At 39.7% G+C, this 60,948-nt stretch overlaps 1 protein-coding gene across 7 annotated transcripts; it reads right to left on the bottom strand.

The window, feature by feature from the left end:
• Positions 1-504: 504 nt before the first annotated feature.
• Positions 505-43,870, bottom strand: TENT2 (terminal nucleotidyltransferase 2). Of its 7 annotated transcripts, none has more exons than XM_086770605.1 (15): positions 43,738-43,870; positions 41,244-41,432; positions 40,496-40,621; positions 38,749-38,998; positions 37,486-37,600; positions 37,276-37,367; positions 36,414-36,480; positions 30,108-30,177; positions 27,111-27,187; positions 23,855-23,983; positions 21,971-22,014; positions 15,192-15,328; positions 8,067-8,158; positions 3,555-3,634; positions 505-1,656 (listed from the first exon to the last, which is right to left on the bottom strand). In XM_086770605.1, exons 2-15 carry the CDS (start codon positions 41,393-41,395, stop codon positions 1,582-1,584), a joined length of 1,506 nt encoding a protein of 501 aa, XP_086626731.1. In that variant the 5' UTR covers positions 41,396-41,432; positions 43,738-43,870; the 3' UTR covers positions 505-1,581. The 7 variants fall into 7 exon arrangements, with proteins under 7 accessions (XP_086626731.1, XP_086626733.1, XP_086626732.1 ...); XM_086770607.1 differs by having other exon boundaries at positions 40,496-40,612; XM_086770606.1 differs by lacking the exon at positions 43,738-43,870 and adding an exon at positions 43,417-43,435.
• Positions 43,871-60,948: the final 17,078 nt, after the last annotated feature.

Here is a 60,948-nt window from a genome sequence, read left to right as displayed (position 1 = left end):
TTAAAAACATTTTTGCCAAGTTTGAACATGTATGTCCCTTCTTAATTATCCTATGTTGGGAAAGTTTTAGATTTTCTAGACAGAAGAGATAGCCAGCATCAAAAAAAAAAAAAAAAAAAAAGAGCAGCCCTTTCCTCTCTCCAAAATCCCTCTAGGGCTTGTAGAGCATCTCTGAATCCAGACATTGTCCTGTACTACAAACTTGTGCTTCCATTTTACAAAAAGCAGGTCAAAGTGAAAGTTCCACTGAGACCAAGTCTACCATAAATTAGAACTTTAAAAGTTTGCACAAGAAGAGATAACGCTTGTTATTTTACACAGTTATAAGCTCGTTAGAGACAGCAATAGGTTAAACTTTTACCTATACACAGACACAGTGCAGAACACCCATACAGAGCTTTATGTTTTGCAACAGGGGCCTTACCTTTACAAGGCATTTCCTTTTCTACTTAACGATAGGAAATACTTTAAATATACAGTACAAAATAACATAAACTAGAAAAATAACCTGTATCTTCCATATACAAACTTTATTCCACTGGACACCATACAAAATATTAAACTTAAAAAAAATGACAATACGAATTTGACACCAGTGAAAACTACAATCTTAACAATGAATTGGTCTTCAATAACAAATATATGAGAAGCACAAATTGTGCTACAGCAGGTCTAAAAGATGGCTCACAACTTTTTTTTTTTTAAAGCTAAAATTTTCAAGATTACTTAAATTCAATTTACAGTAGCTGACCAATTTACAAATATTTACACAAAATGAAAACAGAAGCCCTGCCTATTGTAGCAGTGGTAGGACTGTGGGGTGTTTTGGTCCTCCCCCACCCCAAGCAGACATCACTACTACTTCAAATACGCAAAAGGAAGCAATAAAAATGACCTTGCATTACTCTGTGTGAATATGAAGCATTTATGAATATTGATTTGTCCTTTTTTATTTCCACTTCTTTGTAGTAGAACTGTTGCTTGAAAATTCCAGTTTAAATTACCATTCTTGATATCCAGTACATTATCAACCATAATCTAGCTTAATTTTCCTAAACTGTTGCTGTTGTTCCACATAAAGGGGAAACAGAACTGGGAAGTGCCAAGTTGAGCAAAAGTGCTTACTGCAATTAAGCAGATGTAAAGCACAGGCTATATGTTCATCAGGAAGTGGGTACTGTGTGCAATGCCTTAAGTATATAGGTAGATTTGCACACCATTTAGCTCTGAGTGTCTTTATTTCATGGTTAAATGTGTCTGAATTAACAATTACATAGATTATAGAAACAAGTCAGTATATCCCCATACTTTCTTTGAAATTGATTTATTCCTGTGGTTTGCTGTTTGAGTTTCTTTTACAAGTCAACAATACAAGCATTTTCAGAAAACATATATTTCAATGAACAGCTGTATTAACAAGTGTCAATAATAAAATATGCAATCTTTCTTATAAACATTTCCTTAACAAAAGTTTACAGAGAAAAACATATCATAAAAAAAATCATGAGATAACTGCCTCTTGATTTTGATACTGTTCTTTATTTCAGCAGGCTCCAACAAGAAGAAAGCAAAAGTAGTTGGTTATCTTTTCTGTATAGCTGTTCTTAAAGGTAGTATGCAGTTCAGGTCTTTCTTGTCTTGTAATACCTGCCAAGACTGGGGCAAAAAGTACAAGGTTTTAAAAGGCTAAATAACTTTGCCATTAATACTTAAATAACATTGTAAGCAGTAAGCCTCACAGATCCACAAAAATAAGGTTGACATTTTTTCCCTCTTGAAAACAGAGGGGTTTTGTTGTTTTTTGGCTTGATGATTGGGTTGGGTTTGGTTTTTTTGTTGTTGTTGGTTTGGTTTTGAGGTTTTATTTTTGTTTGTTTGTTTGTTTAAAGGAAGAAAAAAAAATCCAAAAAGTACACAAAATGCAATGAACTATTGAGGAAGGTAGAGCCTTTCAAGAAGGGAGTAGATTTGTGGAGACTGAGATGTTAATGTTATTTAAGCATTACACTGATATTCTGACTGCTAAATAATTGTCTCACATTGACAGATGTCAGAGCTCCTGATGTAAGATGTTATACTCTGTCATTTCTAGAACTTAATTGCGTCTTTAAAATAGGTTATTTGAATTTTCTTCTTTATTCTAGCGTGAATTCCAGGACACATCTCTCATATCTGTTAGGCCATGAACCTGCAAACAACTGCAATGACCATCCTGTCTTTACCTAGAATTCATTCAAACCACAATGTGTAATGGAAACCAAAAGAAGAATAATATCTCAAGTGCAATGCGACAAACAGATTCCTTGGGCTTCTCTAAAAAAAAAAAAAAGCGCAAGATATTAGTAATTATTTGTAGTTTTCAGCAACTGTTATTCCTTATGGTTCCCAGTAAAAGAGGAAATTTGTCCAGGGCCATAATACTCTAGTATATAGGCTTCCAGACAGCTAGGATCAAACAACAGCTTTTACATTTTTCAGAAAACCACACTGGTTTGAAACAAATTTTTAAATTGATAATTCTGAAAAGATAAATTCATTCTGATTTCACAGGACAGTGAGAGAGCACAATCTCCTTTTAAACCACTACTCTGGCAGATTCACAAAATCAAGTATTTTACGTAAAAGTATGTGAACAGTTCAGTACTTTATATGCTAACATTGTTAAATAGAATGAAATTGACGTTTCTGAACAGAACTACAAAGCAAAAAAGTTATCCTTTTCTGCCAAAGGCAACACCTTGTAGCCTTTGTTTCATTACAAGTATCTGGCATTGATTTCCTTTTTGCTGGCAAAGCCCTCAGATATTTAAAGACTTGATTAACTGGAGTAAACAGGACCCTTCAACAACAGCATAAGAGGGGAGCCTAACTGGTTAAAGGTGGAAGCCAGTTCTACACCCTACATTATGAATAGTCAGAGATTTCAGAAAACTACAATGTGAGCTGCAATTCCAAATACAATGACTATAATAGGAGACAAGCATAAAAAGGAGTTGGTAGCAAGGACTTTTAGAAAAAGGATGTTTAACCAAGTTCTCCACTGACTGGAACAGTGAAAACTCCAGTTTGCACTACTCGTGTTCTAAAATTGTTAAGTGTGGTGTCCCTAAAGAAAGTACCAGTTGTCAAAAAAGAGCAGAAAACTGTTGGTGGTGATATTTATAAAAAGGGGATAGGAAGAAGTATAAAACATTGCTTATTACCAGTCAAATTCATGTAGGAAGTAATAACGAATGGAGATAAAATTGTAATTTTAAAGCTATTAACTATCAATAGAATTTTACACACACAAGAAAATCTAAGACGAAGGGTTTACTATTTCAAGTACCTATTTAAACTTAAGCCTGGTGCTTAACGGCAGACATTAATAAATATGCTTACTAAATAATTTTCCACAGTTTAAAAAAAATACACATTTCTATTATTTATATAGTACAAAGCATAAAATATTCATAACACCAACATCAAAAACAGGCAAGTTCAATAACTAGCATTTGTATAACTACCTTGAAAACCAAAGTGACCAGAAAAATTAAATGAAATGTACTTTTTACCTTCAGAAATTCACTTCTGATAATATCAAACTTCTGTTTTTCATGTACAGCTCTAGCAGTGTTTGTTCCATCAAAGGGTTCTGCAAGATCAAACACAAACATTCAAAATGTTAAAAAAACCCTAGAGCTCGGCTGTCTACACTGAACAAGTGATCAGACAAAACCCAGAAGAGTCAACATATCATTGCTTTCCAAGACTGTTTGGAGTGGCTGATTCTAATTTGCTTCTCAACCTTTATTTCTATATAACACTAACCTAAAAAAAAAAAAAAAAAAAAAAAAAAAAAAAAAAAAAAAAAAAAAAAAAGCCCCCAACCCTAAATAGTCTAATGGTATGTAATCCATAATAAAGTCAGGATATTGTATCTATTGAAGCACACTATGATTGTGCTGAATTTATGCATCAGTAATTATTTATTACTGTTTAATAGTCTGTGATGACATATCAGAATATGATTTTGAATACTACAATGTTTTGAAACTTACTACACATGAGTCTCTTGGAACTGTTCACTTTAGATTCATCTAATTCACATCTCAATGAAATAAAAGGAGTACAGTAAAATATTTGCTATAACTGTTTATAGAAGATGTAACTGCTGTAAAAACATTTTGTCAGTGCACACCTATTCTACAATATATTTTCAAAATTTAACAAATCTGGGACTTCCACCTTCTAAGAGACTATAAATTTATGCGAGATTTTCCCCTTTTCTGCTAATGTAATTAACACTTTGGAACCTTTTTTTTTTTTTCTTCAATTGAAGCAATAGATACTAAAAAATGATGCAGAGACTAAGCGTTACAATGCACTACAAAACAGATTTTATCGTCTTTTTTGCCTTACTAGAGAACTGCTTAAGTAACATGATATATATTTCACACTGGCAGAATGTATGAAAGTCCTCAAGGGCCACACAACCACAGAAGTATTTCTTAGATCAGCTAGCTTTTTGTTTAGTTAGTTATGAATTGCTTTTATCCAGATAGGGACATATAGTAAAATAAAGTATTAAACAGACATTAAAAGGGGTTATGCAATCATGGAGACCGGGACTTCAAATTTGGAACATGCTCCATGGCACTGAGTTTTTATTTCTGCAAGCTATTTAAATTCACAAAGAAATTGTTTCATGCAATAAACATTGTATTTGGCAGGTTTCTGAAAGGTTTCTCTTCAAACTACCTATCAAATTTTCAGTGGATGTTTACAGGTGGGTTTATTTTACTTCAGAATGCATCATACATTTAGATTGGAACAAAAAACTGTTAGTCAAAAAAAAAAAAAAAAAAGGTACATAGTCCTCTAAAGCCAGTCACATAATTTGACACAGTGACCTACTGCCACTAAGAATTTCATGTCCCTTACCATGTGAAGCAGTACAGCATTTCTTTTGTGTGTCTTAAAAGTGATGTTAACTGTTTCTTTAATGCTAGGACCTTTATGTACTTTCTGTTAAATCAAGAGATACATATTTTTTAAAGCAAAAAGAGCAAAGCTGTAGAATTTTCTGAAACTGTCAGCAGGAAAAAATGGTACTCTAGTCACAAAAGCTGACTCATGTCTTCCCCTTTATTCTTCCTGCATATTTACTGACTGTCAAAAGACAAACTTATTCCCTGGAGCGCACCCAGGATAATTTTGCAATCATCTACTATTTACACCACTACATTTTCTAACCATTAAGACAGTGAGAGTCCATCATAAGTTATTTTGTTCACACAGAGATTAGAGTGTTAAAAGAAAAAAAGTAATACAGCTTCAACACTTGATGCTTGAGGGAAAGCCTAAAGGGGATCATCTTTCCAAATGAAAATACAAGAAACCATAAGACTTCAGAACTGCTGCAAACCAAGCCCTGAGGAATTGTTTTTCAAATTATTTATAACACGTGGATCTGAAAGAATTAAAAGTACAGGCACAAACCAGCTCAGACAGCTTGTGATCCCATTTCCCTAAATGACTATTAATTTAATTGTCTCACAAAACTGCCGTGTTTCTAGCTTTTCCAAACTGTGTCTTTTTCAACAGGAGAGTGTATTATATTACCTAATATAGATAAGATTTAAACTGAAAACAGAATAGTTGCTAGCAATTTAGAGCTTCTGACAGCGAATGTTGACAAACATGAGCTAAAAGCATTGTTCTCTGTATCCCCATAATAGTAATAACCTGCCAGATTTTAAACTGTCTGAAAAGAGCATCTCTACTATATCTGTTTCTCTAACAGCAGAAATATAAGTAATAATCAGTCTTAAGGCCAATAAAAATTAAAACAGAACACAATTTTTTATTTCAGCAAGCCTAAATACAGTGCTACATGCAGAATTATGGCAACTTGCAGGCATAGATTTTAAAATATTTAAAATATTCTAAAAAATACATGCAATAATACCAATTACTGAAATTTTAGTCTGCTAACTGGAAAATCTGATGAAGACTTCGAAACCAGAATATGTTGACATGTTTAGCTAGATTTTAAAGCTTCTTCTCAAAGTACACAGAAGTTTATCTATGTACTTTCTTAAACTAGTTCAGTTTAACAGCTGTTATAAATATGAAGTCTACTTTTGAGTTGAAAGAGGAAATTTAGTTTTCCCCTTCTAATTTATAAGTAAAAACTTTGTATGTGAGGCTAAAACCCATTCTTAATAAAATCTTGAAGTGCATTGTAACAGAAAGGAATCAGATGTGCCACCTATAGATAATTTTGCTTTTTTAATAGTTTAAATGCAAAATGCACTCTTAAGGAAAAGCCGTATCTAATCAAGCCCATTTAATTCAAATTCTAAAATGTTTATTTTGTATCCTGACATTCTATTTTCCAACCTGGCAGAAAGAAAACCTAATTATTCCACCACTTTGTCATGTCATAAAAACTTGAGAGCTTGAAACACACAGTCTCCCTGCAACAGAGCAGATCAGCAGCATGTGACAGCAGCAGATACAGCTGCCCAGCATTCCCACCTCCCACATTCAGACCAGAGCCTTGGCAATGCCTGCACTACGCTATCCAGAACCATTTCAGCTGTGCAGATACTCTTATTCTCACATTCCTCAACTCTGAGACTGCAGAGTTAAGTGTGCTGTCATCTTTCAGTGTATTTTTTCCCCTATGACTGGTAGCTGATTCTTTTCCCCCAGAAGTCAGATAAAGAACCGGAATCCAATCATGTGGCTTCACACTGCCGTACATATGATTACAACCAAGTTGGTGAGCTCTGGGCCGCAGAATAACTAACTTCACCAGCAGGTAATTGTTCTCTGCACAGAGCAGCACAAATACACATGGGTGGACTCCCACTTCCAGCAATCTAGAGCCATGTCTGTCCAGCCACCACAGGACTTCTGTATTATCACTCTTCTCCCCCAGCAAAATTTTCCCAGTCTCTTAATAGCAATTTCCATACCATTTGGCTCCTGTCCAAGTTCTATTCCTCTTTTACCATGAGCTTCAACCCTTGATATCCTGATTCTAATTGCTACCATTTATTTACAGCTGGGGCTCAGGCCACCTCTCTGATTTCAAACCTTCCCTCTTCATCCCAGTGTCATAAAGCACCTACTTCTAATTCTGCTCCCCTTCCACCTTGGTTCCTTCTCCATGGTCCCTTGTCAAACCGATTCCCCTTTACCTGCTGCATTCCGATTCTCACTCCCTTTTCTTATCTCTGTGTTACATGTTTCCAGTTACACAGCACTTCTCAGTCCCTTCCCTGCTTCTCTTTTCATTCTCTTAACATCTCAGTCCTTCTCTTGGTATATTATCTTCTCTTTCTCTGGTCCAAGCTTTATCTCTTGTGCATGCTGACTGTTTACCTTCTCCATGTAGATTCCCCACAGCGGTTGAAAGATATCAAGAGCACATTAAACAGATTCCCTGTATAGTACTACTGCCCAGTTGAGCCTGCACTAAGAAGGCTGAGACCTGCAACTCCAGAAGGTAGTCTGGGTTTACTGGAGTAACAGTTCTGGAGGACATCACACTCTCTGCAGAAACTGTATTCACAACCCAGCCAAAAACAGTAGCCACAAGGGGATCAACATATGCATAACCTAGTCCCTGCTAGGAATCGGGATGCCAGAGCATTTCTAGAACAAAGAATATTCTTAGAGAGGAATCTGAATATGTGCCTGCTGTGTTTTTGCAGAAGCTCAATCTTGGCAAAACTGGCGACAATTTTTGCAGAGCAGGAAAACACACACTACCGTCATAAAGGCCACTCCTCGTCAAAGTCCTAATCCTTGTTCCAAAAGTAACAGGGCAATGAGTGCTCTTGAAGAAAAGGTCAGGAGAACTATTTTTAAACACTATAGAACTTAAAGCTTCCTTCTCAAATGTTTTTAGTGGGACTCTTTCCAAAACGATTTACATTGGTTGAACTTCATTTTCTCCATAAATGTATTACATATGTGTATCATTAAAACACAGCCAAGATAAAGACTAATTGACAGACTTATGTATTTAGTGTCTTAACAGTTAAAAATGATAGTGCAGCTTTACATTTTACCTTCTACACAAATAAATTTGTTTCTCCATTCGATACCATCAGGTCTTGGAATAGCTTTGGCCTCACGGACTGAAATCATGTGATGGCTCCAGCTAGGGAAAAGGAAAACAATTTGCAGAACTTTTAACTCTTTATTCTAAATTAGTAATATCAGGTTTACATTAAAAATCATCAAATTGCTATGTCACAAGCCTGGACAACACAGTCATTTATAATAATGACTAATTCAACGTAACAGTCTAATCTTCATAATTCATTATATAAGAGTAAGGAATGATGGGTAGGAAACAAGAAAAATTTTCCACTAACAGAAGCTTATTTATGAAAACATCTGCAAAACAGAACACCACAGGTGTCCATGTGTAACATATATTCACAGAGTAATTTTTTTTCAAAAAACAACGTCAACTTGAATCTGGACATCTACATTTATATCCAAGTTCAAAAGAAATTATAGCCTCAAATCTATCTTTCACAATTTTCTGCAGGGAGAAAAGGAATGTAAGGAATTTAAAAGCAGATGAAGTCACATACTGCATTCCATTAAAAACAAAATAAAGATACATAAAGATAGTTTGCTTACAGACCAGCATTCCTAGTGCAAGAAATCTATTATTAGACAGCACTAATGCTTTGTATATACTGAATTTTAGATCTCCTACAAGTGTAACAACAGAGCAAAAACACACACATGTTTGAAGATACTCTACAGCTTTCTACATGCAATTTTACAACAGCAAAACCATAGGAAATGATCGGCAGGAAACAGGAACGGCAGGCAGTTTACAGGGCAATCTTTATGATGTGCTAAGCATCTTTATGATCTTTATGACGCTTGGCACAACAATATGCCAAACGTAATGGAAGCCAAAGCAACCACTTGCAGTTTTATGTTCTCAGCCACACAGTTAGTTTTCAGCTGCTCTTCACTAAACCATGAAACTATCATACCAGTGAAATGCCCAGATCACCAACAATGTGCCACCATATGTGCTGACTAAATAGGGCCTAGAAATAGCTGGGTAGTGTGCTGCTAGCTGTACTGGTGTTGTGTACACCTGACATGATCTCCCAACTGAATCAATCTTTTGATATAATGTAAAGAGAGAGGAGATTTGCTGGGTGCGTCAGCCACCTGCAGTGAATCTGTAAATATCAACAGTAAATCAAAATACAGTCTATAATTCATCAGTTAAATTTGGAAGTTTGTGCTCCTATGCCACAGATCAGCTGTCATAACTCCATTAAGTCAGTGGTGATGAGACAGTTTATACCAGCTAAAAATCTGTGCCAGTAATTCTACAAATTATCTTGGATGCAACTCATGATTAAAATCACTTATGAAAGTGAACCAAGTGAACACATGACATTATTATTCTATTTAAGAGGAAGAGCAGCCTATTTCAAAAAGGTGCAGGACACAGTATATGAAGCATAGTTTAGGATACCTCAGATTACTTGTTCACCCACTGCTGCGTATATTTAGATTTTCCTTGATATATTCTTAAGAAAATTAGTACGGGTGATAATCATTTCCAGCATTCAATGCAAACTAAAGCTTTCACTCTAGCCCATCAACTCGCCCTTTCCTTAATTCCTATAGTAGAACAATTTGCAAGAAATAGAGATACTGTGATGCGTGGGGTGGGGGGCTGTGGGGGGCGGGGAAGTCACACAACAAAGTAGGTAATCTCTGTTTGGTTAAACCAGGCAGTATTGTTTCACTTCAAACATGTAATTCTTCTCTTAACTTCTTTTCCTCTAGGTTATACTTGACTTGAATTCCTCATCAAGAAAGAAAGAAGTGCATTTATAATACAATGGCTTAGCAAAAAGCAACAGAAAAAAGTGACATTTCTAGCTATTTAAACAGCTTTTTATTTAAACTTGAAAACAACTACTTCATCTAATAGTCTCATTAAACCTTCACTACCCCTGTCTTGGTACCAAAATCAGCTTGAATTAGGAATGAATTACCAATAGCAAATTATTTGTGTATCAGTTTTAACCTTTTTAGCTTGCACTGATTTCATTATTGCCAATATAAAGCAAATATTCTCTGCGTAGACACTTTCAATCCACAAGTTAACAACAGTCATTTAAACATGAAAAGCTGTTTCAATTATCAGTTATTTTGGTGTCACTGCCCACATTAGGTATATGCTCCTCATACAGAAGGTAAAAATTTGAAAGAAAAACACCAGGCATATCCAGGTCTAAGTGTGTATGAATATCCTAGAAATAGATTTAAAAGCTTATCTTTTCCAGAGCATTCTTGTAAGCCAAAGCCACTTGCACAAATACACTTAAGACGGGTACAAATTGCAAGCATATTTAATTTAATATACTATTAAAAAATGATCCCTTTATTACCTGACCAATTCTACCCTTAAGAGAGCTGTGAGCAACTGTATTTTATATGTTGTCACAATAATGTAAACAATCTTTTATCATGCCCACCAAATACAACTTAATCAGTGAGTAGTCTTAAACAACTCCTATGTAACTTGAAACAATACATTTAAGAGAAGTACAGTCCCAAAGGACAATCTCTACGTTCTCTAGCAGTAATATCAGGGGAGCAAGGCCTTGCTTCAAGGTCTCGCTTTATAAAGAGACAGCCAAGTGAAAACCTGCTGCCTTCACTCACAGCTGCAGAAATGAAATCAGACACCCTCTCCAGGGGGCCTGGGAAACATGGACCAGTTTTCAAATACTTTCTTTTGAGGACACCTCCATACATTTTTTACTTGGTCACATTCACTGTGTGATCAGTGGACCCTTGATAGTTTGAAATACTTAAAGTTAAAATGTAGTTATAAGCATACTTTTAGCCAGTTGTATCATGCCAAACATTATGCAGACTTGAACTTTTATGGCAAGCTATTTATACAACCACGTTGGCAAATCAAGCTTTGCCATATGTAGTGTGTAAGTCCAACATATACAGCAATTTCCAAATCACATTTCTGTTAACTTAAGAAGGGGGATAAAAATGACTTCTTATGGAGTCCGAAGATCCCAGAGTAGGACTATGGAATGTGCACTGTATAAATACATGGTAATCAGCAATTTGCTGAAAGAGCTTATCATCTAATTAAAAAAAAGGCAAACTAAAAGCATAGGGGAAAAACAAACACAGCACAAACAGATAAACTTATTCATGGCTGCACAGAATGCAATGTTCCTGTTTCTTCCTTTGTGCTGCTCCTGTTTCTTTCTTTGTGCCCATTCTGCTCTTAAATATAATATTATTATTACATCAAGTAAAATAAAACATAGATTCCAACTGAAATATCTACTGGCCTTTGCTAGACTGAGGGGGAAGTTTAAAACAACTATTTCCATTTTCCCTTCATCTTTCTGACCAATATATGTAAAACAGTTGATCAGTTATGCATTCCAGGGAGGTGGCATCAGTGACTCATTCTGTCCAAAATGATGATCTTCACACATGATCTGATTGTTCTCAACTGCAAAACGGATACTGTATATCACACCTTGTAGGGTTGTGTCCTGCTCCATAGACAGGAATCTACAAAAGTCACCTCTATGAAAATTTAAGTAGTATTCTCTTTAGTAATCTTTTCAAACACATTACAGTTGATTAGTGAAAGTTCACTGGTGCAGTACAGGCCATTTAAATGTGACCTTACTTAACAGTCACAGTATCTGAAATATAATCTCAAAATTTCTGTATATAAAAACACTAGTATATGCTTTAAAGGGAAAGCAAACACTGGAAAAAATGCTTGTTACAGCAATAAATATTAAATACATTCAGGAGTAAAATACTAGTTATACCAAAATCAGCTTGAATTAGGAATGAATTACCAATAGCAAATTATTTGTGTATCAGTTTTAACCTTTTTAGCTTGCACTGATTTCATTACTGCCAATATAAAGCAAATATTCTCTGCATAGACACTTTCAATCCACAAGTTAACAACAGTCATTTAAACATGAAAAGCTGTTTCAATTATCAGTTATTTTGGTGTCACTGCCCACATTAGGTATATGCTCCTCATACAGAAGGTAAAAATTTGAAAGAAAAACACCAGGCATATCCAGGTCTAAGTGTGTATGAATATCCTAGAAATAGATTTAAAAGCTTATCTTTTCCAGAGCATTCTTGTAAGCCAAAGCCACTTGCACAAATACACTTAAGACAGGTACAAACTGCAAGAATATTTAATTTAATATTCCTGTGAGAGGAACGGCTGCAGACACCAAGGTCAGTGAAAAAGGAGAGGGAGCAGTAATGCTGCTTCTGGCAGAGATTCCCCTGCAGCCTGTGGTGCAGCCCATGGTGAGGCCGGCTGTGCCCCTGCAGCCCATGGACGCCCACGGAGGAGCAGAGATCCCCCTGCAGCCCAGGGAGGACCCCACACCAGGGCAGGCGGATGCCTGAAGGAGGCTGAGGCCCGGGGAGGACCTGTACTGGGGCAGCCATTCCTGAGGGGCTGCACCCCGTGGGAAAAACAACCCATGCTGGAGCAGTTTCACGAAGGACTGTAACCCATGGGAGGGACCCCACGCTGGAGCAGGGGAGGAATGTGAGGAGTTCTTCCCTTGAGGAGGAAGGAGCAGTGTAAAGCGACAAGTGATGAGCTGACCACTTCCCTCTTCCCTCTTGTGCCGCTCGGGGAGGGGGTCGGGGGGGGGGTGGGAAAGGAGGTAGAGATAATTGAAATGAAGTTAAGCCCAGGAAGAGGGAGGGGTGGGGCATGTTACTTTGTTCTCTCTCTCATTATCCTGCTTTGATTTCAAGAAAAAAAACAAATAGGTTTCCCCAAGTTGAATGTGTTTTGCCTGTAATCGTAACTTTAAGGATTTCTCCCTGTCCTTATCTCAAACCTCAAGCCTTTTTCTTCTAATATCTCTCCCTGTTTCCTTGGAGGGCGGGAGAAGTAAGAGAGAGACTGCATAGTCTGGTCCCAAGTGGGGCTAAACCACAACAACTGTGTTCACAAGCACCCAAACCAGAAAAGTCACATTAGGTATTTTTCTTGCATTTGGAGCAGATCTTCTCTCCTAGTCTGCACAGGTAAAACAGAAACTTATTCCTTAGTGGAAAAGATATTTACTTTCATATATGAGAAGATTAACAGCTCGTTACACAGACAAGTAGTAAAGGATGCATATAGTGTCCCACATAAATTGGGAACTTAAGGATATCTTCCAGCAAGGTCGTCTAATTTACCTGTTTCGCAAACAGCACCTTGCCAGCTGAAAAGACAGGTACTCAGAAGAAACTTTTAGGACAAGAGACCATTCCCTTGTCTGCAGAGACTGAAGGAAAATACTTTCTCTGAAAATAGGCCAGGTTGGATGGGGCTCTAAGCAAACTGATTTGGTTGAAAATGTCCCTTCTCCTTGCAGGGGGGTTGAACTAGATGACCTTTAAAGGTCCCTTCCAACCCAAACTATTGTACAATTCTATGATTCAAAAATCTCTCAGAATCAGGCTTAAGCGTGCATAAAGTACAATTACTTAATTAGTTGCTACAGGTCATACAGATTTAGCTTACGTATTCCACATGTGGTACACACCCCAGCAATGTTTTCTTATAAGGACTTCCTGATTGTTCATTTCTTACATTGAAGAAAATTACGAGCACTTCAAAAATTGATATGAATATCCAGCACTTATACATCGTGTTCTCCTTCCAGAAAATTGTTAATGATGCACACACAAAGGACAGCAACATATATTGTTATATGACATAAAGTGATGGAGCAATAAAATTTTAGAATAATATTATTTTTGAAAATTGCAGAAAAATTAGGCAGGTTTTGCTATCTATGTAACTGCAGTCACATATGCTAGACTTCATACGTAATCTATTAATCGTGAGAGACAACTAGTAGTTTTAGGATTGTCAGGAAAATTTATTATTCTGTTTGTTAAAAGTTAGTCTAACATAGCTCAGGTGATTAAGAGGGATGGTAGAACAAAGTTAGGCCTGGAGGATGAAGTGTAAAATAGGCCCTGAGCCAGTACCTTGTAAATAAAGAAGATCAAGGAACACTGTGACCTGTTCTCAAGACCATATATGGAGATTTTAAGGAAGGTTCAATGAGCAGATTCAAGGAGGGGGCGCTCTGATGACCCCTGGGATCACCAGATGACACTCGACGCAAAAGACTGAGCATGAGCAAGTGGTTGGGGAATATTATAATAATTTCTAGGAGAACTAATGACTACATATCAATATTCCAAGCACTGTTGATGATTATGTATGAAACTACTGAATATATTCCGTCTGGATTTTTAGAACGGCATACATGCTAAGTGGAAGGATCCTCTGTGCATCCAACACTGCAATAAAGAACGCCTGCTTCTTAATGCTACAGAGGTATTAAGGAGATTGATTCCTGGTTTTGGTGACAATATGAACCATCTGCCTCAGAAACAAGTTTTTTAGAAGATATTTAGGCTTATGGAAGTACAACCATTTCATATTTTATACTGACAAGCACTTTTCTCAAGTGATAACTTGGCAAAATGTTTGTAATCTACAGCTTTCTTGGATGCCCTCACAACGTCAGCTTCTCCTTCTCTTCCACAAGGAAGTCCAAATGCCCAAATTAAATTCAGATTCTAGCAAACCAACAAGGTTAGTGAACCAACTATATATGGGAGAATTCTTCACTAGGTGTGGCCTATATTGATGTATATTACAGTGAAAGTAAGGAGCCATCTGGTCAGTTACGCCCATTGACTCAGGGTGACAGAAGACAAGTGTAGCTATTAAGGTCCAAATAATTAATATCACAATCAATATGTTGAACTACAACTAAGAATAGATTTTTCTTGCACATAGATAGGCAGTTTTAGAGTAGTGTAATATAGCAAAATCCTGCTATTTTTACAGGACAAAGCTCTCTAACTTCTGGGAGCTATTTTACAGGATAGGATGCTTGGCTAAGCAAAAGATGTCACACACTCTTTATCAGCATTCCTGTTGTCCTTTAGTCTTTCCACCCAATTCCTCCCTGTCAGTTACCACCCCTGCTTTACTGCTATTCTATCCCTTCAAGGGTTGTATAGTGTTCATACATTGAATAGAGGGAATCAAAGTTTTGCTTATTCTAAAACACTAAGATGAGCTTATTACTTACTCAAATTCTGTGGCATAATATTTGAAGAAGCCTATTAGCAAATCTCCAAGGCTTGATCCATTTTTTGAGATGTAAGGAGGAATGGTACATGGAACTTGATGAACAAGATGTAACTGCATAGTAGGATCAAAAGATTCCTGTCAAAATAAAATCAGAGAGTATGTATATACATACACAGACAGCCTTAATCTGGGCACATATATTTTTCACAATTAAAAAGCTACCTATCATTTGCTTCTTAGAAGCTCAAGGACAACTTACAAGCAAAGGACTCTATCTATTTAACTCCCCCTGAACTTAAGCAGAAACATCTTGAATCATCTTGCACAGGAGTGTTTCAGACCATCCCTTGCCTTGTGTTTGCTAAAGAATTTTAACAAGGGACAATCTCTGAACTCGACTTGTATTTACATGCTAGTAAAACCACATGAGCAGAAGCTGAGCAAGGTAGCCTGCACCGAGCTGGCTGCAGTTGAACTGAGAACTGTCAGTTGAACTGACCTAAGTAGTGAAGTTCCCATAACTGTGGTACCGGAACAGTCCAAAAAGAAGGTCTGACTTATTTTTCCCACAGCATAGAGTTAAAATTGCAATTGAAACCCACTGGCTCTAATATGAACCTGCATCCTCCCATATAATGAGTTCAAAGACTGCAGCAGCACCTCCTCTAGCCAACCTATCTGAAAGAATAAAAAAAAAGTTATACAAAACATTTGAGTACACAGAACGTAGCATTTAAGCTGAAGTATGCTTTTCTTTGTGGGGCAGGGGGAGACAAATTCAGATTTGCTATGGCAGTTTAAAAGGGAATCTAACAAAACTAAATTAACATGTTTTTAGATCTGCTATACTGTTCGGGTGTCCATTGCATCCCTTAGGTTCTTCTGGGAGACCGGGGTACATGGAGAAGAACCTATCTTCTCTTGCTAGAGAAACAATTTTTAAAACCTGGTAATACCAGGATACTATGTTTTACAGCAATGTTGTGTATTTTAAGGAAAATGAACCCAAGATACACAAAAGCAAGCTTTACATTCACATAAATAAATATATCTATATAAATTTAGGAACCTGCTCAGTCATTAACTGTGCTGTATCTCCCCTCCCACTCTTTGTTATTTTGAAGAGTAGTTTCAGGCATGACTCAAACTTTATAGTACTAGAATATCAGTGGAAGCACTACACACTGTATTACTATTTCCATGTTCATAGCTGGCAGTGCTTCCTCTGGGAAAAGTATGGTTAGCAATCAAACCAGTACGACTGGAAATTTTGGGACTCCTATACTCTTTTGTCAATTCTAGCATAACTTCCTTGAACCTTGCACAACACATTCTGGGAAAAAAAAAAAAAAAAGGCCATTCTTCCAGCTATGAAAATTTCAAGTCTTGTTCTCGCATGTTGTAACTTTGCATATAAAATACTATTATAGTTAACAGAGTTCAGAATTTAACAGCTTACAGTCCAACAGAACACACCAAAAACATGGAGGGAGACAGACATAAAAAGCCAATATGCAGCATATAAAGATCTAAAAGGGGAACAGCTGTTCCTATGTTATATAGTATATACAGTTTTAATCCCAAAGGTAATCAGACAAGTACTAGAGTGAAAGTCACTGTTTGCCCATTCCCACGGAAAGCTGAAAAAGAGTCAAAACAAATTAATTTGGTATTAGCAGGAAACAGCTCATGAGGAAATGGACACAAAGTGGGGAAAAAGGAATGAGAACAAGGGTTGCTGACCTCCAAACAGTAGAAAACAGAAATGCAATGAAGTTACTAGAGCAAATGTCTACTAAGACTAACAAGTACATGTTTGGAGGCAGCAGACATTTTGAAGAGGAGAATTTTTAATTTTTTTTTTTAATGCATTGAATGTTCAAGTGCCTGAGAACTTCTCAACTGCAAGAAAAATCTGCCACCACAGGGAGGTTGGCATACTGAGCAGCTAAAAAATTTAGAAATTGGGACATTATTTTTCAGAATAATGAATAAGCTATTTTCTTTAGCACTATTGCAAGCTTAGAGAAGATGTTGCTTTTTCTTATCAGTCTTGACCTTAAGTACATTTTATTTATGTTTCATATTGATCACAATTAATTAATTTTTATTACTGTTTGTACATCATTTGACTAAGAAAAAAGTAAATCAAGTTATAGTAACAGCAAAAGACAATATTTCAAATATAATTGTAATAAAACTTAGAGCAAAAAAATGGTAATACATGTGTCTGTGTGTGTATGCTTACATCCAGAAAAAACGAGAGAGGGAAAAGATATCTAATACAACTTTATCCGAAGATTCTTTTCAATAAGATTTCTTAGCAGTTAATGAAATGGGAATTTACAAAGCCTTGCAGAGTTTTAAAATCACAAAACTGTATTTTGAAAAGGGTCATTATGATAGAGGCATAGCCCAGAGGAAGGCAAGTTCAATTTAATGAAACCTGCAGTTCCAAGTATAAATGTATATATAAATAATGTCTAAATATTGTATAAATATGCTTTCCCCACAAAGGTCAGCCAAATCAAAGTTTTCCTTACTCAGAAAGGCATCTGCCTTCAAAAATAAATGCTAATTATTCTGTACAACTGCTCCAGTAAAAATGCAAGTACCAGTCTATAGCTGCTAATCATCTAAAAACCCAACCACCTAGTTAAACAGACACATGTATAAATAATTCCCATCTCCACTTATTTTAGTGGTTATACCACTATGAAAATGACTCTTGAAAAGAAAACTAAGCATTAGAAAATGGAAAGCATGACTGAAACGACTTTTTTGGAAGAAAATAAGATTTTTTTATACTAATGCAAACTGTTAATCACATGTTTCTGATATTGTTAGTTAACATATTTTTTTTTTTTTAACACAGTGAGCTGCTGATCACCACATGTAGAAGGAGGAAAAAAAAAAAACAGTTTCATCTTTCCAAAATACAGAAATTCTTTTTATGGAAGAAATTGCTATTACCAGATTAGAAAGTTTTACATGTAAAACCAGATTAATTATTATTTAAAATTGGGTATTGGGAAGACTTAGTGAAAACTGCTGTCAAGATATACCAACATTTAGTATATCAATAACCAAAAATGTCGTTTGTTCAAAGTCCTTTCTTAATGAAGCAGTCACTCAGTGTCCAGTGAACAGGATACCTAGGCTCATTATTCTGCTTTGCCACAGACAACCCATGAAAATCCATTGCCTCAATCTGCCCCCATTCACCTGCTGTAAAACAAGGATACAAGCACTTTTTTTTCTTGCTAGAGGGACTTGAGGACTTGCTAGAGGGACTTGGGGAAGAACTAGATAAACAGAACAAGATACAGCTTATAGATTCTCCACATAATGGAGACTGGTAATAAAATAGAACTACAAAGCATCTTTTAAACTAGCTTAGTCTCAAGAAGGCCTTCCCTGTAAGCTTTCCCTTCATAACTTGCTCTAGAAGGCAAAAAATTCAGCTTCTTTTAAAACTAGTCCCTAATTTCCTTGCTGTGTCTTTGCCTCATGACATCTTAAGAAATGGAAAAGAAATTCAGGATCTAATTGAGTAACAAATATAAATAAGCTATCCATTATTTCAAAATACCCCAGAAAAAGGGACCCCAAGGTCTTTTTTCCTTTTTTGCTAGATATCTAATCTTTACCTCAGTTGGCTGATTTCTCAAGGAAACACTAGCATTCAGCGACATGCTTCATGTTCAAGCTACATCATGCTTACACATATTCTCATTCCATCTTACACACTGGAAAGGAACACAAGCGTATATAAAAAAAGTCTTTAAATTTAATATCTTAATATATAGTAAGTTCAACTCTAACTGTGCAAGACTCTTATTCAAAAAAGTTTACAGTGGTAACATCAGTACATTATTTTGTCATTTTTGATAGGTATCTATATTTGCACATATAAAATAGCCTTCTCCAGTCTTATAAATGAACATTTAACTAATGTTTATACGTTAATAAAAGCGCAGCTCTAAGAGTGAAACAAATTGTATCTGCCCAAGGACTGACTCCCATGCATGAAGGAGTACAGTAAGCACCATCCTATCTTCTGCCTCACTCTTTGCCAGATATGCCTTCTCATTAAGCTGAGGCAGCAAGAAACAAAAACATGCTCAGGCTAGAGTCTACAAAGTTCACAATCCAGAGCACTAGAGGAGAGTCACTTCCATCTGGGTTTAAGCTAATAGGCCAGGCTGCTCTGGTACATGGGAGACTCAGGCGCGTGTTCCCATCTGACTCCCAGTTCACCTCTGGCACACACACAGACAAAACAAGCAGAAGCCGTAATGGCCTAAGCCACCACAAGCTCCCCAGAGCTCATCTGTAAAAGTCCTGACTTGAAGGCAGGTTCTATATAGACTTCAGAACTGATCAACCCATTTTGTGGGTTACTCTTATCTACCCCATTTGGCGGTGGGGGCAGGACCCCCCAGAATCCAACCCCATATCTGATATGGTCCAATACTCCTTCTAAACTAGCAGTTGCAAAACATATCAGCTTGGTGACAGCTGGTGATTCCCCCGTGGGAAAAGAACGCACAGATGGGCAGATCTGGTAGCTTTCCAGGACTTCTCACCCTTCATTCACATCTGGAGTAGGGATACACTGAGTCACAGAGTCTGCCTTTTGTTTCTTGCTCAAGGTAAGTATTTCTCTTTTACGTGGCACCTACAATTTAAAACAAGTAGTTTCCTTCAAAGTACAGAAATATTTTCAGGCTGCAGAAAGAGCAACAGATTTGATTTTGAAAAAAAAAAAACAAAAAAAACGGTGGTTTGTTTCAGAAGGGGAGAAGCAGTATTTATCTGTAATATTAGGATGGAGAGACAGCTTTGACCAGCTACAACCACAAGAAAAATGTATGGTTTCTCTGGATACTGATATTTGCCTGGGCTTTGCAATTATTACTGCAAGCTACAAGACCAGAATTGTTTTGGTGTATTTCTCATTTTCGATTTCAATTTCTTTGCAATACCAGTATTCAGAACTTTTAACTTTCACAATTTTTAAACACTTAATTATAATCCTATTGGAGATATTAGACCAAAAATACATTTGCAAATTTCTAGCACTGAGGGGTTTTTTTTATTCTTAATCCACAGTTTTGATTTGGTTTTATAGTAAGCATGTATAAAACGTTCTTTTTATTTTATTAGCAATCCTGGAATATTTAGTCTGCCTTCCAAAGCACGGTAACTAACAACAAAAAAAAGTAAATATGGTAAAAAAAAAAATGTTATTCTTACAGCAGTGTTCTAGAAATACAGGAACATGCAAGTGATTTACCACTTTCACATGACACAAGATAAAACCTTGCATTTAGTACAAATTCATTAGATTTTTCATCTTATGGTTATTGTATACTTTTGCTTCAATAATTTAAGCTATTAATATTTTTATAGTGCTCTGAAGGCCTTTACACAGTTGAAACACTACAAATATAAATGTTTGTGATATTATTAGGAGTCAAAAAAAGTTACCAATTCTTACAGTTGTTTTCTTTAAATTACATGCTACACAAAACAAATTACTACAGCATATGAGCTTTAAGCAAACATAATTAGCAATTTTAGCAATTAAAAAAATCCCAACAGATAAAGCTAAGTGTCCAAGAAATGAAAAACAGCTTCAAATCCCTTTGAGTACTAACAATGAAGAAATTAGAAGGTATATAGTACAGTAAAAAATACGAGGGAAAAGACCATAAAAATTTAGTATAGGTATGTGTATGCCTAAGCAGGTTTACAAAATAAAAATAAAACCGCAGTGTACTATAGCTCAAAGCTTTCTTCTGCATCTCCATTACTTTAATTACCCAAAATAGCCGACACCACAGTATTTTCTCCCTTATGCACAGTGTCATCAGATATTCCCAAATCAGCATTATAGGAAATGTAAGAAAGAACAGCTTTCTGATACTACCTCAGCACAATTATCAGCAACAGTAAAAAAAATCATACATAGACAGGGACACCAAACTATGGTAACTATGAATGAAGAGAAATATAAAAAGTGACACATGACAAGAAAGGTAAGGAGGAAGTATTTTAGGAATTTCTGTAAGTTATAGAACTTATTTACAGAAATAAGAACTGTTCAAGAACTATCTATCTTTAGCTCTTTTGTCCCCAGACAAATATTTAGGAGGGTGGCTCTTATTTGTAGGTAATCTTCCTCAGATTAAGTCTCACTAATTACAGCCCTATCAAAGCATACCAATTCACAGAGAAATTCTCTGGAAATCAACAAGAGTATGATCTGCACATAACAGCAAAGTCCCCAAAAGGCATTTTCTTGTGGGACTGAAGCCCAGTTTTGTAAGGTCTCAAAAGTCTCCTTAGTAAACATGTATCATTCACACTCTGCACTCAGAAATAGCAGGCAACTCAATAGCTGTGGGAAGGTATGGAATTCTGAAACACCACAGTTGGATGGAAAAAACACTACTTAACTACTGAAGAATTAGAAAGTTACAGGTTACACAGGATATTTTCAGGCTAGCATAAAGAGAATTAGGTCAGCAGCTCTCATTAGCACTCATTTCCAACCGTGTGTGAAATCTTCTCATACGTAACAGACTGTTTTCACTAAAGAAATTATCAAAAGCAGCAAATACACTAACATAAGTGTGAAAAAGGTTATCAATGACCAGGCTTACAGACTGTGTTTAATTTAATCCATTAGAGATACTTAAGAATTCATATATTTTAGATAAGCAGCTTCATACACATATATGGTGTAGTAAATTCATAAGAAACACTTACTGGGTAATTTTTTTGGAGGGATGGAAGGATGGGCTCAGCTAGGGCTAAAAAAAAAAAAAGTTTAAAGTTGCTTTGATTCATGTAATTCACAGGAAACAATATCATACCAACTACATCAAAAGGTTGGACTGCAATTCCATCTTAAAAATATCTATCAAGAACTTCACTCTCATGCATTCTGTAAAATAAGTTATTCAGCAAATACTTCTATTACTATATTTTGTATATAGTAGTATAAGGACTTCACTCAGCTAAAGGAAGCTGTTACTAAGATACTACTATTTGTAGAAGACATGAAAAATTCTACAGCAGCTGGATATGACTTCACTTTAAAAATTAATGATAATTCATGGCTGTAAGAAACTTGTCTAGATTCCCTAAAGAAGAAATTAGAGCTTCACTCATTTTTGTTTTCCTACATCTAGTACAATATGATTCTATCACAGCACAGAAGTCTCCAGATACTGCAAAAGTACACATTCTTCAGCTGTGAAGTATTATATACTGAGTCTCCAAAAGTAACCTGAAGTGCTTAACACACTTGGTAGGCATTGCTAGCGAAATCCTCCTGAAATACATAAATACAGTCTAATGGTGTTAAGTGGTCTACTAAATGGCAAACAGGTCATAAAGACTATGTAGATATTAATGATACTAGTAAACACAAAATGAACTAAGCAGTTGAAACTTTTATGAAGGCCATGGATGGGGAGAGGATCTATTGCACAATACAAATAACTGGGAAAAAAACTTATCTCCCAGGTTAGGTGGTCCTACAGACAGACAGAAAAAAAAGCCTGAAGTATTCACATCCCACTCAAGACTTAGGGCAGCTACAGAACTGTTAAGAGTACTCCTCATATTAAAGGTTTAACATCATGTCTTCAGCATGTTTGTTTTTTTTTAAAAAAAAAAAAAAAAATTGGTCTACATAATTCACTAAGGAGAATGATAATTACTTAGAATCATAGGATATTTGGGTTGGAAGGGCCCTTTAAAGGTCATCTAGTCCAACCCCCCTGCAAGGAGCAGGGACAAGTTCAGCACACAGAACTTTGACTTGGGACTTAATTCACACCCCAGACAAGGTCTCACAGGGATGAGATGTAACAGAAGCGTGGACTTCCTCTAACGAAAGAAAGAAATAGGGGGATAAGCTCATTTCAGTCTATTCCTTGAGAACACTTCTGGACCACATAGGTTTCCTGAATTCTCAACAGGGATCCTTAGATTCTCAGGTGAAGCTCTCCAGCTCCATATAGATGTTCAATGTTTCAGTATATTCAAGTCACAAGAAAAGATATTGCCACGGGTAGTCAAACATCCCAATTTCTAATGGTCTTTGACATCTGTCACAGAAGACGGTAATCAGTGGAAAAATCTAATCACATAGTAGTGGATTCTTGCATGTACATATCCACCATGTTCAGTCCTTTGCTCCTCAGAAGACAGAAAAATGACCCCACAACATTTGTTGTCCCTTTAAATTTTCTTGAAGGTCCCCAATAAAAAACAAGCACAAAACCCCCAAGCCACACCCAAAACCCAAACCAAAACCCACTGAAATTGTTATGTTTAAGTTTTCCCCTTTATTATAAGGCATATATTTGTTAACTAGAGCTTGAGTTTATTTTGTAGTTACATAGTGTCCTGCAGTTACATTAATTTTTTTTTTTTAACCTTTTTAAAGCTGTTAACTCTGCCTCCAAAGAAGAGGTCCACTTGTTAAAGAAAAATGCAACACTAAGGAGGAGTAAACCCACTTCATTTTCAGATTTTTCTGTGTGAAAGATGACTCCTGCTGGTGTTTAATTTTATTAATTGGAAAACTACACAAATATAAACTTAAAAGGGACAGTTTCAATACGTAAAAAAAATACTTACTCTGTAAATAGTGCAAAACCATCAATACAAGACTATAGCTGCTTAAAGTACCACGACTGGCATCATTTATGTCATGAAAACTCGCCCACTTCTTAACAACAAGTACTAATGGACGAACTCGACTCTCAACTGCAAGTAAAATAAATACGTCTCAAAAAAAGTACATTTATCTAGACAGTAATCAATCAACATTTGTTCTTACTCGATCTACATGATACTTTTGTATTCTAAGGTCACCTTCTGCAACAATTTTATAGAATTCACTTAGTTATTCTACAACTACTATCCATCTTATAAAAATCAGAAAAAAATACTTGCATTTGAAAAGTCTTTTGAGTAGTAAGATCCGCAGACATATTACAAGGGTACATGCAGATAAGACAAAACTGGATGCATCTGTCAATGTAGCAGTGTCACATTCTACTTTTAAGTTCTCTCCAGTTCATTGTACTAATTTTTCCTGAATTAACTTGCTGCCAGGACACATCATTTTTTGTTAAATCAAGACACATGCTTTTCATTAGAAAAGACATAAATACAGTCATATTCCAAGTATGATCTTCTGAACTTCTAGGGAATATAGATATCCTTCTAATTAAGGTAGTAATGTGTTGTAGGGAGATGTCAGTCACCACCACCTCCTAGGGATCTTGCAGCTTACTTAATTTATTATTTGCAGATACCTGGAAGCAGATCAAGTCAAGTCAAGTGCCCTATGTTGGCCTTACAGTGCCTTATATCTTCTGGAATATCTTTTCTAAACTGACAACACTGCACTAAGTTTTGTATTCTGCACATCAGGACAGCAGTGTATCAACAGGTAATCACTTCATGCAGGACCACAGACATCCTACAACAGCACCAGTTAGGGTACTCTCTGTTATTCTGAAAATCCTATCAAGCATGTGATTTTATCACAACCTCTTCACACTGGTCCAGCACATATGCCCCTGTAAGTGGTACTCCTTTTCTCAGCATCAATGTCCTGATCTGGAAGACCTTTTAGAAACAACAAAACTCCTTCCCACCAGTCACCTCATTCCTGACATTATTCACCAGTGGGTAAGCTAAAAAAATATAACTATTAGTACCCTGTGAGATGTAGAAGAATTACTGTATAGACATCATATGAACATGCATTAACTGAAACAAGATTTTTCCATGACAGAAAAATGCAAATAGGCTCAAATTCAAATGAGACACTTTTGTGTGTGCATGTCACAGTAGAAAAGATCTCTTTTTAGTTGACCCTACTCTGAGATAAGGTTTTCTGTCTCCTAGTGCCTGTAATTAATATATAACAAAGTTAGTGTGCAACATGGCCAGCAAACTTTTCCTGATACACTTTCATCAGTTAATAAGCTACTCCCTTAAGAAAATGCTCAGTAATGTCATTTGCTCAGAGGTCCAGCTACCACTAATTGAAAAATACGTACCATCAATTGCTGATTTAATTGCAGACATGCCTCCTTAGTCAAACAACCGATAACACAACATCATAGACTTCAGGTTTTAGCTCTGCTTAATCTACCTACATTTTCTGTGGACATTCTATTTCACTTTGCCATATCATCTTTGATGTTTTCTACAGCACCTATGCACCAACACAGAAGGGCCGATTTCAAAATGACACAAGAGCATCTACAGAAATACTTATGATTTTCTTTTCTTTAATCATGCTCACTAAACCAGTCTCTTGTTTGCCTGCGCATCTGATTTGTTCTAATGAAACAAAGAGACCCTTACATCTTCCCCATGAGATGTAATTTGATCTTTTTTTTTTCCTCCCATGCAGGGTGAAGCCCTTCAGCCACAAATTTAAGTGAGCAGGCTAATGCTTTTAATGCTACCCACCCTGGCTGATATGACTTCTAGAAGTACGTAAAGAGACTGTCTAACAAAAGTTCCCATTTACTTTTGTTAGCCTTATGTCATGTGAGAGTTTTCTGGTTCCAAGAAGCCAAGACAGACTATACTTGATACAGTTTGCCTATTTAAGAAGGCCTAGCACATCAAGGAGATAATCTTTTCCATCACAAGTCTCCCTTAGCTACTAACTCACTCCTTGACCTCAAGAAAATAACAGTATTTATACTTCATCAGGAGAAAAAGTTAGTTTTGCTGGCCTTATAAAAGCAGGCATCAAGGCAGAATGGAAGAATAGGTGGGACGCTAGGAGCCCTTCCACTGCTCTTTTCACATCCGGACACTTGTCTGCTCCACAGTGATTTGCTGAGAGGGATAAGGGAAATCTGTGGCAGAAGTTATGAACAAGTATATCAACAGTAGACTTGGTCAAGTGACCCCTCACCTATAGCTGCGAGTGACACAGATTATTTCCCTAACCTTTTAAGCTTGGAAGGAAATCCTTCTCCAGACATACACCTTCCTGGATGTATAAAGAAATTATAGTTAACCAACTGATCCAGGACAAGTTGTAGACTCTCCTAGTAACATGAATATGGAACACAAACTACTCGGACAGAAATATTAGTTAAAAATAACTAATAAAGGTAACTTCTACTGATAACTTCCTACCCTAAATAGAAAGGAATTACTGTATGCAAGAACTGAAGAAGGTGGTAAATGCAGAACTGCAAATGGATTAGCCTGAGATCCACTCCTTATGTATTTATCTGCCAATAAGATTGCGAGGCTAAGTAAGAAAATGTTAGTTTAGCACTAAGAGTGCTGTTCTTTTTACTTCCCCTTCAGAAGTCTGTTTCATAATCTCTCCCTAAGATGCAAACTCCTGAGGAGACACAAACCAGTTTTGTTTTGCAGTTACTAAAAAAACTGAAGCAGTATCTTGGATTTTCGATGGAAGGACTCTTGTCCTATGTAACAGCATACAGACACAGCTAACTATCAGCCACACATACCTACCAGTGGCTGTAAGGATATAAAAGAAACTGGAGATTATATCACTAGATAATCATTAGTGTAATGATCTCAATATCTGCAGAATACTGAAGCAGCCCTTGTAGCAGATACGTGGACCTTAAAACAAAGAATCTTTGTTATCTTCTGAATATTACAATATTCAATTAAAAACATACCTAGCCAATATATAACTTTTCTCCATATATTTAGAGTGAGCAACAAGTTGTTATCTTAAGGCTATTTAATGCAGCTCATTAGGTAGTTACATATATAGCAACCTAATATATTAACTGAATTTAATAGTCTATCAACACCAAATTACAAATTTTAAACCTAAAGTTTATAGAAATAAGAAAATACATTAAAAACTTACTGTATGCATAGGTTCTCAGAAGGAATGTATTTCTTATTCCTACAATATTGTTTACATTCAAGTCAAACTCCACACAGCTATTGGGGAGGAGAAAAGAAAAAGAATCAAGCATCATGGTATTCAGTTTCAGAATATTTATTACCTGCTAGTGGCAGAGGTGGAGAAATCTAACGTTAAGATAATACTCTAGAAACTTTCTTCAAAAGAGAGTTTTGATGATGTGATTTCTACTCTGGTTTTGTTCATAGTACTTGAATGGCTTATAGACAGATAGCATTTGCCTGAATATTCCTTTGGATTTTCTTGAATTATTGATGGGGAACATGGACTTGGAATTTATTAAACTGGACAAAACACATTGATTAGATGCCTACAAAAGGTTTTTGACATAATTAACTACATTAAATCATTGTTTGCATCAAAAATATTACCTAATTTTAAACCTCAATTAATATCAAGCATGACTTTTTAGATGTTTTAAGAGCATAGTACATAACAGCACAGGAAATAAATCTTGTTAATTAATTAAAGGCTTGTCTGGTCAGCATTGGAATTGTTTCCAGCATTGGAATTATTTCCTGGGAAAGACTACAAAAAAATAGACAATAATCTTTAAGCGCAGTGGATCTTCCCTTACTGTTATAGCACTAAAAAACTCTTTAAGATGAAAAGGAGAACAAACACAAACTGAATGCCTTCTCGTTCACTAAGTCGAAGTAAGTGCGAAATGGCAATTTTCAGGTATACATGGACCACTGACAACACATCATAGATACCACTCATTGAATTCTACCGTCTTCTCCAAGCAGCCAGGCATCAAGAAAACTAGCTTTCACATGAAGCTTGCTGTGTTTAGCCCTGGATTTTGGCTAAAACAAGCTTAGTGCCCTGGGCTTAGAATATCCAATCAATTTTTCAAGATCTCTGTGAAAAAAATGAATGAGTGTGCATGTATGTATATGTATGAGGTTATGAAAGACAGATGTTGGTAAGAGATTGGAAAGAGACAGATGATTAAATAAAAAGACAAAATATGAGTAGAGAAGACAGGTTATGTAGGAGAAAAATAACTGGAAAGTGAAAAAAAAAAAAGAGAAAAGAAAAAACCCAGGGAAAAAAAAAAAGCCAAAAAACAAAAACCACCCCAACCAAAAGACCAAAACCCCCAATCCAAAGGCATGTCATTCCTCCCTGCTTCCCTCTTCCAGAAAAGCAACACAGGAAACCAAACGGTGAATAGTACTCTTTTTTTTTTCTCTGAAGAATGTAATGGGCAGCTTTTAGTTTAAGAAGATTATACTTTGATTTAGTAGGAAATAAAGAATTCTTTAAATCCTATCTGTAAAGTACATGAATATCATGACTGTTACTTCTTTTTTTGCAAGTGACTGTAGTATGGACTATAAATGCTTACAAAGAGACTTCAATCTTCTGACATAATCACTTCCATACTTATGGTTTCTTTTTAAAGTTTATTTTCTGATTTTAAATTGGAAAAAATATTCTTGCTATAACTCCATTATTTATTTAACATTTGTACTGGGAATTTACCATCTAGTGTATCTACGAAAAGACTAGCATTGTTATATGTAGCTAAATCATTTAACCTGAATTTTAGCTTGACAAGCACAGGAGAAATGATCTTCTATACTGTTAGAGGAGAAAGTTACTAGATAAAAATTATTCACATTTTTAAAAGGTTGGCAACTATACAGAGGTAAATATGGGTTTAGGTGAAAATTTAAAGCAAAAACCCTAACAAGTGTTACATAATCTCATAGAATCTTTAAGGTTGGAAAAGACCTCCAAGATCATCAAGTCCCACCACCAACCTAGCACCACCATGTCCACTAAGAATCGTGGTGTATCTCAGATGAATGGTCTTGCATCTCACATGTAAGAAAATCTTACGTGGATGGTACTTTTTAGCTCAAATTGTAAACGTGACAGATTCAGTTTCATCACGGCAGAGTTTCTGCCCTGATAAAGGCAGAACGTGATATGCTTTTTTAAAGAGAGGCCAGAAAAGTGGGCTTGTTAGATTTTAAAAGACAGAGACAGGGTCACAAAATTTTAGAAGCATACAGGTAGTATAAGATCGTTAGATACAAGAGAGTTGTTCAAAGTCCTATTTACAAAAAATAGTTAAGCTATGTTCTTACATGAAGGTGACACACAAGTCTTAGAAAATCTAAGCCCATAAATATAGGTAGATTTTAACATTACTCAGACTCCCAACTAATTTGAGTGCTTTGCAGTTTTTTTCCCTCTGTCAGATACTTTTATCACACACAATAAGAAACACATAGTCCTCTCTCCTAGTACAGCCCTCTTGATTCATTTTCAGTCTTCATAACGAAGACACAATTAATACAGTAACATACAACGCATCCCCTTCTCTCCAGTTACTTCCATCTTCTAAAAAAAGGTCATAAAATTAGTACCTAACACTGTGAACATGTAAGACTACTTTGTTAAACACAGAATACTTCCCTAAAGAGAGAATATACTCTTCTAAAATTAACAAAAAAAACCCATTTTCATTACAAAAACATTGTCACAAGAAACTAAAGTGTGTTTTAGTGTTGTTTGTACAGTGTAAATGCTATTAGTTAGTCCTTAAGTAGCTCAATAGTTATGTTTGCACACAAAGCAAAATTATCTTTCACAGCAGTTTTCTTCCAACCGTTGCTGTTCTGTCATAAAACATTTGTTAACTGAAGTCCACTATGTATAAATAACCCATAGAAATACATGATGTACTGCTCCTAATTCACATCACAGAAACTAAACAGCATCTCAACCACAAGGTGTTTCAGGCCATCAAGGAAGTAAGCTGACTGCCACTGCAGGCTAGCTGTACAAGTGTGCAATACAACTATAGTACAACAAAAATAAACAAAGCATGACTTTGACAGACTACTCATATGGACAGTACATATACAGAGTACTTTCCTGTGTCAGAGTCCAAAAACTGATGTTGAAGAGAATACTTGCCTGACTTTATCCCTGAACTTCACTATTGGCACTTTTGCTCGAATCAGCTGAGGTCGCTCAATGTAGTTTGCTGAAAGGGAGAAAAATATGCAACTAAGTTTCATCTAAGATGCTGATCTTAAAATAGGATCCTAAAGTGGAGTCATATTGACTGATTTATAGGAAACAGTAGCTTATTAAATCTAGCAAAAGTATTCTCAGAAGAGTTGTGCTAAGTAACCTTTAGCAACTGTGGAAAAAAAATGCACTAAAAGAGAAAAACGTTTAGTGGAAGATTTTTCTACGGAAAGTATATTCAAGACATTTGAATGTAACGAATGCAGTTCTACAATGCTTTCACTGAGCAATACTTTTAATAGAAATGCTGAATAGTTACAACTAAGGTTCAAAAAGAAGGGAGAGAGAACATACCTATCCAGGATGGTCTGACACTTAAGCCCAGCACTACACTATAGCAACAGGCGCATGATCCACTGCCTACTTTTTAATTGCGTCTAGTTTGCTTAGAGTTGAAAGCATACATTTCACTGCTCAAAAATACTAACATAATTGTATCTTCACTATGCACTGATTATGCTTAAAACTTCCTTTAAAAAACTGTTTATTTGACTGACAATGTACTTAGCAAGAAATAAATTTCCTATCAAATTGTTACTGAAAGCAGAACACCACTTTCCATTGCAGATGGGATAAGCTTTATTTGCCTTTTGCTTTAATGGTATATGACAGGCAATAACTAAACAACCACAGGATAATTACCCACATAGTGCAGACACACAGGCTCAATGCCAGATCATCCAAATCCAAATATACTAAGCTCTGCTAGACTCGTATAGTGCCACCAAACGCACCTTTGCACTCAGCTTCGCAAAACTGTTGCGTCAGTCCTATTATCTGTGATTTCCCTACTGTTGATGGTATCTCAGGCTATATTTAGTAGTTGCCCATAATCCTGAATCAGAAAGGCGTCCAAGAAAGTAATGAAAAAGACAAACAAAACCAGAACGTGTAGGTTACATTACGTGAATATGGGCAAAAAGTACCATTTTATTAATTTCTTCTCTTGCAAAATCTAGGGCCATTTGAATTTACCCATATGTAACATCATACATTTCCCCCTTGCTCCCATAAATTAATCTCAAATTAGCACAAATAAATATGTCAAATCTAGAAGTAATACAGACTAAAAATAACCTTTAAAAAAGGCTGACCTTCACCTTTGAGGGGAGGGAAGAGGTGTTTCTATCAGTTTGGATAGCAACTTCGATTAAACAATGTCATCTCCATTGCATTTTGATGACAACTTCACATTTGGTAAAACTCTACTGTGCAACATTTAATTATAACAAATTTTACTCTTTTTTTTTTTTGAGACTTTCTAAGAGCGTTTTATGGATACGCATGTTTAGACAGATTTGATGTGGGGTAATCCTTTATCCAAATTTGAATACGTTGGATAATTCTAAGCAACACTCAGACTGGCACTCAAAAAAAAAAAAATCTTATTATTTACTAATTTTAAAGTAAAAGTCTTACAGAACTAATCCATGTTCACTGAACATACAATCTAATACAATCTACATAAATGTCCCCACTTTCTAGCTGCACCTGCAGACACATTAAAGCATCCCTCCTCCAACATCCCAGAACACTTTTAAAGCGAAGCTATAAAGCATATAGAGCTCTCTGCCTTCTTTCTTTTCACTAGCAAATTCAAGACAAAGATGCTCGAAACATCAACACATGGTAAACAACGGTAAGTAACTATTTGCCTGCTATAACAATTCAACTTTCCTCACTATGACCTTTCTCAAGTGCTTTTCAGAAGTTGACTGAATTCACTCTAGTGCCAATCCACTGCCAAACACACTCTTGTCTGCAAATGCCTCCCAACACTTGATGGATGCTTGTGCCAAATTAGTTGGCAAAGGAAAAAAAAAAATCCCAAAACATAATCCCAATCTTTTTCCAAGGTGAAACAAAGCAAAGAGGACATGTTAGAAGGTAGTAAGTTGGTTTCTTGGTTTACACCAATCACTCTGTTAACAGAATCTCTACTGTACATTAGGTTGTCACACATACAAGGGAAGAACCAGTCACAAACACAGGATGTGGAATTCTGAAATACATACAGGTTGAGTAAGTGCCTTAGTAAACTGACTATCTGACCTTGAAGCTATGACCAGAGGGGCTACACCAAAATACTTGTAAAAAATTCCACATAGCTGCTCCACAGTTTTGGGCATGTCTTTGAAAAGGTCACAAATGTCACTTCAGCTGCAGTGAAAAAGAACATAATCACTTCAAAAAAGAATAAGTACCGTTTCATAAATAATGTATTAATGCAGAATTTCAGATTAAACATCTTCAGTCTCTCTTTTGGTTTACAGAAAGAGAGGTTAAGCAATCATACAAAATATTAATCCCAAACATGGAATATGCCAAAAAGATCTTTGGCATTGTGTACATGCAGCCTGCTCTTATTTACAGGCTTATACTATAGAAAGAAAAACCGGGCAACATAGCAAGCTGAGTCCAGAGTCATGAAGAATCCAGGGGCATACAACCCACCACAAGATAAATTAATTGTTGATATTTGGAATTCACTCATTCACCTGCATAGTCCTTCAAGGTCATTCATTTGAGTTCAAGTTCCCTTGCTTGTTCTAGCTGTTGTACGTTCCCCACTAGACAACCATTACTGATATTCTAGTCTCAACACTACCACATCTCTTTGTATAAGAAAAGAAGTTATTTGTTATTTACTCAGATAGTAAACACCAGTCAACCCAGTACTACTAAGTTGTTTTTCAAATGAATCCTGCCTAGATAAATCTGGAGAAAGTAATCAGTTTTGCATTTACTCTCTTGGATTACACTCTCTTTAATATGTTGTAACAGTTATCACCCCAAACTAATGTTTTGTATTTCACATTGCTAGAAGACATTGGCTTGGGCATACAATTTTGAAAATGTTAGCCAATACTGTAAAAAAATAGATATGTGCAGTTATCTGAGTAAGTAAGTCGAAGAGTTAGACCTACTCTGCTAGTTTTTGAAACAGGAGATACACTACTGCCATCTTTGTAATGCTTTACTCTAGGAGAAACACAACACTAAAAACATCTCACAAATCAGTGAATAAATGTCAGAAGCTTTTTCCTAATTTACACTGTGACTAGACTGCTCAAAAAAAAAGAACACATCTTAATTTCCATCAATATTCTAGATGCAGAATGACAACACAGAAAAGCCTCTGCTCTAAGTCTTTAGATCTGATGGGCTCAAATTCCTTGCTCACATTCGTTACCTTTTGCAAGTCTGAAACTGAAATAAGCTGGAGCTTAAATAAATTCTGAATACATTTTCCAAATCTCCTAGAATGAAACACTAATCTAACAATCACAGTTAAACCGCACATAAAGGATAAAAGAGATGGCACTTAATGTTCTGAGGATGATTTGCCTAAAGAAAGACAAATTGTGAAAGAGACTGCTTTAATCTGCATTTGGAATGCTTCCTAATATATCAATCAATCATAAAATTAAGGTAAAATAAGCAGAGCATCATACTCTTCTTGCAGCCCTTATTTTGGAATGTACAGGAAAATGTTCCTGTACATTCCAAAACATTCCAATACACAGGAAAATGTTCCTGCAATGACAGAGTGGAAGAACAAAGAGGAAGATGTTATGAGAGGCACAGCTAGAAAAAACTTCTCCCAAATTTCTGAACTGAAATGATCTGGAAGAAGGTTTAAAAAGCTCTAGAACATTACCTATACCACAAATCTCTTCATTATTTCTTTTTGTCCTTTAACTCTTTCACAAAACTAGCCCAAGAATTTTCTTTTAAGTAATATGTTATCTTCCTTCTCCTTCTTGTTTCTCTCACACCTTGGCACATACTTTATCAGATTTCATGTCTGGCCCAAACTATGTTTATTTTCATTCTCTTGTGTGAAGCAAGGAACACATTTAATGACAGCTCACACACTTGTGGAGAACATGCTACAGTCATTCTTCTACAGAAGAAAGAAAGAAGGAAATATATAACTAGTATTGTCAAAGAGGGATTACCTTAAGATTACAGGATAGCACCATACGTATTAACTGGACAGCACAAAACTTGTAAAAAAATGATCAGAAGAAGGTTCATACCTTTTAGGTTGTTAAAAAACCACATGAATAAAATATAGAATACTGTTGGAATGAAATTGCAATTCTTAAAGAAGCTTGGTACACTTGCTTGTACACAGCAGCAGCATACACTGTGAATCCTTTAAAAGTCACAAATCTAGAATTCTGGTTCAAGTTGAAGTAATGTCTCAAAAGAATTAGAATTTCTGTAGGCTTTTTCTTTAAATGCATGTATCTGTAGATCCCACCCTTGACTATTAAGTACCAGCTGGCTTCTGAAGACAGTAGAGGATAGGAAATTGCTTTAAAAATTGCAGTTCTAGTAGAAAAAAAAAACTTAGCAGACAGTCTGGAGCTGACAATGAACGGCCATTTCTAAGCACATAAACCTGACTCCATAAACCTGCAGGAGTGCCAACAGGACGCCACTGAAGCACATACTGCTGAGATTGTTCTAGAGATCTATTAGCTTCTGAAGTCTAGCCTGGGGGAACTGCCTTCTTGCCCACAACCAAAACCAACCCACAAGCTATTCTGAAAATATGTATGACAGTATTTATATTTGCCTAGATAAGCTTTAATGAAAATAACTGGGAAACTCTCATTTCAGAATTTCTGAACCTTAGCATAGGTGAGCTACAGTTTGTAAAGAAACTAAATCCAAATGGAGAAACCTATACAGCAAAGCCTTTTCATTTTGAATCAGGTGAACATTTTCAAACTTTTGTCTATTAGTCCTATCCACAGAACATCCATACACAGGCACAAGGACAGATGGCTAGCTATACGAATTGATGCCCATAGCGATGTTAAGATTACAAAGAGATGATCTGAGAGGTCTACATCCCACAACTAAGAGTCTGACAGAAGCGGTAATATCAGCAGTTTTTTGTGTCACCTCACCTTCCAAAGAACATTTTGATTAAATGAAGCTGACCGAAGGTGCTTGCAAGATAACAGAGAATTAGGAAAGCATCAAAAATGAGGAATGACACAAACAAAAGCCTTCAGGGATCACTCCCACACAACCATCATCTCTTTCTGATACTCATATTCCCTGGCAAACAAACTTGATTTTGTCTAAAGCTCTGTCACAGAATACAACCTCTTCAAAAAGGATAAGAGTGATAGTTTATTTAGATGCTTCCTTCCTGATGCCTGAAAACACTATTTTATCACTCTGCTTCTCAGAAAGCACTGGAACAACTTGCATCCTAGGCAAATCCACACTAAGTTCTAGACTCCTTATGCAAACATCAATATACCATAGTAATAAGCCTTAAATATTAGATGCCTATTCTGTGATGGATCTATCAAGTCTCTATCGAAGTGAGCTATTGAAATCTGGGCATGCACGCTTGCCAATGAAGACATTTTGAAGTCTACATTTAAATTCATGTTTTTTTCCTTTTACCATTGCAGGATTGTTCAGAACGGCAATGTAAGGAATAGCATCAAAGAATATATCACAAGTCTGATAAGCAGGGGAACATAGTCATTGATATCAATAAACAACAGGGTCTTCATAATTCAAGGGATGGTACAAAAGCCTCTTTGAAGTAGGAGGCTTTCACATTTAAGTCAAGAACTGCCCATGTGAATTCTTCACCTGAAGGGAGTCTAAACAACTTACAAAAATTATGAATTGACCTGTTTCTCCTATATATGTTGATACTGTCAACATTTAATATTTTCCTCACTAGGCACTAAATTAATTATTTCACTTGTATCAAGGGCCATACTGTCCCTACTGCCCCCAAACAGTCCACTGTGAGTGAGATGTTATTTTAGAAATTCTTGGAGTACTGTCCCCAGGAAGGCACTGCAATCTAAAAGTGTGGTAAGAGTTCACTAACAGAGGTTTCCCAAACGCATAGAAGTTTAGAAGAAATTACTCCCCCCCTAGTTGTGGCCAACAACTCAGAAGTCATTTTAGATGCTACCCATTCTTGAAATCACTAGTTTACAAGGCAACCATTATGTTTCTCTAACTACTATCCATCAGCACCAAGATAAGTAACATTACTAAATATTTACAGGTTTTCTCCAAACAACACTGTGATTGGAAACCAGACAAGATGCAATTACATAAATTAGTTAGAACTGCATCAATATTTCTTCCAGAATTGCCAGTAATCTTACCACCTCACTGTAGCCAGGAACTTACAAAGTTTAGTACTGAAGAGTTTTTGGACTAAGCTGAGTATATGCCTTGCTTCAGTCTTCTGATTTACCTGAAATACGATATTTAAATTAAAGAAAAAAAGTTGGTATCTCTCATCTAGATGTTCCAAGTAAGTACACTTTAAACAAAATTAATTATAAGACATGAACATGTATACCAACACATTCCACAGCCTAGAACGCGTTTAGTGTGGCAAAAGTCAGAGAACAATTCTTATTCAATACGAAAGTAACCATCAGACATTTGCAGATCATAGAAGTTGAGGAAAACCTAGTACCACTTACACAAAAATATCCTTTACTTTCTTTTCAATGATGCTTCAATTCTTTCAAAATTATGCTTTATTTAGAATTTTTTTTTGTTACATCTTTTCTCTCAACCTAAATTCTACTTACAAACATTTTCTCTCACCAAAAATACTTAACATATTTTGCATATAAAATTTCTTCTTATGCTCACTTACTAAAATTAGTGGCTACGAATCTAAATAATGAAGTAAAAAAAAAAAGTATTAATTAAAAGTTGTTCCTGCATCTAAAATGAGTTAAGAGTTCTCTAAACAATTTTCTTAATGATTCTAGGCAATTTACTTCTCTGTTTTGCTGTGCTTTTTTCACTTATGGAGTGAAGATAATACTTAACTTTTGAATGTTTTGTTGGGTTAAAGGGTTTACAGGATTAAACTATTGGGCCCATAGTTCATAGCTATTGTGAGTGCAAAAAAAAATATTATTAATTCAAAAGGATTTCACCATTTGTTTCTCTTTTTAGAATCCAGCCTTATGAAAACACATATATAGTTAAAACAAAGTCTGGTTTTAAATGTATGTTCTAAATTACTTACTGGTTCTTCTTTAACCACCAGGCACAAATCACCATCACTGCTACGAGTGCCAAACCCATTCAGTGAGGACCCAACCAAAAAGAGTCTGCTCTCTGTAACAGAAGAATCACAGAATAAAAACTGATGTGACATATCAGTTTAATAGGAAGGAAGAAGTGAGAACCTGAAGAACATTCAAACTGATACTAAGTAGTAAAATTCAAAACATACTTGGAAAAATTCGCTGAATTTCTCTCTGGAGTTCTGTTCTGCAGAGCTCTTTTCTGTTCAAATCACAGGTCTGTTGCTGACATGCTTGAAACAACTCCAAAACCTGCTGACTTAACTTGACACACACATTCAAAAAGTAAAGATACAGAGAAGTGAACACCCTTTCCTGCTAGAGAAGCAATTACATGAAACACAGAAGACTGCATTAAAAAAAAAAAAAATCCAGCATCATTTCACATGACCTATTCCACTGTCTAGAGTCTTACTGCAGTTGAATTCATATTGAATATATTCCTGGAAGAAATTTCTGCAAAGTTTGAACAAATTTAAATTTGTTCAACCTGTAACAAAATGTCTATCCATAGAAAACATTTTTTCCCGATCAGTGTCTCTGTCTGCAGCCTTTCAGGGAATAAGCAATGAAAGAACAGAGATATCGTCTACTGACTTTAACATCAAGAGTTTGCCTACCAAAATAAATATGAAAACTTAAATAAGTTAGCTTTCTTTTTTTTACCCCATCAGACTACCAAAGAAGTAATTAGATCTTTAGTGTAAAGAGGTATTAACTGTTTCTCTTTCACAGCACGGTTATATGCTATAATCAACAGGCATATTTACACTAAAAAGATCTTCTGTCACATTGATGCAGATAAAGTATGAAGACTGATTAGCCACATGCTTTTTTTTTTAAATTAAAAAAAGACCAAAAAACACAGTTCCATCTCCACTGTCCACTTAAAAAGAAGACATCCTCTTCTATATTCCAGAACAGGTAGGACAGTAACTTTTATGTCCTTCTGGAGAGAAGCAGAGGACATTTTTACAAGTTCAATAGTGTATTTATTCAGAATGGGCTTCTCTCTCATCACTAGGCTGGGGTTTTTTTGGTTTGTTTTTTTTTTCCTTCCCCTCCATCAGGATTCTCTCCACCCCCCCAATCACATGACAAATGGACCAGCTCTCCAATTTCTAATTCCTGGAGCAGACACGTAGGTTTCCTGACATTAGTATGGAAACTAAAAAACACAAGCAAACATCACCCCTATGCCCCAAAAACACTCCAAACCCAAGCACAAGGAGGCTATATAGGCCCACAGTGGCAGCTACATTTATTGATACTCCTTCTAATGACAGCTCAGTGATAGATATCCCATGACACTGTCAAAGCAGCTTGCAGAAATTTTTGTGGTCTCCCATAGCATCACTGGACACTGCCTACTCAGAAGGCAGATGTAAAGTACAGGCATAGAAAGATACTACCTTATCTTTGGCCACAGGGCGTGTGGTTTCTATAGGGTCTGGAGACAAAGTATCTTGCAATCGAGGGACACATCCAGTTGAATCTGGTATGTAATGTGCACGGAGCAGTGGAGATTGAATTGACCCTGGGAAGGAGCGTCTACGTTCTTCTGGTAAAGGCACTGCTTGGTTAACTATAGTTGTTTCAGAATGATGTGAATTAAACCGCTGTCGTTTGACATCAGGTGGAACACTTTGTTCACTTAGTCTCCTAAAAAAAAAAAATTAAAAAAAAATAAAAAACAAAAAAAGGGAGGGTAAGAGTGAGACAATTCCCCTTGTTTGCAATCTCCAATCTATGATTAAAAGACAGTGGCTACAAAGTACAGATATCAATGCTTAATTATATGACTATTTCACTAACAGCAAATACTCTACAGAACAAAAGGTGTGCCCATCCTAGATATTAGGTGAAGTAAACCTGGAATGGGAAAAAGAGAACACACACCTGCAAGAATGCAGCTACCCTTGAAGCAAATTGATGCAACTGCTTTAGAGGAAAGTCTGTAGTAATCAACTGAAACCTAAATGGCAAGTTCAGTTAAGGAGGACATGTCAGAAAGCTGGTCATACTATTTTGGTGACAACATTTTTTTTTTTTATTTGCAGATCCATACAGACTATGTAAGAGTACTTTTCTTTTAAATCAACATAAGTGCAGTGAGAAATTTTGTGAGTTCTGAATACCCAGTGATGAATAAAATAAATTTGGTAGTGAGGAGGGGAGAAAATGAAATTAATCACAACCATTCAAAATGTAGGACTTGTCTGTGATTTAGATTGTACAGACAGTAAACTGTGTAATCTGGGCAAAAAACAAACACTACTCATTTAACAAATTGCACTAATGATTGTATTAAGCTACAGAGGTCATAAACCTAATGTCTTATTTTCAAACACTAGTCTGTATCTGCTTATTAAGTCATTTGTCACAGGAATTCAAATATATTTGAAGTGATACAGTGATCTCACAGACAATCCCTTGGCATCTGAATGTGTCATTAAGAAAAAGTTGTACTGAAACCTCACCAGTGTTTGAAGACTGTGGTCCATCCACAGTAAAGAATAAGAGAGGACATTCATGTTTTGTTTATACATCAAGTATTGCATAAAGTTAGCCAGTATGGAGGTACTCACACATTTTTTTAACTAAAAAGTATGAAATCAAATGTTCACATGTATCAATGAATTAACTATTAATAAAACTACAGTAATTTCTTGTAGTTAGAAAAGCTGGCATCAAAGTAGTTTGTCCAGGGGACCTGGACAAATAGTACTGTTATTAATATTAAAATTTAACTGAAGAGACCTCAAGTCAAAACATTGAGTGTGTAGTCTTACTCTTAACTTGACAAATTAACAGGAATAAAACACTCAATTTATTGACACAAAACCTCTTATAGTCAAGCGCAAACAAACTGTTATAGTATTAAAATAAAATACATAAGTCACAGTTTTGTAAGGCTACAGTTGTTTGAAGAGAAAAGCTACAAATATTAAGTCACCTATGAGTACCAAAATTCTCAAAAGTAGACACTTGAACCCTTTAAAGAGTCATGACATGGCCTGTTTCATTAAAAAAATATTCAGTATTCTTGCAATTTCAAACAAAATTAAAGTTGCACAAGAAATTTACATTAGACAAGAATATACCAATTCACAATCAGTATATTACAAACAAAATTAATCACACACACAAATAACTTACTTTCTTCCTCGAAATGACATGGGCGCATCAGACATATGCGCTGGACTGCCATTTCCATAAGTCACTGGCTGCAGTGTAACAGCTGGAATAGCTGAAAGGTTCCCACTCAAAAGAGTCCTGGAAAGACTACAGTCCATAACTGTTATTCATGTGATAATTAAGATGCTTTTTATGAGTTGGCAGTTTTTCTTAAGTGAACATGAAACTCAGCAAGCCTGTCATTTTTTTCTTAGAAGCAATACATCTGTCTTTCTATCCAAAATGAAGAGATATTTCAGTATATATTTTTCATTAAAAAAATAGGAGATGGTCGTTCTTCACAGCACAGGTGTAAGAAGAGGTTAGTAAACAACTTAAGGTACAGTTAAATTTAAGAGCTTAAAGAACACTGTAGTGTCTTCAAACACAGCCCCAAGAATAGAATTTTCTTCCTCTTCTCATCTCTTCTGTTTCCCCAGTAAACAAATACAACTGAAGATCTTTAAAACTGAACTGTGGATTATCAGCTCTAATCAGTACAATTGCATCTCAAGCATTATGTACAATGCAGGAGAGCATTAAACCTTGCAGGTCACCAACAGAAATGATACAGCTCTGTTTCACATGTAACCTTCATATTTTTTAAAGCTTAATGCAGTTTAATGTTAAAAACAATGAAAAATATCCCCCACCACAGAAATACTACTTTCAAAAGACTGTTAACTCTCTTTTCCAACCCAATTCTCACTATCAAATCTTATGTACTTACACTGCATTCTGAAAATTAAACTGAGTATCAATAATTTGCTGGTGACAGTGAAGGGTAGGTGGTATATGAAAAGGAAGCTTGATGAAATTACTCTGTTGTTGATGTTTTGGAGGGAAGGGTGGACGACCCAAGTTGGAGGAATTTGGGAACATGCTCCTTTCTACTTGAAGTGAACATGTATCCTTTTACCTACATAAAAAGAAAAAAAATCTAAATTAGGCAACAATAAAATCTAGCATATGTTTCCAGAAATAGCTTAAAAGAATTGTGATTGTGGGCTAGTTTTATCTCCTTTCAGGACAAGGCACGAAATAAAAGTGCTATACACTCCTAAGTTTCAAAAGTACTACTTGCTTTACTTATATCTAAAAGTGAATTTTTATTTGCTCCCCTCCATTTTAAGTTTCATTTTAGAAAAATTACACACAAGACAAAACTTTTCATCTGAACGAAAAGTAAGATATTACAGTGGAATATGTTTATTTCAAACATCCCACAATGAGGTTCACAGCACATGGGAAGAAACACTTGACTACATCATAAGAATAGGAAGACGTAGCTGACCATGAACTGTAAGTAAAATGAATTATTTTCTCATGACATGATATGCAAAGAAGCAGCCAGATGACAACAACAATTGGAAAGCAAGCTACTCACGCTTTAAGAATATCATACATATAGTGTTATGTTTGTGCTTACTGAATCCATTCTGTGATAGAAAAAAAAAAGTACACTTACTAGCTTTTAAATTTAAAATTGATTCTAGCACAACTGAGTGCTATTTGATCTTGCATCATTATTGCACTACACATTAGCGGAAAGGTTGCATGAAAAAGAAAATCTTTGCCTCTGTAATAGGTTCAGACTTCACATTGGAAAAAAAGGTATCAGAAGATTTTTAAAAACAGTTATCAGTACTGTACATACTCCTTAGCTCCAGTGAAAACCTGACACTATTTTCAAGTTTCTTCATTTGTTTTTTTTTACATCAGTCTTAAATAACAACCACGCAAACAAAGAAGATATCTGTCAGTGAAAAAGACAGTTGTACATGATTGATGTCAATACTCTGCATATGAGTATCTATCCAGTTACTGAAATACAGGGATTCAAATACAAGAGGAAGAATTTTTTTCAAAGTCATAAGAGCAATGGCAGTATTTCCCTGATTACTACATTAAAACCTTTTAATCAACCCAATGCTTCAGTAAAACAACTGGGAAAAGTGCTGAGAGGTCCACCCCCTGGCATGGAAATCCTATCATCACACAGTAGTCTAAGTTTGGAATAAAATTAAATTATCACTTTTAGGTTCTCTCAATTACTCAACTAAAAAAAAAAAAAAAAGAAATCTCTATATAACATTGTATTAACAGTTACATTAATAGGCATTCTTTCATACACTGAAATAAAACCAGCCATTCCTGACTTTACTGTAGTAAGGTCTCACCATTACCACAGCCTTGAAGTGTTCTTTCACCTACTACTATGGACTGTTGTCATGTTTTAAACTCCTCAGACAGCTCCGACTGTCACTGCAGGCAGCAGCAGCATGCAACAAAGGCAAATAAATACCAAGGAGCTTATTTGCTCTGGTTTGACTTCATTCCTTACTTCATGTGATGACAGCCCACACTAATAAAAACCCAGTACTACCTACAAGGACATTGCTGTTATAGCTCCAAGAAAAAGCTGTCAAGGTTAATGCTCTCACAGTTTTTTCTCTCCTTGTTTTGGGATTTTTTTTTTTTTTGGGGGGTGGGGGGGGCAGTGGTATGTATTAGTTAAAGTTATTTTTGGGATGTTTACTTTCAGTTCTGCTGAAGAAACAAAACTGAATTGCATGACAGAAAGTTACCTGACATTTAATCCGAATGATACTTATGCGCAGTCTAAACTTTTCAATTTCTAGTACAGAGAGGTGATGTTAACTGTTAACATACATCACGCACCTCCAGGCAGCCCAGGCACTCTTAGCATCACACAGTTACGGATAGAATTCATCAGTAACAGAACAGTGTGTCAGTATGCAAGACTGAGTTGCAAAAGCGACGTGCTCTTTTTTATCTCCGAAGCTGCAAATACTAGCAAGAGATGTTATAAATACCAGAAAGAAAAGCAATGAAGGAGTTAATTTCCCAAACTCAAAGCAAAACAGTGTAGTAACAGTCACTGTGACTTCCCGCAGAGATTACCTCTGCGGAACTGACCGCCTTTCTAAACAGAGTTTCATAACCGTTACAATTCAGGCACTCTTGTCCCGTGGGCGCTTTTTCCAAACAAGCGTACACTTTTGGGGGAAAAACACAAGCAAGCGCCGGTACCCCTCCCGCGTGGGCAAGCCCAAGCTCCCGCGGCGACCGGAGCCCCGCCAGCCCCGCTCCCCCACACCCGGCGGCCCCGCGGGAGGCGGCCGGGGCCCTCCTCCGCCTCTTGGGCCCCGACACCCCCTCCTCCCCCCGGCGCCTCTCCCCGCCCCCCCCGGGAGACTCACGCCAGGCCTGAGCGGGAGCAGGCGGGGCGGCCCCGCAGGCGGCACCAGGCGGCACCGAGCAGCCCCCTCGCCCGCGCTCTCCCCCCGGCGGCGCGGGCCGGAAGCGGACAGCAGCTCCTCCAGCTGAGCGCTGCCCTCTCACCCGGATGCAGAGGCGCCAGCAGGAAGTGACGCCTCCGCCGGCTGTGGCACCGCTCCCTCCCCACAGCGCGCCCAGCCTCCCTCCTTAGCCCTAGGCGAGGCGCCGCGCATGCGCAGGGCCGGTCCTGTGGCAGCGCCGAGAGCGCAGGCGTAGGCAGTGGGGGGTTGGCGGCGGTTGCCGCCGGGCGGGCAGCTGGCCGAGGGGCTGGGGGCCGGCCGGCCCGGGGCCAGGGCAGCTGCCCACCGAGGTGCTGGGGGCGCGGAGAGGCACAGGCAGCGCGGCGCGGGGGCGGGGGACAGTGGCCTGTGGCCGCCCCGTTGGTGCGCGACTCTTACCAGGCTGCGGAGGTACCGGCTCGGCCCTGGTGCTGGGCTGCAGCAGCGACTCCACCCTGTAAAGGCAGAAGGCGAAAGCCTGGCCTGACGGCATGTCTTTTCTCTGTCCCCAGCTGTCATCATCCACAAGTGGCTTGTCTGACAAACACCTGATGGCCTTTCTGTGCTGGCGAAGGAATAAAAGCTGGGGTTACAGCTCACGGTGTAAAGCCGTAGGAATGACAGTGCAGTTATTTTGCTTTCTAAAGTTACTGACAAATTGTAATGGAACTACTGTTCAGAAATGTGTCAAAAGGGTAGTATTTGAATTAATAAGTTAGGATTTGGCCACCAGAGATGGCGAGTGTGCCTGGATAAATCTGAAGTCAAAGAATGGGCTAAAATGCTTGCACACTGAAGGACCAGGAGTTAGAAGATAGGAGCTGACTCAAGATTTGATTCCTCCCTTAGGAGAAGAAAAATCACCATAGATGAACTTTTGGCATTGAGTAGCTACAAAAACAATGAGTTTGTGCACACACAGAGGCACTGTTGAAGCTTTCATCTTTGAGAGGGAAGGGGTAAGTTGAGGGCTTGCTCAGCTGAGAGCAGGCCACAGCTGGAGTGGTCATGACTTGAGGCTCTGGGCACTCATAGATGGGCTTAATGGATAAGAAAGAAGACAAAGCGGAGGGGCCCAGGTGAAGAGGGGCTACAAATGTACTGGCAAGGGAAGGTTTGGGCTGCAAAAAGAAGCGTTCCCTAGGGACCTTCCCATCTTCATTGTGGCTTGGGGTCCTTGTATAATGGTCAGGCCATGGCTATGCGTAGCATTACATTTATGAGACAAACCCTAGTGGTGTGTATGGCATTAAGCTGCAAAGGTAGTGCCAAAGGAAAGTTTAGCCTCAAAATTTCCCTTAACAATTTTTGATTTTCAGCATTTTAATTATTTTTTTATTATTATTTACTTATGTTTATTTGAGGTCTTAGGGTCAGGCTCAGCACATACCTTGGATTAAGGCTAGGGTTTGGATTCAGAGAGAGACAAAGCCTAGGGGTCTAGTTGTAGTGGGACTGCACAAAAGCTCCCAAGGAAGGCTTGGGCTTCAGAACCTGAGTTCCAGGCAGTTTTAGGGTTAGAAGAGAGACAATTCCTAGGGTTCTAGTTGTGATGGATCTGCAAAGGGGCTGCCCAGGGACAGTTTGGTCTGCAGAAGAATTACACTCAAGTACTTTTATCAGGGCCATGTTTGAGGTTACTGACGATTAAGGTGCTGGGCGCATTAAGAGTGTGGAGAGAGACAGTTCCTAGGGGTCTCACTGGAGTGACACTGCTGAGGGAAGGTCTGGACTACAGAAGGAGTTCTCTGGGGACTTTTTTTTATCAGGGCCACGTTTAGGGCTCTCTGGTATTAAAGATCTGTGCACTTCTAGCATTACGGTTCAAAGAGAGACAAAGCATAGAGGAACCAGGGCTGCAGACAGGCTGTCAAGGGAAGGTGTGGGCTGCCAAACCAATTCTCTCCTGAGAACTTTTTAGTCTATGCCACGGTTTGGGTTTTCTGGGCTTAAGGGCTACCTAGCCACTTTTAGGGTTAAGATCAGAAGAGAGACAAAGCTAAAGGGTCCTGTTGTGATGGGGCTGCAGAAGGGCTACCAAGGACAGATTTTTGCATCACAAAGAATTCTCCCCTGAGAAATTTTCCGTTTTGGCCTTGGCTTAGGGTCTTTGGCTAAGGTCAGCCCACAGTTAAGATTAGGCCTAGGGCTAAGGGAAGAGTCCCAGTGCGAGTTGTTTGGGGAGTGGGTGTTGGTAAGGATTTGAAATGGGAAGTATTGGGATGAAGAAAGAGTTCTCCTCTGTAAAGGAATTCAGTCCCGAGAGATCTTAAACAAAATTCATTACTTCAGTGTTTTGATTTTGTAAATTCTGTAATTAAACTCCTTTCAATACAACTTTTTTAAAGGTAGGTCTGTGTTCTGGGTTTTCCTAAATTTTAATATTTTCTGTTTTGTGTGAATAAAGACAAGTTTTAAAATAAATAAGCAGGGTCATGAATTTTGATTGAAAACAGCTGATGATGCCAGTTAATTCTGCACAACTCTACAAAACTTTTTTTTCCCTCTTAGTTTTGTTTTAATCCATTGTATTCTTGGGAGGATATTCGTGTTCCCCAAGTCCTAAACTAGTCAGTAAAGTTTTTGAAGGGTTTGCTTGATAAGTCAGTTCCTGAGGGTGAAGTACTTGAGAAGACATTTCATTATTGTTACAATCAGTGGCTCAGAAAAATCGATATAGGGTCAAGGGATCTGAGGCAATACCTACTCATTAACTTCGTGGATATGGTAACATCGCCAAACTGGGCAACAGACAGATGCAAAAATTTTTCTCTCTTGAACGAAGCATTTTTAGAGACAGTAAGTATTACCTTTATTTTTTACTTGATTTTGCTAAATTAAGCATGCACTTAGAAGTTATGAGATCTCAAATGAGCATATTGAGATTCGAACAAGTTGGGAAATCCTACTATGAGTTAATAAAGAAAATATAACTTGCTACCTGCTGTCTTTTTTCCTAACATTTCCTATGTGCACTGCCAAAGGTTGAATAGGGTGCAAGAGCTAGCTCTTGATGTTCAACTTAAATTCTGTTGTATGACATTTTTTTCACTGACTTCTTCAGCTTTCTATGTCTGGTTTTGATTGCGCATTTGTCTGTGGAAAATGCATCTGAACACCTAGTTTAGTTGATTCAGGAGTTTTATGATGTTTAAATTTTGTCAATTGGATGTAAATGATGACAATATTTTATGGAAAAAAACTTTGTATGTAGCGGTTTTCCTGGCAAAGATGTGTGCCTATCAAATAAGAAATTCCTTAATCTTATCCTCTTGGAGCAGATTATTAAAGATTTTACTATTCTGGGTATTACAAATCTCCTTGGAAAGTTTGCCAAATTTCAAATACACTTGGCAGAATGAGGAACATTTTCATGTACCATAAAAACTTTGAAGTAAAATGTGCTAGTGTTTAAGAGTTTTCACTCGAGAAATCAGAACATTTTTTTGTGAACAGGTTTAAAGATTACCTTAAACTTTACAATATGTGTAAATGTGTTTTCTGCAGGGCTTTTCTACAAAGGATTACAATAGGAATAACTAAAACCATAGTTTTTACTTAGCATTTAAGTAAAGCAGCCTATAAAGAGTTGGAGTTGTGTGCTTTAGCTCTGAAAACCCAGTCCCTCTCAAGTTGCTAGCATTTATGCTACTAGTAAGCTATAAAAGTAACTTTCATTTTAAGATGCAGGCAGGCAAGAGATGGACATATACCTGTGTGCCCATACACACTCTTGCTGAAGTCAGTCACAGAAGTCTAGTCAAAAGTTATAAGTTCAAAATTGGAATAAGTCTGTCTAATACCACAGTAATCCACAGCATTGCTTTTATTCACCACCAGCATTTTTCCAGGTGCACTTGGTATATGTTCTTTAATGAGTTGTAATTCAAATAAAGTAATTTTTCTCATTTTACATTTGCAGATGTGTTCCTTCTTGCCTTCAATTTTAATGTGGCATTTTTCAGGACAGATAGTTTTTAAGACAGTGTCATAGAGGAAATGAAACAGAACTCCAAAGGGAAGCTGCCAGTACCTTATCTATGAAGAGGCTACCACATATCCATAATACCTCGCGCCAGCTTGAGGCAAGTTCAGTCTTTGTTGTGAGATACATGTTAGTAGAGTTTCTTCTAAATAATTTATTATGTTGCTGTGCAAACTGTGTTAGTATTAGGAGCCCTAGAAATGTCAGGTTTCAAAATAATCCTTCTATTGGTAAAAGTATTCAGTGTGAAGTACTATATTACAGCAACACTGAGGCTGAGCTTTTGAAACTGCAAAAGGCAGGAAATGCAGAGTTAAGGTTACCATGGAAACCTTAACTCTACACCTTTAGGTAGGTAGCATGCTACGATTTTAATTACTTTCTCTTTTTATAACTCTACATAGCTGTTTGCCTTTTATTATGTGAATTCTAATTATATTGAATGCTATTTATGATACATATTAATTGGACTGGCTACTCAGTAAACATTAGAAATCAGGGGTTAGCTGTTGCTGACTGTACCTTGAACTCTAATATTAAGGTGGCTGTATGATGTGTATCTAGAAAATAGTATTATGACTAACTGACTGACCAAGGTATTAAAAAGTGCTTTTTTTTCGAGTTAGAATTGCACAGTATGGACATCACAATACAGAGTATCATCACAAGAAGAGCAACATCTTAGAATATGCAGGCAATTTACAGGGAGTAAACTGATAATGGTACATCATGGAAGTTTAATCAGGATTATCTTAGAATCATAGAATATGGTATGCTTCTTCTGCAAAGCATGAAAATACAGCATCAGTGCTTTACAAATGTGCATTGTTCCCTCCAGTACTTCATCTTGTACTTCACAGGATATAGCTCTTGCTCCTTCTCCTCCAGTTTCCTTCCCAACAGCTTGGTGAGCAGTATGAAGCCGCTGCAAATTTTGCATTAGGCAGCAAACCTGGAAATTCTTCAGCCCAATTCAGAATTCCTGTATCTGTCTGGTAAAGGGGCAGATTTATGTGAAGTTTTGTCTTCTTTTAATTAGCCATTGGCTCAATTGATATGCAAGGAATGCCCAGATGTTTGAATATTAGGAACCTGAAGTCAAGAGACCTGGCAGCAAGCTAACATCTTTAGTATGGTACCTTGAAAGTGTGGCAAATTGTATGGTACGTTGCTCAGAAAAAGTCCTCTGTGCATGATAGCAATTCATATGATGTATGGGAGAACCTGTTTTGGGAGAGGGCGCCCTTGTAACTAAAATTTCCAGTAAGTTTTTTAAAGTTTAGAAGATTATAATCAAAATAGTATAAATAAAAGGATGTGCTGTAAGAAAGATGTTAAAATGAGCATCATTAATTTTTGTTTCTCAAACAGCTGGTAGCACTTTTGGCAGCACTGTTCAAGTAATAGTTAATATATTTCTAGAACATACAAATATTAAAACAGGTGACCATGATGTTCAGGTAAAGTAAAACCTTTATATTCACAGTTTTCATGGGCAATTACTTCCTAGAAAGTCAAAAAACAGGCTTTGAATGTGAAAGAGGAGCATCTGACTACCTCCTGGTGGCGGAGGTGACTGCCCCTCTTATCCGGTGGGCTCACTAGTTGCGCCCGACAGCCACGTTGAGGCAGGCCACAAGTTTGTCCATGGCATTGTCAAGCAGCACTCAATGAGATTTAAGGCTGAAAAGTAAATACTTAGTAAAGGTGTTGAACTTGCTCTGTCCTGGTGGTTTGCAGTGTTTTTGAGCACTTCTGTCTGAGATAGTAGTGAACAAACAAGGGTCTGTATGTCTGGCTATATACAGGCCCAGGAAAAGGTATGCCTCTGCCTTTGGGGCTACATCTGTTTGGTGTCTCAGAGAGGAGTGGCTGGAGACCAGCCCTGCAGAAAGAGATCTGGGAGTGCTGGTTGACAGGAGGCGTAAGAGGAGTCAGCAGCATGCCCGGGTAGCCAAGAGGGCAACCCACATCCTGGGGTGCATCAAACAGCGTAACCAGCTGGTCTAAAGAGGTCCCGCTGTATTCAGTGTTGGTGCGGCCTCATCTGGAGTACTGTGTGCAGTTCTGGGCCCCACAATTTAAGAAGGATGTGAAGGTCTTTGAATGTGTCCAGAGGAGGGCAGCAAGGCCAGAAAGGGCTGGAAGGCATCTCCTGTGGGGAGTGGCTGAGGACTCTGTCTAGTTTGGAGAGAAGGAGATGGAAGGGCAACCTCATTGCTTTCTCCAGCTTCCTGAGGAGGGGAAGTGGAAAGGGAGGTGCTGATCTCTTCTCCTTGGTATCCAGTGATAATAAGAAATGTTTTTACAAATACATTAACAACAAAAAGAGTGCCAAAGAGAATCTCCGTCCTTTGTTGGATGCATGGGGGAACCCTGTCACCAAGGATGAGGAAAAGACTGAGGTACTTAACGCCTTCTTTGCCTCAGTCTTTAAGAGGCAGGTCTTTAAAACCAGTTATCCCCAGAGCGTTCAGCTCCCTGAGCTGGAAGACAGGGACAGAACAATCCAGGAGGAAGCAGTTAACAACCTGCTATGCCACCTGGACACACAGAGGTCTATGGGGCTGGATGGGATCCACCCAAGAGTACGGAGGGAGCTAGTGGGGGAGCTTGCCAAGCCACTCCATCATTTACCAGCAGTCCTGGTTAACAGTGGAGGTCCCAGATGACTGGAGGCTTGCCAGTGTGACGCCTATCTACACAAAGAGCCAGAAGGAGGATCTGAGGAACTGCAGGCCTGTCAGCCTGACCTCGGTGCCAGGGAAGACTATGGAGCGGTTCGTCTTGAGTGTGCTCACCAGGCATATGCAGGACAACCAGGGGGTCAGACCCAGCCAGCATGGGTTCATGAAGGGCAGGTGCTACTTGACCAACCTGATGTCCTTCTATGACCAGGTGACCCACCTAGTGGATGAAGGAAAGGCTGTGGATATTACCTTCCCGTACTTTAACAAAGCCTTTGATACCATCTCTCACAGCATTCTCGAGAAGCTAGCAGCTCATGGCTTGGACAGGTGTACCCTGCAATGCATTAAAAACTATCTGGATGGCTGACCCCAGAGAGTTGCAGTGAACAGAGTTAAATCCTATTGGCTGTCTGTCACAAGTGGTGTTCCCCAGGGCTCAGTGCTGGGGCCAGTTCTGTTTAATGTCTTTGTCAATGATCTGGATGAGGGGATTGAGTGCTCCCTCAGTCAGTTGGCAGATGACACCAAACTGGGTGGATCCTACGGAGCAGTTCACGAAGGAACCCCATGCTGGAGCAGGGGAGGAATCTGAGGAGTTCTTCCCCCGAGGAGGAAGGAGCAGCGACGCGTGATGAAGTGACCATAACCCCCATTCCCTATTCCCTCCTGTGCTGCTTGGTGGAGGAAGGAGGTAAAGATAGTTGAAATGAAGTTAAGACCAGGAAGAGGGAGGCGTGGGGGGAAGTTGATTTTGTTCTCTTCCTCATTATCCTGCTTTGATTTCAATAATAAACAAGTAGTTTTCCCCAAGTTGAGTCTGTTTTGCCCATAATGGTAACTTCAATGATCTCTCCCTGTCCTTATCTCAGACTTCAAGCTTTCTGTTAGATTTTCTCTCCCCCATTCCCTCGGAGTGTGGGAGGAGTGAGTGAGAGACTGTGTAGCTTGGTCCTGAGCGAGGGTAAACTATGACATAATATTATACCAATTTTTGTATGAAAAAAATCCAGGATTGTTGATAAATGGCTTAATTATTTTAAAATTTAGTTTGAGTAATTTTGTTATCTCAGCAAGATTTTTCTCTGTAGGACACTGTTCTTCATACCATCACTTGGAGCAATCCCAAGCACAAATACAGACTAGGTGTAGAATGGTTCAAGAGCAGCCCTGAGGAGAAGGACTTGGGGGTGCTGGTGGACGAGAGCTCAACACGAGTCAGCAATGTGTGCTTGCAGCCCAGAAGGCCAACCACATCCGGGGCTACATCAAAAGGAGTGTGGCCAGCAGGTCAAGAGAGGTGATTCTGTCCCTCTACTATGCATCCAGCTCTGGAGCCCCCAACACAAGAAGGACATGGACCTGCTGGAGCGAATCCAGAGGAGGGCAACGAAGATGGTCAGAGGGCTGGAGCACCTCTCCTGTGCTGAGAGAGCTGCGACTGTTCAGCCTGGAGAAGAGAAGACTCCAGGGACACCTTATTGCAGCCTTTCAATACTTAAAGGAGGCTTTTAAGAAAGATGAGGAAAAACTTTTTACAAGGGCCTGTTGTGACAGGACAAGGGTTAACAGTTTTAAAATAGAAGGAGGCAGATTTAGATTAGATATAAGGACAAAATTTTTTACAGTGAGGGTCTTGAAACACTGAAGCAGGTTCCCCCGAAAGGTGGTTGATGCCCCATCCCTGGAAACATTCAAGGCCAGGTTGGACGGGGCTCTGAGCAACCTGATCCGTTTGGAGATGTTCCTGGTCTTTGCAGGGGGGGTTGGACTAGATGGTCTTTGAAGGGCCTTTGCAACCAAAACTATTCTATGATTCTATGACTTCAGGCCATAAGAAATATCCACAGTGGAAGAAAGTACAAGTACAGTCCAATTTATAATGACTAAAAACTATGCCTATAATTTTCATCATTTCCTGCTGGAAGGCTTGAGAGTGGTGGTGAAAATGAGATTGGAAGAGGAGAAACAGTATTTCAAGTGATACTTCACCGTGAGGAACAGTTACAACTAACTGCAAAACTGATATTCTCCTCCCATATTGTAGTACTGGAGTTATTTTTTGGCCCTCATGTTGAGTACTGAAGGATGTATCAGAGCTTCCTTTGTGTCCTTCTCTACTCCTTGTGTCAGTCAATGATAGGATACTTACAACTTTGTAATTAATCCATGAGCTGCTTTTTCCATTCCCTCACACACTGAATAATCAGCTGAGCAGATATGTATCTAGTTTCTTTTTATCCTTTTCTTCTCCCTCTTTTGACAGTCGATGTTGCTCTTTTTTATATGGAATCGGCAGCCTGTTTCCTGTCATAAACAGGAAGAAAGATGCCTCTAAAGTCATCTTTGCTGAAGTCAAACCCTTTTCTTTCTCCAAGGACAAATCATTTGAAAGGACTACCTGAAGGTTACACAATTATTGAGAGGCTTCTTCCTCATATATAGAATCTAATGCAGCAATACTCCAACTTCAAAGGCCTCCTTTTCTGTAAGAATGTTCATTCACCCATCTGACATTTATACATACTCTCCATCTTTTGCCTTTACCTGTGGGTTGTTTTTTTTTTCTCTTGCCATGTAGATAACTATCTCTATTCTCTGGTTTGCTTTCTACCGTGGCAGCATGTGCTTCAGTGCTCTCCTCTTAATGTAACTCTCTCCATCACCTTTTCTCTCCACAACATCCTCACAGTAGCAGCCAGCTTGTATACAAAACTTTCACTAAGTCTATCCTCATTCTACTCAGTTTAAAACCTTTGCTACCCACCCCAGCTTCCAGCAGATGACTGGCTTCTTGTACCCCTAGTAAAAAACACTTTCCTTGCCCCTACTAAAATCCTGTCTATTCTAGCTGACATTCAGGCCCCATCCCTGGATGCGTTGAAGGCCAGGTTGGATGGGGCTCTGAGCAACCTGATCTAGTTGGGGATGTCTCTGCTCCTTGCAGGGGGGTTGGACTGGATGATCTTTAAAGGTCCCTTCCAAACCCAAACCATTCTGTGATTCTATAATTCTCTCTACTTTCAACCTGCTCCTCTGCTTACAACACCAAGTTACCCCAAATTAATAAGTTTTTCATCTCTTTCCTTTGTATCAGGATGAAATTTTCAAATGTATTTATTGCATCATACTTAAAAATTACAGCTTAATTAATTTATTATTTCATAGAGCCTTGTAAACGTACTTTACCGACCTTTATTGTGCCTTATTTCCTTTCCATCCAGGCTACCTCTTGTTACCTACTGATGACTGTAACAAACGCTCTACTTTCAGCAAATGCTCATCACACAATTTAAGAAAAGGAAAAAAGCTAAGAAACTTCAAATCACATAGCTGTACAGTCAACATGAGGACTCAGAAGATCATCTAGCAGAGTACCATGGGGTTGCTACTGGGACAAATAATACTGAACAGCTCCCTTAATTAATTGGATGATCGGGCAGACTGTACTCTCAGTAAATTTGCTGATGACAGGAAACTGGGAGGACTAGCATAAAAGGAGAGAGTCCTTCTCGGACCACCAATGCAGCAGCTGGCTGGTGGCAGCTATCACAACAGAGCCGCTCTGCTGCAGAGGCTCCTCAGCACGCAACACCGTGTCCTCCCAAGAGAGATGTTTAAAGTGCCTGAGCTTTCCTGGTGCTAGTAGCAGAAAAGCAAAGAATGGCCCAGAAAGCGGTGGGAGATGGGAGGCAAGGGCCTCCGAAAGAGTCTCCTTGCAGCCTGAAAAGCAGCAGCAGAAGCACCCTGTGGGACAGATATGCTCAGGGGGAGCACCAATGGAAGGTACATCTGGAGGTCGCCTTGTCCAATGCCCCTGCTCAAGCAGTACTGCCTACAGCCGGCTGCCCAGGACGGTGTACAGGTGGCTTTTGAAGATCTCCAAGGGTGGAGACTCCAGCAGCTCTCTGGGCAACCTGTGCCACTGCTTCAGCAGCCCCTCAGTAAAGAGGTGTTTCCTGATACACGGGAGGAACCTCCTGTGTTTCCCTTTGTGCCCATTGCCTTTTGTCACTCGGCACTGGTGGAAAGAGCCTGGCTCCGTCTTCTTTACGCTCTCCCTTCAGACATTGGTCCAGCTTGATGAGATCCTTCGTGAGCCTTCTTTTCTCCAGGCTGAGCAGCCCCGTCTCTCTCAGCCTTTACTCCTACGGGAGCCCGTAGGGGAGGGGCTGCAGAACCTTCCTCACCTTTGGGGCTCTTTGCTGGCCTCTCTCCAGCATGGCCATGCCTCTCTTGTACTGGAGAACCCTGAACTGGAGATGGGACTGGAGGTGTGGCTTCAGCAGTGGTGAGGAAAGGGCAAGGATCACCTGCCTCCACCTGCTGGCAAGCCTCCTCCTGAGGAGAGCGCCTGCCCTCTTGGCCACCAAGGCACATTGCAGGCTCCTCTTTGGTTTGGTGCCCAGCAGGACACGTAGGTGCTTTTGTGCCAAGCTGAGATGGATGACCTGCAGAAAGGCAGTGCAGGGGCCTTGCAGGCTGCAAGGGCTGCAGGGCTGGGGCAGTTTTTGTGGTATGGGAGCCAAAAGCACTTGGGGGAGCCCAAACTTGACAGGGGGTTGCTGTTGAGGGGCTTGGGGAAGTGTGCAAGGCTCGTGCCGGGGTTTCTGAGGGAAGGCTTACAAGCAGGAGACTGGGATGGGCCCCGCCGGATGCGGGGAAAGCAGCGCGTTTCAGCCCGTGGCACAAGCATGCTTTGCTCAAATGGCCGCCTGCCTGTGGATGGCTGCCGAAATTGCGGGATACTGGGGGTTTGGAGCTTTGCTTTTCTGAGCAAGAGCAAGGAAAGGCATCCAGATCAGCAGAGGGACCTCGTTCCCCTGCAGTGGATTTTGGAAAGCAGGCAGCCTGTCCACAGAAGAGAAGAGCAACCGGCTCCTGCCTCCCAGGCACGGCCACGGGGCTTGGGGCTGGAGGAGTTGGGCTGCTGCGGTAGAGAAGTGTCAGGAAAAGGCACAGAGGGCTGTGACGGGAGGCTGACGGGGCCGTTTGGGTGTGCAGGAGGCAGCAGGAGGACCCAGCAGGTCCGGGGCTGTCAGCATGGCCTCTGCCCACAGCTGTCAGCATGGCCTCTGCCCACGGCACCCCGCTTTGCAGGTCTGCAGGACAGGCATCCTGGCTGCTGGCCATGGGGACTTGGAGAGCCTGTCCCGCATGCTTTGAAGGGGAAGGCGTGGAGAGTGTGAGTGAAAGGGGCTCTGCTGCAGCACTGCCATTGAGGAAGTTCACAGCACCCTCTGAGAAATTCTCACTTTTTGCTTCTGGCCATGGTTGCCAAAAAAGCATGGCCTGCTGTGACTTGTGCTTTAGCTCTTGAAAGAAAGATGCCCCAAAAAGCTTCTGGATCTTTATTTGATTTTGGTGAAGGCCATCAGCCGTGCTCTGAGAGCTAGCAGGTGGTAGCGGATGATGGGTCCATCTGTCCGGCTGGCCGGGCGCTCCCCCTGCAGCCTATGGGGCAGAGGTGTTGGGAGTGGCCTGGAGTTGCGTTGTGCCGTGCCTGTCGCTGCCTTCTCGCAGGTCGCCTTCTGCCAGCAGCGAGCTCATTGTTGGTGGGCCTTGTGCGCAGGTTGTAGCGCCGCTGTGGGGATCTGCTGCGCACCCTCTGCCTGACCTCATTCCTCTGCTGGTGTCCAGGCGAGCCGACCACGTACTTTGTGTAGTCATCGTCAGCCTCCACCATGTGCAGGATGCACTCGAAAGGCTCCTTGCAGAGTGGGCACGTAGCTGTCAGGGCAGCCCACTGGCGGATGCACACAAAGCAGAAGGCGTGGAAGCAGGCACCCACAAAGGCCTTGTTGTCCATGGTGTCCAGGCAGATGGGGCACAGGCCCTCTGCCGCTGCCTCCCGCTGCCCTGCCCGCTGCGCCTGGCTGGTGGCAGCTGTCACGACAGAGCTGCTCTGCTGCAGAGCTGATCTGCTGTGCACCCTCTGCCTGGCCTCACTCCTCTGCTGGTGTCCAGACGAGCCGACTACGTACTTTGTGTAGTCATCGTCAGCCTCCACCGTGTGCAGGATGTGCTCGAAAGGCTCCTTGCAGAGTGGGCACGTAGCTGTCAGGGCAGCCCACTGGCGGATGCACACAAAGCAGAAGGCGTGGAAGCAGGCACCCACAAAGGCCTTGTTGTCCATGGTGTCCAGGCAGATGGGGCACAGGCCCTCTGCCGCTGCCTCCCGCTGCCCTGCCCACTGCGCCTGGCTGGTGGCGGCCGAGACGGCACAGCCGCTCTGCTGTGAAGCCTCCTCAGCACGCGACGCCATGTCCTGCCAAGAGAGATGTTCAAAATGCCTGGGCTTTCCTGGCGCTAGGAACAGAAAAGCAAAGCAAGACCCAGAAAGCGGTGGGAGACGGGAGGCAAAGGTCTCCTAAGGGGTCTCCTTGCAGCCTGAAAAGTGGCAGCAGAAGCAGTCCCGTGGGACAGCCAGCCCCAAGGGTTGCCCTCCCCACCTGCCTGAGCCCCTCGGCTCCCCGCCGGGACACTGCCCCCAGCCCAAGACCCCACGCCCCTCTGCTCCCCCGCAGGCAACCAGCATGACTCGAGCTAGCACAGGGTACCTGAAGAAGGCAGTTGGGCGAGGCAGAAGAACTGGCTGGGAGTCTCCAGTGGGGGCCACAGCCACCGTGCGTGACCTGGAGCACCCCCAAGAGCCAAGGGGCTCTGCACAAAGGCAGCACTCCAGGTGGAGGTCCACAGTCCTGGGAGCTTGCACGCTGTGCGTGTGCACTCGCCGGGAGTCCTGGACCAAAAGTGTCGGGAGAGAGCCTGCGGCTGCTGAAGAGCAGTGAGGCTGGGGCTGTCGCAGATGCCCCCTCAGTGACATCACAAGGGTCGCAGGGGCTGCCCCCCTACCTGGCACTGGGCAGCCCAGTGATGCAGGCGGGGAAGCCCGGTGACCTCATCAGTGCACATGGAGGGCCCTGTCTGGGCTCTTCCAAGGGCTGTCAGAGAAGAAGGACTGGCCCCTTGTCCACCATGGGAAAGCCCCAGAGCTTGGAAGGGGCCTCTGGAGGTCACCTTGTCCAATGCCCCTGCTCAAGCAGTGCCTCCTACAGCAAACTGCCCAGGACACTGTACAGGTGGCTTTTGAAGATCTCCAGGGATGGAGACTCCAGCAGCTCTCTGGGCAACCTGTGCCACTGCTTCAGCAGCCCCTCAGTAAAGAGGTGTTTCCTGATACACGGGAGGAACCCCCTGTGTTTCCCTTTGTGCCCATTGCCTCTTGTCACTCGGCACTGGTGGAAAGAGCCTGGCTCCGTCTTCTTTACGCTCTCCCTTCAGACATTGGTCCAGCTTGATGAGATCCTTCGTGAGCCTTCTTTTCTCCAGGCTGAGCAGCCCCGTCTCTCTCAGCCTTTACTCCTACGGGAGCCCGTAGGGGAGGGGCTGCAGAACCTTCCTCACCTTTGGGGCCCTTTGCTGGCCTCTCTCCAGCATGGCCATGCCTCTCTTGTACTGGAGAACCCTGAACTGGAGATGGGACTGGAGGTGTGGCTTCAGCAGTGGTGTGGAGAGCCCCCCCTGCCCCCTCTGCCTAGCATCACTCAAGCTAGGACAGGGTACCTGAAGGTGGTAGTTAGAGAAGATGGAGGAACTGGCCAGGCTGGAGTTACAGCACTCCTGCCTCTCAAGGCTTTGTATGAAGACAGTACTCTGGGTTGAAGCCTGCAGTTCTGATGGACCTTGAGGACTCCTGGGTCCTTTTCTGTATAGCTGCTTTTCAGTCAGTCCCCACCATGTACTGGTGCTTGTTCCTCCCCAGAAGAAGAACATTTCAATTCTCCTTATGAACTTGATGATATTTCTTTCACCCCATTTCTCCAGCCTGCGAAGGTCCCTCTGGATGGCAGCCTGACCTCTAGCATATCAACCACTGCTCCTAGTTTTTTGTCATTAGCAAACTTGCTTAGGATATACTCTACAAATGCTCATATACTCATCTGTTCTGGTTTTATTTAGTGAGGTGGGGCTACACTGGCAGCTTCTGTAGGAAACTGCTAGAAGTTGCTCCCCTTTGTCCAGTGGACTCGGCCGGGCCTAGGGCGGACCTGCTGCTGGCCAAGGCCAAGCCAATTGGTAGCAGAATGTTCCCTGATAACACCTCTGTGATAACATATTTGAGAAGAGGAAAAACGGGAAAAAAAAAGAGAAGATGTGAAGACACTGAGTGGGGCCAGAGAGGGAGAAGCACCAGCCTTGTGGGCCTTGCAGCCCTCACCCTTTGGCCTCCCTCTGGGTGGCCGACTGGGCCTGACTCGGCCCAGCCTGGCTGCAAGAAGTGGAGAAGAGATGAGATGTGAAGAGAACCTGAGAGGCGTCTGCCTGAGCTGATTGTGAAGAATTTCTTGTGAGAGGAACGGCTGCAGACGCCAAGGTCAGAGAAGGAGGGGGAGGAGTAATGCTGCTCCTGGCCAGAATTCCCCTGCAGCCCGTGGTGCAGCCCATGGTGAGGCCGGCTGTGCCCCTGCAGCCCATGGAGGTCCACGGAGGAGCAGAGATCCCCCTGCAGCCCGGGGAGGACCCACGCAGGGGCAGGCGGATGCCTGAAGGACGCTGTGGCCCATTGAGGGCCAGCACTGGGGCAGCCGTTCTGGAGAGACTGCAGCCCGTAGAAAAATGACACACATTGGAGCAGTTCACGAAGGACTGCATTGTGGGATATTTCCGCGTCAACACTGCATCCCGTGGGAGGGACCCCACGCTGGAGCAGGGGAGGAATGTGAGGAGCTCTTCCCCTGACGACAAAGCAGCTGTGTAAAACAACGTGTGATAGACTGACTGTAATCCCCATTCCCTCTTCCCCCCTGTGCCGGTCAAGGGGGGGAATATGGTAGAGATAATGTTAAGCCCGTGAAGAGGGAGGGGTGAGGGGAGATTACCTTGTTCTCTGTCACATTATCCTGCTTTGATTTTAGTAATAAATGGTTTTCCCCAAGTCAAGTCTGTTTTGCCCATAACAGTAACTTTAAGGATCTCTCCCTGTCCTTATCTCAAACCTCAAATCTTTTTTTTCTTATGTTATCTCTCCCTATTCTCTCAGAGGGTGGGGGGAGTGAGAGAGAGACTGCATACTCTTGTCCCAGTTGGGGTTACACAACGGCATCATCCAGTTCATTAATGGAATCATAGAATGGTTAGAATTGGAAGGGACCTTTAAAGGTCATCTGGACCAACTGCACTGCAAAGTCCAGGGACATCTCCAACCAGATCAGGTTGCTCAGAGCCCCGTGCAACCTGGCCTTGAATGTTTCCAGAGCTGCGGCATCCACCACCTCTCTGGGCAACCTATGCCAGTGTTCTACCACCCTCATTGTAAAAAAAAAAAAAAAAAAGATATTAGTTAATAAAGATGTTGAACAATATTGGACCCAGTATTGATCTCTTGGGTATGCCCCTAGTTACCACTTCCAACTAGGCTTCCTACCATTGATCACCATGCTGAATCCACCTGCTCTCCACAAGTCTCCTCTCTAACTCCTTCAAAAAAAACTATTTTAAGCTCCTGCAGTAAAGTTAGCACTATATAATGGAAGGTTTTTATCTAATCACATTTCAGTGGGATGTTTGAGCTTCACTATGGCATTCTGATGAGGCAGATCCCCAAGATTTTCTGGAGGTCTAATGCCCACATAGTTACTGCTTAGCAACTAAGAGCTTCTTCAGGAGAAAGCCAATCTTTTGCAGCCTGGTTGCTGTGACTTCAATCCAGGAAGGAGGAGGAGAGCTGAAACTGTAAAGTGAGTGGCTCTCAGCATATTAATCTCTAAGAAGATACCAATGGCTTTATTCCTCACATCATGATCTGTGTCACTATCTGAAGCAAGCACAGCCAAGTCTGCCTCACAGACTTACCCAGTGTTCTGGGGACACAAAGGTGGCTCACTTCTTTCCTAATTGAGATTATTGCTTATAGGTCTGCAACATGAGTCCTGCTGTCAGAACCCAGGCTGTTCTGGAAGCCTGTCCTCTTCTAGACTCTTCAGTGAATTTTATTAATTTCCTCAGTCCAGGTAGCATTAGCCCAGCCTTGAGAAACACTGGCCATACACCGAGTGGGGAGCTGGGGCCAGCTGAGGCTCAGTACTTGCTTGGTGTAGCAGGGATCTGTCCCCTCACCTGTAAAATTATCACAAGGGACCTACTCCGTAAGGTGCAGTGTCTAATGATCTTCTTCCAGAGCTCTAGAGCTGATCTTGCAGAGAGACGGATGAAGGAAAGGAGCAATTGCTGAGCCAGACTGGGAGTAATGGTTATTTTCCATTGAGTAATGGGCTTGTTCAGAGATGTCTGTCGCAGCCCATTGACAGTACGCTCCAGCTGCAGGATCACTGGCAAAGAGGCACTTGTCCTGGGTTATGAATACTGCCTGAAGTTGGACTCTTGTTGATACTTTGCACCTCTTCTAGAAGGTAAAGAAAATGTGCTGTTTCTCTTTCCCTTTTATTGCATCTTTCCCTG

The sequence above is a fragment of the Chlamydotis macqueenii genome, chromosome Z (assembly GCF_036417535.1).
Source record: "Chlamydotis macqueenii isolate bChlMac1 chromosome Z, bChlMac1.mat, whole genome shotgun sequence".
NCBI classification, from domain to species: Eukaryota; Metazoa; Chordata; class Aves; order Otidiformes; family Otididae; genus Chlamydotis; species Chlamydotis macqueenii.
This window is presented reverse-complemented; position numbering and strand designations above follow the sequence as displayed.

Bases quoted from the DNA above. Each gene is read 5' to 3' on its own strand.
- TENT2 (XM_086770605.1), bottom strand. From the start codon at position 41,395: ATGTTCCCAAATTCCTCCAACTTGGGTCGTCCACCCTTCCCTCCAAAA. The intron at 40,622-41,243 runs GTAAGTACATAA...TATGGACTGTAG, and splicing joins TTTAATTTTCAGAATGCAGT to TCTTTCCAGGACTCTTTTGA. The intron at 1,657-3,554 runs GTAAAAAGTACA...TTTTTGCCCCAG, and splicing joins TCAGAAGTGAATTTCTGAAG to TCTTGGCAGGTATTACAAGA.